Below are 72,089 nucleotides of genomic sequence, written 5' to 3'. Positions count from 1 at the left end.
GGGTGGTGCAGCTTCCCAGCTCTGCCACCTGTCCAGGTAAGGCAGCACAGGATCAGCAAGCAGGCCATACATCCCAACCTGGAGCACTTATTCTTCAAAATCAAATAAGTCCTCCCAGTTAGAAAGTGCAAGCCTAAGTAGAAGTAATTCAACCTTTTTGAAGCAGTGAAATGTTTCTGGTTTCTCAAAGTTTCTGGTGCTTGAATGAATAAAAAACATCCTGACTACTTGTACTTATTACTTGGAATTATTTCCAAGCACTGAACTCTGAGGATGAATCCTTTAGACTAAGATAACTGAGCAAGACCTCAGAGACCATCAAGCCATCAAGATGGTCAAGCCATCCAGAAGAGCAAAAGACCCCAAATATCAACTATATGTATAGAAGCACAGAAAGTGATGTGGATTGAATATAGAAATGCTTGTTGGCACCTCTGTAATGTAATTTGTTCCTAGACTGTCACATCCCAACTGGGAGCACTTATTCCTTAATAATTCCAAATAAGTGCTCCCAGGTAGGAGGTGCAGGCCTAGGTCATCGAAGCAAGGATTCACCATTGAAGCACAGTCCTGTGCATGTCAGAAGTTTGTGCTGGTCATTCTATTATTGCTTTGTTTCCTAGACTGTCACATCTCAACTGGGAGCACTTATTACTCTGAATCAGAACAAGTGCTCCCAGTTAGGAGGTGCCAGCCTAGGTCATCCTCAACTTGACTGCTAGGAAGCAGTGGTCATCCTCATCCTCCTCATCATGTCAGAAGTTTGTGCTGGTCATTCTATTATTGCTTTCTTAGCCTTCCACATCCCAACTGGGAGCACTTATTATTCAAAATCAAATAAGTGCTCCCAGTTAGGAGGTACAAGCCTAGGACTGCCTTGACATGCACTAGAGATTTAACCATGAACTTGCACACATCATAAAGCTGAATGAAAGAGGGGGATGCATTAAGAACCAGGCATGGAGAGGGGAGCTCCCAAGTTCAATATGGCCCTCATTTCCTAGAGGCCCAGAACACTAAAGTAAATCTTCCCAGTTAGAGCCATTTACCTTTTGGAAAAGGCAAAGGATATACTGGTAAAATAAATGGGTTAGCTTGGTAAAATGAAAAAGGTTAATTTCCATCCTGGACTTCCATGCTGCCATTGAGAACAGTAGAAAATAATCCCATTAGGCAAAATTAGTCCATAGGTAGATGGGTAGCTCAAGAGCAAATCCAACACTTGTTACTGCTAGGAAGCAATCATTCTCCCTTTAAACTAAAATTTCTGCTAGTCATTCTATTATCGCTTTTGTTCCCAGACTGGGATAAGTGCTCCCAGGGATCTATTCCTAGACTGTCACATCCCAGCTGGGAGCACTTATTCTTCAAAACCAAACAAGTGCTCCCAGTTAGGAGGTGCCGGCCTAGTAATCCTGCTGGAGTTCCAGCTAGAAAGCAGTGATCATTCTCGCCTTCTGAAGCAAGAAACCCATTATTGCTGGGCCTTCAGCCTTACTCCTAGACTGCCACATCCTAACTGGCAGCACTTATTGATCTTCAAAACCAAACAAATGCTCCCAGCTAGAAAGTCCAAGTCTAGGTTATGCAGGCATCAAGTATGCAGGAAGCAGCACATCCAGGTTCCCCCTTAGCAAAATAATCCATTGGCTTGACATCAGGATTCCTACTCGGAGAGTCCCTCAGACTGGCTCCTCCCCACTGGGAGCACTTATCTCTCTGATGAATTAAAGAAGTGCTCCCAGTTAGGAGGCGCAAGTCTAGCTGCTCCTCTGTAGGCAACTTCCCAGACTTGCCACTTACATTCTCTATCCCGTGTCTGTGCTGCAGACCTGACAGATCTTTTGCCTCTAGAACTGGAAGGTCCAATGAGAGCACAAGTGGATTTGGGCTAGCAGCCAGGGTTCCGACATCCCCCCAAAAAAGCCAGAGGGAAGGAACGACCATTGGCAAGTGTCTGTTGGATTGATTTGCCCCTAAACTATCACATGCCAAATGAAAGCTCCCAGCTAGCAAGTCACTTTTGCCTTTGCATTTCTGCAGTTTCCATCCTATCCCAAGTTACCCCGTATATTATTAATACCAGCCCATATTGCTATATTACCTTATAACCAACATTATCACCAAATACTAAATGCTTCCCACCGAGGGACGGATTCTTCTTCACAAAAATGATCCCAGCTAGGAATGACAAGTCCAAGTTGTCCTGTATTGACAGCACAGGCCAGCCCTCATTACTGCAGGAGTCTCCCAGGGTCTGGGGATCCCCCTGGCCTAGGCACCAGGGGTGGTGCAGCTTCCCAGCTCTGCCACACCTGTCCAGGTAAGGCAGTACAGGATCAGCAAACAGGCCATACAGACCGGAGGGAGGAATCCTGGTACCTGGGCAACAACCCGGCACCCTGTACCATCACCCCACCCACCAAGATCTCAGGGAAGTAAGAGGATTGAACCTTCCATCCTATAGTACCGAACCCTTATACCCTGCGAGCTGACTGTCTTGGGATGCGGTTCTCCATCCCCTGGCCATTAATCAGCCAATCTTTGCTTTTGAGGGCCCCGGGAGGGAAGGGGGGTCAGTTGAACTGTCTGGGGAGCCCTGGGGAGAGCTTCAGCATTCAGAGAAATTCTGCCTTGCTTTGTCACCTTGTTTTACACTCTTTCTACTCTTTCTAGCTGCAAGCCTTTGAAGCTCAAATCCTCCCAGCCTAAGCAATTCTCGGCCTTTTGGAAGGAAAGGCCTGTCCATGTGGTGGCAGGTTCTCCCACCCACAAGCCTCGGTTTCTGCTGGTCACCCCAGTCTGGGACAAGTGCTCAGTGGTTTCTTCCTGTCACACCAACTGGGAGCTCAACAAGGGGAAGAAAATCCTGCATTAAGCAGATCATTCTGCATGTTAGAAGTTTCTGCTGGGGCAGAAGACAGAAGGTATGGGGGCAGCTGGGTAGCCAGGCCTAGAGACAGGAGGTCCTGGGTTCCTGTCTGGCCACACTTCCCAGCTGTGACCCTGGAAGGTGGATTGGTTGAAGTAATGATTTTGTTCCTAGACCGCCGCATCCCAACTGGGAGCACTTATTACTCTGAATCAAACAAGTGCTCCCAGTTAGGAGGTGCCAGCCTAGGTGATCCCCAACTCCTCTACTGCTAGGAAGCAATCATTGTCATCTTTATTGCTTGTCCCCAGACTGGGATAAGTGCTCCCAGCCTGTCAGATCCCAACTGAGAGCACTTATTACTCTGAATCAAATAAATGCTCATAGTTAGGAGGTGCCAGCCTAGGTCATCCTCAAGCTTGCTGCTTGCTTAAAGTTTCTGCTTGTTCCCAGACTGGGATAAGTGCGCCCAGACTGTCCCAGACATCCCAGTTAGGAGGCCTAAGTTACTGCTAGGAAGCAATGATTCTTCACCATTAAAGCAAGTCATGTGCATGTCAAGTTTGTGCTGGTCATTCTATTGCTTTGTTCCCAGACTGTCACGTCCCAACTGGGAGCACTTATTACTCTGAATCAAACAAGTGCTCCCAGGTAGGAGGTGCCAGCCTAGTCGTCTTAGTTGCTGCTTGGAAATAATGAAGCTGTGCTGGTAAATTGCTTGTTCCTCATCTTTGCACTCATCAGGAGTGCTGGTCATCCTATTATTGCTTTCTTAGCCTTCCACATCCCAACTGGGAGCACTTATTATTCAAAATCAAATAAGTGCTCCCAGTAAGGAGGCACAAGCCTAGTAATCCTGCTAGAAAGCTGTGATCATCCTCACCTTTGAGGCAAAGCCCTGGGCATGTCAGAAGTCTGTGCTCATCATCCTATTATTGGTTTGTTCCTTCAGACTGTCACATCCCAACTGGGAGCACTTATTACTCTGAATCAAATAAGTCCTCCCAGTTAGAAAGTGCAAGCCTAAGTAATTCTCAACCTTGTGAGCAAAAGTACTGTACAAGTTTGATGATGATTCTGTCCCAAATGGAAGCACAAATCAAGTAAGTGCTTCCAGGTAGATACAGGTCTAGGCTTGACTGAAATTGCCAGAATTTCTCCCAACCAGGGGGAAGAAAAACATCTGACTTCTTACTTGGGACTTACTGGAATTAAGCACTGAACTATGAGGATGAATCCGTAGATCCTTAGACTAAGATAACTGAAGATAAAAGCTCATCTGAGACTATCTTCAAGCCCATAAGAGCAAGAGACCTACACCCCAAAGAATATCAAATTCTATAGCACTTATTCCTTAAATCATCTCAGCAAGGTCTCCTCTGAAACTGTCCATAGTACAGGAAGCAATTCCTGTGGATTGGTTGATGCAAGAGATTATTAATGTTCCTAAACTGTTGCATCCCAACTGGGAGCACTTATTCTTCAAAATTAAATAAGTGCTCCCAGTTAGGAGGTGCCAGCCTAGGTAAGCCTCATCTAGGAAGCATTCTCATCTTTAAAGCAAAGGTTCTGTACAGAAGTTGTGCTGATCATTCTATTATTGCTTATTATTTATCTAGAATGTCCCCTGAAGACATCCCAGCATCTCAGAGGGAAAGCAAACCCCATTCTCACCTTCTAGGAAATGAGGTATAACTCATATTCTAAAGACTTTAATAAGTGCTCCAGGTTAGGTGGTGAAAGTCTAGAAAGCAATTTCACCTGAAAGCTAAACTACGGTATGTCAGGAGCTACTGGGATGTCAGGAGTTTGTGCTTCGACCTTAGCCTTTCACATCCCAACCTGGAGCACTTATTCTTCAAAATCAAATAAGTCCTCCCAGTTAGAAAGTGCAAGCCTAAGTAGAAGTAATTTAACCTTTTTGAAGCAGTGATCATTCTCACGTTTCTGGTTTCTCAAAGTTTCTGGTGCTTGAATGAATAAAAAACATCCTGACTACTTGTACTTATTAGTTGGAATTATTTCCAAGCACTGAACTATCAGGATGAATCCTTTAGACTAAGATAACTGAGCAAGATGAAGAGCTCAGAGATGAAGACTGTCGAGCCATCAAGATGGTCAAGCCATCCAGAAGAGCAAAAGACCCCAAATATCAACTGTATGTATAGAAGCACAGAAAGTGATGTGGATTCAATATAGAAATGCTTGTTGGCACCTCTGTAATGTAATTTGTTCCTAGACTGTCACATCCCAACTGGGAGCACTTATTCCTTAATAATTCCAATCAAGTGCTCCCAGGTAGGAGGTGCAGGCCTAGGTCATCGAAGCAAGGATTCACCATTGAAGCAGTCCTGTGCATGTCAGAAGTCTGTGCTGGTCATTCTATTATTGCTTTGTTCCTTAGACTGTCGCATCCCAACTGGGAGCACTTATTACTCTGAATCAAATAAGTGCTCCCAGTAAGGAGGTGCCAGCCCAGGTCATCCTCACCTTCTGCTACTTCACCTTTGAGGCCAAAGTGGCAAAACACTGGACTAAACCTCAGACACACCTACCTGACAAACTCAAATTGGGAGTGAATTGGGCTGTTTCAAGTGCTGTATTGATGTAGGATGTCCCTGAAGACATCCTAGAATCTGAGGCAAGGCAAACCCCATTCTCACCTTCTAGATGAGGTATTGTGGTAACTTCTCCCCTGCACAGCCTAACTAGGAACTGGGAGTTTGTGCTCTGACCTTAGCCTTCCACATCCTAACTGGGAGCACTTATTATTCAAAATCAAATAAGTGCTCCCAGTTAGGAGGTACAAGCCTAGAACTGCCTTGACATGCACTAGAGATTTAACCATGAACTTGCACACATCATAAAGCTGAATGAAAGAGGGGGATGGATTAAGAGCCAGGCATGGAGAGGGGAGGTCCCGAGTTCAACATGGCCCTCATTTCCTAGAGGGCCAGAACACTAAAGTGTTCTTCCCAGTTAGAGCCATTTACCTTTTGGAAAAGGCAAAGGATATACTGGTAAAATAAATGGGTTAGCTTGGTAAAATGAAAAAGGTTATTTCCATCCTGAACTTCCATTCTGCCATTGAGAACAGTAGAAAATAATCCCATTAGGCAAAATTAGTCCATAGGTAGATGGGTAGCTCAAGAGCAAATCCAACACTTGTTACTGCTAGGAAGCAATCATTCTCCCTTTAAACTAAAATTTCTGCTAGTCATTCTATTATTGCCTTTGTTCCCAGACTGGGATAAGTGCTCCCAGGGATCTATTCCTAGACTGTCACATCCCAGCTGGGAGCACTTATTCTTCAAAACCAAACAAGTGCTCCCAGTTAGGAGGTGCCAGCCTAGCAATCCTGCTAGAGTTCCTGCTAGAAAGCAGTGATCTTTCTCACCTTCTGAAGCAAGAAACCCATTATTGCTGGGCCTTCAGCCTTACTCCTAGACTGCCACATCCTAACTGGCAGCACTTATTGATCTTCAAAACCAAACAAATGCTCCCAGCTAGAAAGTCCAAGTCTAGGTTATGCAGGCATCAAGTATGCACGAAGCAGCACATCCAGGTTCCCCCTTAGCAAAATAATCCATTGGCTTGACATCAGGATTCCCACTTGGAGTCCCTCAGACTGGCACCTCCCCACTGGGAGCACTTATCTCTCTAATGAATTAAAGAAGTGCTCCCAGTTAGGAGGCGCAAGTCTAGCTGCTCCTCTGTAGGCAACTTCCCAGACTTGCCACTTACATTCTCTATCCCGTGTCTGTGCTGCAGACCTGACAGATCTTTTGCCTCTAGAACTGGCAGGTCCAATGAGAGCACAAGTGGATTTGGGCTAGCAGCCAGGGTTCCGATATCCCCCCAAAAAAGCCAGAGGGAAGGAAGGACCATTGGCAAGTGTCTGTTGGATTGATTTGCCCCTAAACTATCACATGCCAAATGAAAGCTCCCAGCTAGCAAGTCACTTTTGCCTTTGCATTTCTGCAGTTTCCATCCTATCCCAAGTTACCCCGTATTAATACCAGCCCATATTGCTGTATTACCTTATAACCAACATCATCACCAAATACTAAATGCTTCCCACCGAGGGACGGATTCTTCACAAAAGTGATCCCAGCTAGGAATGACAAGTCCAAGTCGTCCTCCATCTCCTTTATCCATTCTGATAGCAACTTAATCCTCATGCAAGTCCCAACTGGGAGCACTTATCAGTCTGATACATTAAATAAGGGCCCCAAGTTAGGAGGTGCATGCTCAGGCTAGGTTATTCTGGTGAGCACCCTCCCCTTGCAAGTAGAAGTGCAGGCCTGCCAAGTGGAGGCAGCTGGGTAGCTCAGTGGATTGAGCTAGGTCCTGGATTCCAGCTGGGTGACCCTGGACAAGCCACTTCACCCTCATTGCCTAACCCTTCAGTGTGCCTTGGAAGCAACAGTATTGATTACTATTGATTTCTTAAGAGGCAACATGTGAAGCAGATTTTTATCTCAAGAAAATGTATCATTAATGCACCCCCCAATAGTGAGCTAGAAAAATTCTAATCAAGCACCAGATCCACAAAGCAGCAATCAATGACAAAAACAAAAAAATATATAGTGGCACTATAGTGGCACTATAAAATATATATTGCATAGAAGATGAGAGACAGAATTTTATAATTTTATAATTGAATTTAAACAAAAACCATATCCTGGCCCGGGTACAAATGGACTACAAGTTCAGTCACTGGATGCTATTCTCTTCCCCAGGGAGAGTGTATCCCAATGAAATTTTAATTCAATTATTTAATAAATCAATAACTTAATTCAACTTAAAAGTTAAAAAGTTAAAAGTCCCCAGACTTGTGGATTGACTCCCCGGCCATTCCTACTTGCCTTCCTTCCTGAGGGGGCAACCATACTGTAAGGAGAAGGCAAGGGCTTAACCCCAAGTGACCCTAGCCAAGTCATTAAACCTGTTTGCCTCGGTATAAAAAAAGGAAAGAGGAAAAAGGCTCAATTTGTATCTCAGGTCCTGCATCCTTAACAATTAATCCTGTTCTTCAAAGCCAATTAACTTGAACTCATTGCAAGCCTAGCCAGAGGATGCTGGGTGGAAGGAGCTCCACGGGGGGACAGGCAGGGGGCCAGAATTACAGAACATCCAAAAGGATAGGAGGCAGAAGGGACGGAAAAGGGAAGGAAGGAGGGAGAGGAGACAGGTTGTCAGTCCCGTTGGCTCACCTTCCACTGAGGTCTGGGCTGGAGTCGCTCCTGTGAGAATAAGGCTTCCTGAGGTCCCAAGAGGCTGCCAGGAGATCTGGATTGGAACTCCAGGAGCCCCTCTCATATACCTGCTTTCCACTGCACAAAGCCCCACCCTCCTCAGCCGCCACCCACCTCCCCCCCACCATCCTCAGCCCCCACCCACCTCCCCCCACCCTTCTCAGCCCCCACCCACCTCCCCCCCACCCTCCTCAGCCCCCACCCAAGCAGTTTCCAGGGCAAACTCCAGGATCCCGGATGGAGTCCTTCAATATCCCCTCCCTCCCCCATTTCAGATCCCCTCCTTCTTGGGGGCCTTTTCTATGATACTGTCCTTTGTGAGGTAGAAGCCATGGATGTTCCCATTTTAGAGATGAGAAAACCCAAGTCCAGACTTCCTGCCCTGGAGTCAGGATCTTCTGGGTCCTTCTGAGTACAGGGTCCCTTGGGGGCTCCATCCTGCCCCTGCCCAGAGGCTGCTGGGAATCCCCAAAGCTAGGCCAAACTTTACCATCACCTGGGGCCCAGAATCCCTAGAGATGGGGGTGATGGGATGGAGAAGGATGGGGAAGAGACCAGAGGGTTTTAACAAAGCACATTCAAGTCTCAATAAATATTCATAGAGTGCAGTTCTAGGAAGGAGACCTTTTCTCTGCAGCCAGGGTGTCTAGAGCTCTTTAAAGTTTATTGGGGGGGGGGGGGGAGCCAGATAGCTCAGTGGATGGAGATGGGAGGTCCTGGGTTCCAATGTGGCTTCAGACACTTCCTAACTGGGCAAGTCACTTGACCCCCCTTGCCTGGCCCTTACTCTTCTGCCTTAGAACCAATACACCGGATTGATTCTAAGCCAGAAGGTAAGGGTTTAAAAAATAAATAAATAAGGTTTATTAGGACCTTTATAAAGACTCATTTGATCAAGAAAACAACCCTGAAAGGGTAATGCTATTATTAATCCCTTCATATAGTTGGGGAAACTGAGGCAGGCCTTGCAGGGTCACACAGCTGGGAAGTGTCTGAGGCAGGATCTGACCCCCAAGTCCAGTGAGCCTGAACATGTCAATCTGGCTATTAAAACCTCTGTGACCTCAACTAGAAGATGGACCTGCTTGAGGGACCCACAGGGTCATTGGAGAATTTATGGAGCCATGAAAGGGGAAAAGAATATGCTTGGAAAAGGGAAAGAAAAGACCAGAAGGGGCTGGGGGGGGGGAGGGAGAAGAGTCAGAGGATGGCAAAGGCAGAAGTTTTCTCCCTTCTCCTTCCTCTTCATCCCCTCCCCCCCAAGTTAACTCCTACCATCTTTGGTACCTCCTGGGCCTTAAGCCCAGGCTCTCCAAGGTTAAGTCAATCAACCAATTAGCATTTAACCTGATAGTAACCATTATGTTAAATGCTGGAGATGGCAGGAAAAACAAAAGATCCCTCCCTACCCAGCAGACATTTACTTATAATGGGTTGAACCAGAATCTTAACTAGATTCCAAGGAGGAGGAAGTTCACCCACCCAGCAGGGGTGTAAAGCCCATGCCCCCGGGGGAGGGAGCATCTCATGTGCCCTTTCTCTGGATTCTGAGACCACACCTCCTGCCTTATCTGAGATTTACATACTGTACTCCACCTCTGGGAGTCACTTTCTCCATTTTGTTTTGATATCCCTAGGGCATCTCTATCATCTAATTCAATTCCCTGGTTTTCTGGATGAGGAAACTGAGTCAGAATATGATTAAATGGGGGGCAGCAGGGTATCTTAGTGGGTTGAGAGACCAGAGGTCCTGGGTTCAAATTTGGCCTCAGACACTTCCCAGCTGTGTGACCCTGGGCAAGTCCCTGAACCCCCACTGCCTAGCCCTTACCACTCTTCTGCCTTGGAACCAATACACAGTATTGACTCCAAGGCTGGAAGGTGAGGGTTAAAAAAAAATGGCTGCATAATGACCAGAAAATGGTTAGCAATGATTCCAAGATGGAAGGTAAGGGGTTAAAAAAAAAGAATATGATTAAATGACTAGCCTACCGGGGCATGATGGCATATGCTTTTCTTCCCTGCTGTTGGAGTGGCAGATAACTTTATTTCTGGAATTCTGAGTGTCACTATGGCTAAAGCCACCAAAAGACCCACAAATTTGTCATGGGGACCAGAAAGCCAACTGGTTAGCTCACCAAGGGCAGCTGTCCCAGGTTGGAAAGCTCCTGTGCCCATTAGTTTGGGGATCAAGCCTGGCTCTTGCCACTCCTCCTCTAATCTGAAGGAGAAGACAGGGAATTCAGTCTCAAAATGAATAACCAATGACTTGCCCCATCACAGAGCTGAACCCGTCCTCTTGGCTCCAAATCCAGCTCTCCTACCTCTCAAAGGATGGAAGCATCAGACATAGTCTTTTCACTTATTGAGCTTTCCAGGCTTCCTTCAAGTGCCAGCTAAAATCTCATTTTCTGCAGCAAACCTTTCTCAATTCATCTCCATTCTAGATGTTCTACAGACAGATCTGGCCTTTCATGACCCCTTTTGGGGGTTTCTTGACAAAGATCCCAGTGGTTTGCCAGCTCATTTGACAGATAAGGAAACTGAGGCAAACAGGGTTAAGTGATTTGCCCAGGCTCACACTAGTGTGTGACTTAACTGTGTGAGGCTGGATTGGAACTCAGGTTTTCCTGACTTCAGGTCCATTGCTCTATCTACTACCCCACCTTCCCTCTATCAATTGTTTCCATTTCACCCTGTATAAAGCTAGTCCAGATATTTATTTATTGTCCCCTCCGTGAGACTGTGAGTTACTTGATGGCAGAGATTATCTTTTGCCTCTTTTTGTACCTGGAGCACTTAGCAAGTGCCTGACACATAGTAGGTCAATGTCAATGGATTGAAGAATATTGAGGGGAGGGTGCTCAAAGTTTCAGGTATATGAAGCCTGGAAAGGTAGAGGAGGGGGTTAAAGTTATGAAGGACTTAGAATGGCAAAGGATTTTGTATTTGATTCTGGAGGTAATAGGGAGCCACTAGAGATTATTGAATAGAGGAGGTGAAATGATGGACCCTGAGCTTGAAGGAAATCACAGATGGCTGAATGGAGGATGGAGTGGAGTGAGGAGAGATTTGTGGCAGTCAGAACAACCAGTGGGCTATTCCAGTGGTCAAAGAGTGAGGACACAAGAGTCTGCTTTAGGGTGGCAACAGTATCAGAGGAGAGGCGGCATCCTGGGGAAATATTGGGAAGGTAAAATCAAATAGGCTTTGGCCACAAATTGGACACGAGAGTGAGTGATCCTGATGAGTTGTGGGATTGGGGCAGCTGGGTAGCTCAGTGGATTGAGAGCCAGGCCTAAAGATGGGAGGCCCTGGGTTCAAATTTGGCCTCAGACACATCCTACCTGGGTGACCCTGGGCAAGTCACTTGATTCCATTGCCTAGCCCTTACCACTCTTTTGCCAACACTAAAGTGTTAGGTAAGGGCTTAAAAAAAACAGAGTTGAGGGATGACACCTGGGTTGCCTCTACAGTAGTGGGGAAGGTAGACTAGGGGGAGAAAGAGCCTGAATTCAGTTTGGGCCTTGTTGGATTGTAAGACAATTAAAATGGGTTTCTGGTTCAAGATGTCTGAAATGTAGTTAGAAATGCAAAACTTGAAATCAAGGGGCACCTAAGTGGATCAGGGGACAGAGAGCCAAGCCTAGAGACAGGGGGTCCTGGGTTCAAATGTGATCTGACACTTCCTGGCTGTGTGACCTTGGACAAGTCACTTGACCTCCATTGCCTAGCCCTTACCACTCTTCTAGCTAGAAAGGAATACTTAGTATTGATTGTAAGACAAAGGGTTTAAAAAAACCCAAAATCTTGAAATCAGCAGAGCAGTTAAGTAGGATGATTAAATAAAGATAAAGATTCCTGAAACATTAGCATAGAGAATAGGTAAAGCATTTGGAGCTGATGAGATTACCTAGTAAAGCAGGTTAGAGGGAGAAGAGAAGGCCCAGGAGGGATGCTGATGGGACACCATAGTTATTGGCCAGTGAAGTCCAGGGGCAGCTGGGAGGCTCAATGAATAGAAGTCAGGCCTAGAGATGTGAGGTTCAGGGACCAAATCTGGCTTCAGACATTTTCTAGCAGAGTGACCCTGGACCAGTCACTTAATCTTGTCCTTACTTGCCCTTACACAGTACTGATTCTAAGACAGAAGGTAAGGATTTTTAAAAAATAAAAATCAACCACTCTACAAAGGGAGCTAGGTGGATGTGTGGAAAAAGAGCCAAGTCTATATATTAGAGGACCTGGGTTCAAATCTGGTCTCACCTCAGATACTTCCTAGCTGTATTACCCTGGGCATGTCCCTGAACCCCCATTGCCTAGCCCTGACCACTCTTCTGTCTTGGAATCAATCCTTGGTATTGATTCTAAGAGAGAAGGTAAGAGTTAAAAACAAACCAACCAACCCAGCAATCTACATCTTCACCACCTTCTCCCTAGTTATGAAGAAGAGCATCCTGCCAAGTCCATCCCCATCCTTGTATTCTCAGTATCATCTATTCCAATCTCCTCTCTCACCCCCTTATCCTGCCTCTGGACACTTGATCTTCAGGAATTTACTGACCCAGATTCCCCAACCAGAACTTGGGGACACTTTCAGCCCCCCCAGTTATCCCCTTCATCATTCTTTCATCTTGGATCTCTCCCTAACTGTTAACTGCCTTCCTGTTGTCTATATCCATTCTCAAAGCTGTCCATCTACCTTTAAATACTCTCCCTTGAGCTTATCCCCTGAAAAAGATGATCCCGTATTTCTCCTTCGCCCATCACCTCCACTTTCTCACTTCCCATCCATTACTGAGCCCCTTGCAAGTCACTTCTGGCCCAAACCACCGGAATGGAGCTTCTCTCTCCTAGCTGGAGAGCCCTCCCAAAGGTGCAGGTCCTCCTGGAACACCCAGACAGCCCTAACTGCTAAGTGCAAGAGTTTTGGATCTTTATCTCCATTTTCTCCATTGTTTATGTCACCATTGATTGATCCTTCCTCTTGGGAAATCTCTGGTCCCTTCTGATTCTCTTACTCTGTCTGCTCCTCCTTGATCTCCTTGACTCGATCAGCACCCCTATCCATCCCATCTACTTGGGATATCTCCATGCTTAGTCCCAGGACCTAATTATTAATCTAGTCATTGAGTAAGTCTTTATTTAGCATCTCCTACGTACCAAACACTACGCCAGGGGCTGGGAATGCCAAGACAGAAAGAGTTTCTATTTTATTGGTAGAAAACAACAAATTGGCAGGAAAATAAGGGCATCCCTGTGTGTGTGTGTGTGTGTGTGTGTGTGTGTGAATTGGTTTGGGATCATTCCAGTAAGAGAAGAGACAAAGGACTGACCACCCTCAACCACTCGCAGACACACTCACCATTTGCTTATGGTGGTGGCCCAGTTTTGCCATTACTCGTCGTCCTGGGTGCCATTAGACGGTAAGTTCCTGGACAGCCAGGACCCTCTATGCCCTTCTCACTTTTTGCCCATCCTCATAGGAACAGGGAACTTTGGGGGCTCCAACTTACAAGCTAGTCCTAAAACTTGGGGTTCATCAGATCTTATTAGGCTACAAATTGGGGGACTCTAGACGCCACATGGTCACTAGACATTAGGCTAAGTGCTGGAGATGCTGAAAGAGGCCAGAGCCAGTCCCTACGCTCAGAGAGCTCCCAAACTCCTGGGGAGAGAGCAAGAAGACAGATATGGACAGACATGTTGGATGTGGGATGAAGAGAGGGAAAGCCACTGGAAGGAAGAAAGCTGGGGAAAAGCTTCCAATGGAAGGCAGAGCTCAGACCCTAGCCCTTCTGGTGCCTTCCTTCTCTTCTTTGTCTTCCCAGGTGAGTCTCTGCTCCCTGGGGCTCCAGAATCAAATCTATGCAAATGACCACAATTCTCTTTTTTCCCTCTCTGGACTCCCAGCCCAGAATCACAATGTACCAGTTGGACTTGCCCTAGGATGTCCCCAAACTCAATAAACATCTCTAAAAAAATGGAATGAATTCTTCCCCCACCTCCCCCAACTATCCTCTTCTGAACCTCTATTTCAGTGTCAAAAAGCATTTATTAAGACCTACTATGTGCCTCGAACTGTATTCTGAGGATCCAAAAAGAGGCCAAAGGGAGTTGCTTTCAATCAGTAGGCTTACAAGCAAACTGGACAGACAAATGGGTGAACAAATGTAGACATATCAAGCTCTATGAGGGATAAACAGGAAATAATGATCAGAGAAAAGGCACTAGAATTAAGAGTGTTTATGGAGGTACTCAGGGGGTTCAGAGGACAGAAAGCCAGGCCTGGAGCCAGGAGGACCTGGGTTCAAATTTGACATGACCTTCTCTAGCTACATGACCTTGGGCAAGTCACTTAACAATTGCTTTGCCCTTAGCACTCTTCTGCCCATTCTAAGAGAGAAGATATGGGTTGGGTTTTTTTTTTTTTAAGAGGCTTTTCCCCCACCTTTCTCCTAGTCTCCCAGACTACCAGCCTCAAATTTAGACTTTTCCTTTACTGTTACCTGACTCAGTCTACCTGGCATTCCTCTACTATACTCCTTACCTCTGCTTCTCACTATTCCTAGTGTTACTCAAGGCTCAGACCAAATGTTCTTACTGATACCAGGTATTGCTTCCAAAGCAGAAGAGTTAAGTGCCTTGCCCAGGGTCACATAGCTAGGAAAATCCAAGATGGGACTTGAACCCAGGACCTCCCATCTATAGGCCTGGTCCTCTATCCACTGAGTCACCCAGCTTCCCCTTCCTGATTCCTCCAGCTGTTACTCCATAGCCCCATCCCCAATAAAATCCCTTATATCTATTTTGCAGGTGCCTGTATGTGTTCATTAAAATTGGTCCCCTGGACCTGAGGCTTTCATGTTTTTCTTTGTGTCCCCAGAGACTTATTACTGTTCTCAGCCCTGAACCCCTTGGACTTTGGTCCGCGGGATTTTCTCCGCAAGGGTACTGGAGTGGTGCGCCATTTTCCCCCCAATGGGTTCCCATTTGAGAAATGAAGAAGTGACTTGCTCAAGGTCACACAACTCCCAGGAGTCCAAGGCTAGATTTTAACCCAGACCTTCCAGACTCCAGGCCTGAGTGCTCCATCTACTGAACCATCTAGCAGCCCCTCCAGGCAGATAGTAGCTCCACCTTCCTGAGCCCTCCTTTCTCAAATCCATTCAGATGCCAAATCCTAACCCAAGTTAATGGGACAAAGGCCCTGGGAGTGGCGCCCTGGTGGATTGACTGTCTTTTTTTCTTGGAAACAATGGAAAGGAAGCCAAGGACAAATCTGGAGGGTGGGGAAGGGAGGAAGAAGGAGAGCATAATTGGGAAATGTAATCCCACTAAATGAGAACTCTATACAAATCTGGAGGATCCCAAGAAACAAGCCTCACCCTCATCCCAATTTGTGAAAGGAGGGAAGAATCCACATTAAATAGAAATACCTTTCCCAGGGCCCTGGAGGGAGAACCAGGCATATAGATGATCCTGGGTTCAAATGTGAACTCAGACACTTCCCAGCTTTAACTCCCTTAAACCCAATTGTCAACCCTTATCATTCTTCTGCCTAGGAACTAATCCTTAATATTGATTTTTAAATGGAAAGGAAGGGTTAAAAAGCCCCCAAAGTATCAGTCTGGTAGCTAAGACAGACACATCCTAACTAAGACCAAAGATACGGGCTAAAAAATGACAAGAAGAAATCGATTTCACTCGGGGAAATCGAGGGAAGAGGGGAGAAGAGGGAACTAGAAAAGGGTACATTAAAGGCAGAGTAGACTGAAGCCAAACAAAAAAGGCACTAAGAAAGTACAAAAAAGTCCCCAAGAAAGTAGAAAAATGTTCTTGGGTCTTCCTGGAGAGCCAAAGAATTGGGCGCCATTCAACGGGGGATTGGCTGAACCAGTTTTGACATAGAAATTGGGACGGAACTTTTAATTTCAATTTAGAATTTGTTCTAAGAAACAAAGAAGGGAATGATTTCTGGCAAACTTGGAGAGACTTGTATGAACTGAGAGAGAGAGAAGGGAGTAAAACCAGGAGAACAATTCACACAATGGCAACGAGATCATAAAGGCGAACAGTTTTGAAGGACTTAAGGAGAAAAACAAGACTCATGATTTGAAATCAGTTACCTGCTTCCTGTCGGAAGTGCAGAATGAGCCTTTGTTTTGGACTTGGCCGATGCAGAAATTTCTTTGCTTGACCATGTCTGTGTGTGTGTGTCTGTTTTTCTTTTTCGATGGGGAATAGGGAGGTGGAAGAAGAGAGGGTAGATTTCTTTCTGATTAAAATAATACAATTTCATTCTAAAACATTTTACGGACCACATCTCCATACAAATGTGACAGTTCATTGTACTGTAAGAAATTATGAGGGGCAGCTAAGTGGCCCAGGGGGTAGAGTGCTGGGCCTGGACTCATCTTGCTTAATTAAAATCTGGCCTCAGACACTTATAAGCTATGTGACCCTGGACAAGTCACTTTTCGCCTCTGTAAAGTGAGCTGGAGAAGGAAAAGGCAAAGTGCTTCATATTTCTGCCACAAGAATCCCAAATGGGGTCATGAAGAGTAAGACACAACTGAAAATTACTGAACAGTAGCTCAGTGGATTGAGAGCCAGACCTAGAGATGGGAGGTCCTGGGTTCAAATGTGACCTCAGACACTTCCTAGCTGGGCAAGTCACTTGACCCCCATTGCCTAGCCCTTATGCTCTTCTGCCTTGGAACCAATACACAGTATTGACTCCAAGGCAGAAGGTAATGGTTTATTTTAAAAAACAAAAACAAAAACTGAGGCGGCTAGATGGTGAAGGGAATAGAACACAGGACCTGAAGTTCAAAAGTCCAGAGTTTAAATTTGGCCTTGTGCAAGTCACTGAACTTCATCTGTAAAATGGGGATAATAATAGGCACCTACCCCGACTAGGGCTGTAGTAAGGATCAAATGAAATGATACTTGTAAACTGCTTTGGAAGCCTCATGAATCCCTCATCTCCCTAATTTCTACCTGAATCCTTTAATAAATAGCCACATAAAGACTAGCTCTAATCAGTACAGCTCACTAGAACAATCTCCATTGGTTCCAAAGCCCCTGCGAGAAATCTCCCAGAGGCTTGATTTTCTGGACATGCTGAACCAGGCTCCTTGGTCTTCCTCAAAATGACTTTGTTCTCGTACCCTAAGAGCCATGGAGGTCTTTCCATCTGACTTACAACTGAAAGACCCTCTATAGATTGTCTTGGCACAGGAGCTCCTTGAGGGCAGCCTTGCTTTTCTAGCGTTTTCCCAGTGCTTAAACAGTTCTTTTCATATAATAAATATTTCTCATTCCTTGTTCATTCATTCATTCATTCATTCAGTGAAACAAACAGGAAAATAAATACATGGAATAAATCAAGAAGCTTCAAGAAAAAGAAGGCACTATTTTAGGAACCAGAGGGGAAAGGGATCTGAGTTCGAAATGTAATGACTGATCTTTGACCAAGAAAATAGGTAATTAAAACGCCTTCCCCTTGACTAGTTGTAGGTACATAGTCAAGTATTTGTGTTGAAATGTTCTTAGTCCTGGATGGGCCAAGAACCAACCCCTAAATAACCCGTCCTGTCATGCCAAAGGGCAAGGGTCCCGGAGTGAGTAGGGGTAATGCAAGAAGGATTCAGAATTGGATGGATGGTAGCGTTGGGGGCTGGGAGTGAAGAGATGCTCCCCTGGGGTTCCGGAAGGATATCTTTCTACAAGGATGAAAGACTCCAAGACTTGGCTCCAAAGCAGGACTCAAAGATTCCTTAATGGCTCAAGGTCAACAAAGCATGAGCTCCCTATTGGCATACTCTACCAGTGTAGGCTTGTTCCCTGGTGTTTAGCATCATTATCCATAGCTTGGATAAAGGCATAGATAGTTTATTCACCAAGTTGGACAGTTTTGGCAAGATGGAGTGACAAGTCAGTGGATGCTAATGGCAGGATCCAAAAGAATCTCAATAGGTTAGAGAGAGGTTGGGCTGAATATCATATGATTAAATTTAGTATTGAAAAATGGAAAGTTTTATGGTTGGATACAAAAATTGAACTTCATGAGTCTAAACTTAGATGGCAATCGTTCTCAAAAAGAACCAGCAATTTTAGATCCATAAGAGGAGGCAGCACAGGAATGATCTCTTAGTCTCCAAATCCAGTGATCTTTTTTCAGGCTCCATTCTTCCTGCCCTCCCTGGAACCTTTGACACTGTTGATCACTCTCGATTATCAGGACTCCCACCCCCACCTCTGCTTTTCCTCCTGTCTCTCTAACCATTCCTGTCTTCCTGGCTTCATCCTAATCCAGATCATGCCCTCTAACCATGGGTGCCTCTCTCCGGAGTCTATCCTGGATCCCAGGCTCTCTTCCCTCTCTACTATTTTACTTGGTGACCTTATTGGCTCCCATGGATACTGTCATCTCTAGGCTGATAAATCTCAGTTACTTTTCCTGCCCCGATTTCTTGGCTGATCTCCAATCTCACATCTCCAGTTGTCTTCCAGACATCTCCAAATGCATGTCCACCAGACATCTTAAATTGAAGATGTCCAATCCCCGAGGGACTTAGGAGAAAGAAAGAACTGTGGGAGGAGAAATGCAGAAGAAAAGCATAGGATTCATCAATGGTTTATATGGGGATAGGATTTGGGGTTTGGGTTTTCAAAGATTGCTCTATTGCAAACATGAATAAAATGGAAATAGGTATCCATTGATAACACTTGTATGACCCAGTGGAATTGCTTGTCAGCCACTGGAATGGGGAGGGAGAGAAAATGAATCATGTAAATGTGGGAAAAGATGTATAAATAAATAAAGAATAAATTGAAGATCCAAAACAGAACTCCTGATCTTTCCCTCTAAATCCTCCTCCACTCCCTCTTACTGTTGAGGGCAACAGCATTCTCCCATTCCCATAGACTTCCAACCTGACAGTGACCCAGGATTCCTTCCTATCTCACTCTTTAGGATTGAAAAATGTGAAGTTCTAAGAGTTGAGTACAAAACTTAGATGACAGATGTTCTCAAAAAAATCCTTTAGGGGGCAGCTGGGTGGCTCAGTGGATTGAGAGCCAGGCGTATAGACGGGAAGTCCTAGGTTCAAATATAGCCTCAGACACTTCCCAGCTGTGTGACCCTGGGCAAGTCACTTAACCCCCATTGCCTAGCCCTTACCACTCTTCTGCCTTGGAGCCAATACATAGTATTGACTCCAAGATGGAAGGTGGGGGTTTAAAAAAAAAAAAAGATCCTTTAACTACCTCCACCCCATATCTAAGCTTCCCCAGGTCTGTTGTTTTTACATTTGCAGCATCTCTAGAATATGCCCCATTCTCTCCTCTAAACACTGACATCCTCTACTATCTAGAGTAGTGCCTGGTTCTTCCCACTACTATTCATTCTCCATTCTAATTTTCAAGTTGCTCATTATGGGAATGAACTTGAAATTTAGGACCCGCCAAGTGGCACATAAAGGACGTAGCCAATGTCCAAATATAAATCATATTTATGATTTATGGATAACCTTCCTATGGTTATCCATATGGATAACCTTCACCAGAGACAACTCTGCTTTAAATAAAACATAGCCAGGTCCTTTGACACTGGTTTGATGTCCTGCTCTCTTCCTTCTTTTGGAATTTGGCAACCCAGCAATGTTGAGTGCCAGGATTCTTGGCTGTGCTTGATTAATTTGGTTTTAAAATATACTTTAATAACAATTCCAATACAACTGCTTCCTTTGGACTACTATGATTCTGTTTTATACATTAAAAAAATTGTATCCCTGCAAAGTAAAACCCTTCTGAGGTACCACATATTATTTCTGTCACCCTTCCCATCACTCCCTTCTCCCTCTTCATGGCCTGTGAAGGGTCCTTGCCAAGGCTCTGGCTGATTCTTGCATGGCCCTTTGCCCTGTCTCCCCCTCACACACAATTCTGTGAAAGGGAATTCTTTATTCCCAGTATCTATTTTCAGTTAACACTCTAGTTAACACTAACCCCTACTTAGATTGGGAAGACAGGATTAACTCTCCTTTGTCTACATTTGAATTGAATCAACAAGACTGAACACAGGTAAGAAGCTAACAAGGTACTTAAAGAACTCACAAGTCAGTTACTGAGAGAGCTCCACCCTTTTAACTCAGTACCAAACTTGTGAATATGATGATCAGAGTTTAAACCCTCAGAAACTCAATCAGCCAGGAATCTGTGAACCTTTGTGATGAGTATTCACCCCCCTCCCCAGAAGATGAGAAATGGTTCCTATGAGCACGGCCCCCTGAGCAGTGCTGGACAATTTGGAAACTGTGACTGGCCCCTGTGAAGAGAGATAGGGACAAAAATTCAATATAAAAGCCATGAATTCTTCAGTTTGAGTCAGTCTTGAGGAGATAGAATCCTGACTGGAGAGAGTTTTCAAGGGAGCTTCACTGGAGACTGTGCATTGGATCGACGGCTTAGAGCTTGGCTTCAACTTGGACCCTGACTCCTAGACTACTTTGTGAGGGGAGTGAAAGGTTGACTCCTTTCCTAGTTTCTGGAGAGACTAGCTTCCATCTTGGAGGAAGCTGTATGGTTACTGACTACAAGCCTTCCTGGTTGAGAGCTAATTAACTTCTGCCTGGATTAAGATAGGATGGATAACCTCTCTAATCCCCTCACATTTCTCTTCTTTATTGTTTCTTCTCTATTTGTAAATAAAGTTCTGACTCAAAGCATAATAAATATTGGTGAACACATAATTTCATAAAAGTATTGTCCAACCATTAAATTCAACCTTTATAGTTCCAGATATAGAACTGTAAAAGAACATAGGAGGAATGCACCACATAAAAGGGAGCTGAGTTGCCTTTCTTCCTGAGAGTATCCTTCACGCCTTGTTATTTGTTTTCAGTTGTTTCCCATGATTTACAGAACTTCACCACTCTGGGCCACAGAACTGCAGGTCTAACCCTCTACTGCTGCTCTTGCTATGGGCGTGTGGCAGCCCCTGCAAGGGTCCAGAACACCAGATCACTCCATCAGAACTTGGGTCCTCAGCTGAGACCAAGCTGAAAACTTCTGTGCATGTACCCTCATTAAAGGGAGTCTCTGAATCTACCAGTGAACTTTGACCCAATATCGATCCTGACCACCATGTTGCTGTACCCTGGCCAGGGTACAGATCTCCTGTATGACAGAGCAGTCCAAGCCTAGAACTCCATCATACCACAAAGTTGAAGATTGTAATATTCTTCTCTAAGACTACACACACACATGTATACACACATATATGTTCCCTTTTCTTTCTCATATACTATGTGGAGTCCGCGGTATATCTTTGCCACCTATCTACCTGCCACCAAACTCTTACCTTTGGCAGCAGTCACACACACACCAGTAAACTAAGCCTCAAACTTGTCTCAGTGTTAGGTAGATGTCTCCCCAAAGAATGTGAAGACTTCCTCAGCTGAATGGGCAGATGAGAACCATTTCTTACAACAGCCATGAAGGCAGTGGTTGAGGCAGGGCTGGGTTTTAGGGCTCTTAGAGTTTGGTTAGACATTTAAAAAAGCCAGGGTCTTCCACTTTGCAACCGAAATATTCTAAGTCTGGGAGCAGGAGGGCAAACAGCTCTCATTTCTAGCCACTTTTTCTTTAAGAGAAATGGGCTGTCTTAAGATCACACTCAACCATCTGAGCCTTTCCCACTAAATCCTGGCTACAAAAAGGCTGTCACCAATAGTGAATATTGAGGAAATCTATTTACTCAACCAAACCCAAACCACAAAATAGATGAATTGCAAAAATTAGAGTATGGAAAAAATGGCTCCCCAACTGGGATCAAGCGATTTAAGTTCAACCAAGAGTCAGGTTTTCCATATCATCCTGGGGAAAATTCTCAGAAGTCTTTAGAGAAGCCAATGGAAATCAGTGGATATACTGAGGAGCTAGCTATCTCTACATATCTGTAAGAGATCTCTCTTTCTCCTTTCTGGTGACTTTTTATGAGAAAGAACAAAGAGGGAACAGCCAGGTGATTTAGTGGATTGAGAGCCAGGTTCAAATCTGGCCTTAGACATTTCTAAGCTGTGTGACCCTGGGCATGTCCTGACCCATCCCAGTTGGTCCCCTGGGCACCTCCTGACCCAGGCAGGCTGTCTGTCTCTGGTGTTCACCCTCTGCAGGGACTGCCTGGTCTTCACTGCTCAGCCTGACATGGCCTTCAAGGCTTGGTTCAAGCCCTGCCTTTTCCCTGCCACCTTCCCCAACCAGCCAACCACACCTTCTGCAAGACTCCCTCTCAGATGATCCCAGACTCTCCTGCTCATAGCTCCTGGCTGCCTGTCGTCTCACTTCTTTCTGATGGCTAGTAGCAATTTGTTTCCTTCTTTGAAAACTTCCAATTGTTTAGAGAAATTATCATTATAGATGTTGATCATAAGGTTGTTTTGGTTTTCTTCATGCACTTTTTTTCCTTCCTATAGAAACAAATTAATCTTTTTCACAGTTTCATGTTATGTCTCATTAAGACTTTTCCCCATCATATGTGTAAAAGATTTAATATCATCTTTTATATTTTTGATGAGCATTTTCTAAAACTCTTTATGAATCCATTTGGACATTATGGCTCTGCTATGACATGATCATCTGCTTCCTTTTCTCACCAAACTGCTTTCCAGTTTTCCAACAGTTTATTTTTAATCAAAACCTTCTCCCATGTTTTGTGAGTTTGGGTCTATCCAACACCAGAATAATACCCAATATGGCAAGTGTCATAGTTCTATCTCATCATTATCTAGTCAGATTTCAGATCTTTTTCTATACTTTGTCAATATTTGCCAATTTTGCCTTACTGTTCTCACTTCCTTACATGTTTACATACTATCTTCTTACATTTTTACCTAGTTTAATGAAGCTTAAGTGCTATTTTGATTGGATAAAACTGTCTAGATTGATCTATTTGAGTACCATCATCATCTTTATCATGTGTATGCAGTATTTTTATCTTTTACTGCATTTATGATTTAATGTGTACTGAGCTCCTGGTAAGGAATTTTCTTTACCGTTGAGGCACCTTCTTTGCAATTTTTAGTCTCAGAGCTTTGAAGGGACTGAGTTATTAAGTGATTTACCGAGGATCATTCAAATTTGTCAGAAGTAGAACTTGAACTCAGATCTGTAGGACTAGAAGACCAACTTTTTACCAATTTTGACATACTGCCTAATGGTATTATTGAATATATTTTACATATTTAAATTTTAAAAATATTTTATGTCCCCAATTTTATGTAACAGCAATATTCAATGTTTCCTCAAAATTATAAGGTCCAAACTGTCTGAAGGATATTCTTCAACATAATCTTCAAGTTGAATTCCTCACAAATGGCCATTTTGGGTAGGTTGGAGAACCCCAATTCATTCTCAACAACAGATTTCCCTCTGCCTTTGAATAAATCCTAGTATACCTCATCAGGTTTTTGCCCCTCTTCAGCACCTGGCACCTCCTCCTTACCCTGGTCATCTTTGTATATATCATCCTAGACATCATCAGGCTTAGAAAGTAGGGATCAGTTTCCCCTGCTCCTCGCCTTGCCTATCAATTGACTTCTACCAACAAGATTATTCAACCAATCCACATCCCTCTATTTTTATCACTGTCTTAGATTATTTCACAAGTTGTGATATTCTTGAGTTATAAAAGAAGTCTTCTCACAAGTGGGGTCCTTTAGTCTTGACCAGAAGTCCGGCTTTATTATAAGACTGGCACTCGTGCAATAAACCTATTTCTTTTTGGCTTGGAGACTTGGTTTCCCTTATTTGCATTCCTACAGTTAGAAATTATACAACACTTTACTGAATGAATGTGGGGAAAACTTCACACACAGGTCACCTTTTTCTCACCATCAGATAATTCTTACTTAAGTTTTATCTTGACTATGAATTCTCTGATGATGAGAAAAAGATGACCTGTTTGTGAAGTTTTCCCCACATTCACTCATTACATTTATAAGGTTTCTCTTCAGTATGAATTTTCTGATGTTGAGAGGATAAACTGTCATTGAAAGATTTTCCACAATCAATAAACTTATAAGACTTTGGTCCTATACGAATTCTCTGATGTTTCATAAGGGAAGAGCTGCTACTAAAAGCTTTGCCACATCTACTACATTCATAGGGTTTCTCACCAGTATGAACTCTCAGGTGTAGAACCAGTAATGCATTCTGCCTGAAGGTGTAACCACATTCATTACACTTAAAGGGTTTTTTCTCCAGGATGAATTCTCTGATGATGAGAAAGAGAAGAACTATCACTAAAAGATTTTCCACAAGTACATTTATAAAGTTTCTCTCCAGTGTGAATTCTCTGGTGTCGAGTAAAAGATGAACTGTCACTGAAAGATTTTCTACAATCATTGCATTTATTGGGCTTCTCTCCTGTATGAATACTCTGATGCTTAGTAAAAGAAGAGCTATCACCAAAGGCTTTGCCACACCCACTCCATTCATAGGGTTTCTCACCAGTGTGCATCCTCTGATGTAGTATCAGAAATGCATTCTGCCTGAACGCTTTGCCACATTCATTACAATTAAAGGGTTTTTCTCCAGTATGAATTCTCTGGTGGGGAGAAGGGGATGACTGTGTGTGAATGCTGCACCACATTCAGAACATTTGTAGGGCTTCTCTGCGAGAGACGAACAGTCAATGAAGGATGTTCCAGAGTCACTACATGTATAAGGTTTGTCTCCTGTATGGATTCTCTGATGTTTAGTACGAGAAGAGCCATCATTGAAACCTTTACCACTTTCATTGCATTCATAAGGTTTCTCTCCAGTATCAACTCTTTGATGTAGTTGAAGAGATGAAATTTACTTAAAACTTTCCCACACTCCTTGCATTTATAGTGTTTCCCTCCAGTACACATTCCCTGATGTTGAGTTAAGAACTTACTGTGTAGGAATGCTTCCTCAAATTCATTATGTTTCCAGGATTTCTCTCCAGTAGCTATTTTATTACATAGAGCTGAAGAGTAATTAAATTCTTTCTTACAAACATTTTTGTTACAATGTCTCTTTCTTGAGATTCTATGTTTTTAATTGCTTCTGAATACTGTTTAAAGTTATTCCCACGTATATCATATTTATGAATACTCTTTCCTAGAGAAATGTCTCTTTCTATAACAATGCTTGACTTATGAAGGAAATTCTTCCCATATATATCACATTCACAAATTCTTATTTTATAAGGTATGTTCTTGTGGCTGATTGTTATTTGCCTCAAATTCCTTTCATGGGTCTCCTGTGGCCTCTGGAATCTGCCATCACATTCCCAGTATGGTCCCAAATTGGAGTCCCATAAGTCATATTCTGCAAGTCCTCCCTGGGATAAGTCTTTCAAAGAAGTACCTTGCTTTGCAACTGAGTTCTTGGTCTCAAGTCTAGCCTCCCAATTTATGGGGAAACAAATCATTGGAGTAAAAGCCCATGTTCATATTGGAGATATTTTCTCCTCACTCAGATTAAAAATAACATTTCCTCACAAACATCAGGTGAAATATTTAGACTGAGTAACATCGACATTTACAGATATAGAAAAGCCAGGGGAGACAGGGATTATTAGAAGGAGAAAGACTAAGTAATAGAAGTTCAAGGAAGGGAGGAATAAAAATAATCTGTAATAGCAAAAAAAAAAAGGGGCGGTGGACATAAGGAAGGTGAGGCTCGAATTGACTATAAGAAGATGTAGAAGATGTAGAGTATGTGGATTATTGGAGAAGGAGCAGGACAGTTGAGGCAGGAGGCATACTCCTGTTTGTCAGTATATGAAAGAGGTTAGCTTAGATGAGAAAGAGAGTGTCCTTTCAGTAATAAAAAGTTTAAAGCAGGCAAAAGATAAGATACCATTACTAGAGAACTGCAAGGTTGTATTATCACAAGTCTGAAAAAAAAAAGACAAATGGGTGGTCTGACCATATTCAAGAAAACCAAGGGCTCCAAGTCCTACCTTCAACACATAATGGTTGAGGGAATGGCACGAAAGAAAAGATGAGAAAGTCAGGCAGGTGATTTGATGGCAATAGGTCTATGGGAACAAACTAATGTCTGAAAGTCTGAGGCCCCCTCTCCAGGACTAGTAGACTGAGTAAAACTACACACCTAATACTCCAAAGACTGAGGAACAGAGCTATTGACTCCAATAACTACCATCCACTTGTCTTCTCCCTTGCTTACTTGGATGTGTGTTTCTTGGTATTTCTTTCTCTGCTGTCCATGATACTTCTTGTTCCAAAAGGGAAATCACTTCTGCTTTGGACACCAGAAGCCTTGTTCATGAGTTTTTTAAAAAAGAAATGTAACGGAGTTGGAGAAAAGTGTGGAGTCAGTCTCACAATTTAATCCTAGCTAATCTTCATTAGGAGAAAGAAGGCATGATAGGAAAGCTCCAAGAGTGACAGATTTTTAAAATTTATTCTTATATTTCATTTTACAAAAAATTGGTAATTTACCAATAAGAAATTTCCAAACCATTCAAAGTTACAAGATTCAAAATTTTTTTTCCCTCCCCTTTCACAGGGCTGGCAGGCAAGCAAGCAATTCAATCTGGGTTATACACATATCATCACGTTTTCCTTTCCCAACTTAGGAAACACTCATGACCCTCTATTGGGGTTTTTGTAGATTGTTTAACTCTGGGAAGACCAAAGAAAAACCTGATCTTTGGTTTGGACTCTGAGTCTGTTAAGGTTCAGAGTCCTAACTTGATTCCTGTTGAGACTTAACCAGTAGACTTTGCTATTTTATAATTTGAAGGTGAAGTTGAGAAGTACAAGGATAATAGCAGTAGTTTTTGTTTAGATAATATAAATTTGGGTTAGTCAGATCAGGGAGGAGTAGTATAGCCTGCAAAACACTGGAGAAGTGGTTCCTCCTGGAATCTGGGAGTTTATTTGGGTGGATTTAGAATCTCTTAGAATTAGAAGTCCTTTATTTATCCTTATATAGTTCAATAAACATTTTATGTTTATAATAAGAGTCTCTTTAGAATCCTTTCACTTGGGCCTGACAGGAAGTTCACATTTGAGCTTCACTTCATCACTGAGGATACTTTTGATTACATCTATCAAAAGTATTTGTTCCAATACTTTTTAAAAAGTTTTGAACCTATATAGAAACAGTTTTTCCAGCTAAATATTTTCTTTATTTTTACACTGGCTTTCAAGTGGAAGTCTAATACCATTAAGGGAAACAATCCTTCCTTCTGGAGGGTCTAGATTCTCCTCTAATTAAACCCCTAAACAGAAAACAGACTCATATGCACATATACCCTTGTGGCACATGCATACCCAAAGGCATAGAATTCTAGTCCAAGGATTCTAAACCAGGGAGGATCCCAGAATCAGAGGTGGAAGGGACCTTCCCTCTAATTCTGACTCTTTACAACATCCCCAAAGGGGGGTAATTCACATTCCAGATGCTAACCTTCCCCAACAACTCCTTTTGGGCAGCTCTCATATTCAGGATGGTTTCTTTCCATGTCAGAAAGATCTTCCCTTCCCTCTTTTCTTGCCAAGGCACATTCCCATGAACCTTCTACTTTCCTGGGTTAGAGGGACAGCAAAGAGACTGAAAAAAATTTTTCAGAAATTTTCATTAATTAATTTAGAATATTTTTCCATGGTTACATGATTCACACTCTTTCCCTCCTCTCCTTCTACCTTCCTCCCATAGCCAACAAGCAATTCCACTGGGTTTTATATATAATGTGAAGAGTGAAATATTGAGGGAACTCATTTACTAATGAAGGGAAATCCAAAATCAGAGAACTTATGCAGAGTATGTAGAAAATGACTCCTCAAAGGGGAGCAAGTTTCTGAGTTCAACCAAGAGACAGGCCTTCAGTATCATCCAGGTGTATTAAAAATAGATGATCTGTGGAGCTATTTCTACTTGCGGTAAATGATATACTCTGCTTCTGATGAGAGATACTGGGGAAAACTCAGGAAGCCCAGTTGTAATGGAGATAGAGGTACTTCTGAGAGATAGAGAGATACTATTAGAGAAAGATATTCTAGGGTTGCCTATTGATCACTATTGATGTCTAATTGATTATTTTTCCTAAGCTCGTCCTCCCTCAATCCCTCCCTTCACCACCCTATTCTGAAGCCTTTGGCTTCACACCAACCCCCTGAGTGGACTATAGGATTTATGAGGAAAAACTCTTTTCTCTTCCTTTTTCAATAAGGGGGTTTATTGGTAACAACAGGATGGAGAACCGAGGTAAGATGAGGTGAGAGGGATAAGGTGTTCCCTAATCTCTAAGGAAGGTTAGGAGGATTTTGGGAAATGTCAGTTCTGTCACAGCTGTGACACAAGTCTGTCAAGGAGATATGAAGGACAATTTTCTTTCTTCTGTCTTCTTCTAATCAGCCCAGTATATAACAGTCAATGACCAACATCAGCCACACCAAAGCCTCAGCCTCGGTCAGAAACCAAGCCAGTCTCCCCTTGGTCAGAAGCCAAGGCAGTCTCTCAGTTCATCCCCTGGCCATGCTCCACCTGACATTCCTGGGAACATTCTATTTGAAATGTTCTTTCTTGATTGACATCTGAGGTCCTTTACTCTCTGTCTCCCATGCATGGAATTATCTTTTCCTTCATGACTCTTCCACATTACGGAAAACTCCCAGAAGTCTTTAGGGAAGCAAATGGAAAATGGGGATAGACTAAGAATCCAACTTCCCCTACCTGTCTTTAAGAGATCTCTCTTTCTCTTTCCTGCAGTCAGTTTCAAAGAGTCTATCACCATGAGTGCTTGTCTCCAAGAAGGAATGAAAAACAATTCTTATCTGCAAAAGGCTTCTACTGATTCTGACTCTCAGGTGGGCACAACATTGGCTTTTCAACACCAATTAGTAGAGCCACATGAAGACAACCACAAGGACTCATGACAAGAAGGGCTCTCTGCCTCCAGAGAAGGACCTGATGGATCTGGATGCAGACTTCCTTTTTTCTTTGCTCAGATTCTCTTCCACTCAGTGATGAGTATGGGGAACAGTTTGACAGTATTGCTTCTGTACACTCCATATCAGATTGCTTGCCCACTGTTACAGAGAAATTAGCAGGAATAAGAGATCCTGCAAGGCAGAAGAGCAAGGTTCCAGAACTCTGGAGAGTGACAGGCAGTTCCTTCTGAGAGGGACAGTTGAGCAGCCAGGAGTTGAGTTTCTGTCTAGTTCTTCTGGGAAGGATGTAGAGAGCTAGATATTCTCTCTCCTGTGGCTTTCCTGGTGATCCAGTCTGTTCTTGTGGGTCCCTGCTGCTGCTGAGACTGATTTCCAACAGAGATGCTCAAGACTCCAGAGGACAACTGTCAGTGAGACCTTCCTTTGAATCCTGTTCCTGCTACCTGCAATTCCTTCCCACTTTTATATATTAACTAAGGTGGTTTCATTTCACTAGATGAAGCAAGTAGATTTGTAGGTAGTGAAGTATTAAATGGCGGAGGTAACCACTTGACTTGGGTTTTAGATAGATCATCCCAAATCCCTTCCTTCCCTTATCTGAAAATGAACTATTGTCTGAGTTAGATTTATATACATTATTTCAGTAGAGTTATTTCACCACTCAGAGAAGGGAAGGGGAAGAAGGGAGAGATGCTGTGATTCTTCCACACTCTGCCCTTCTCAGAAGGCATACTGGCTGCACTTTCCTGTCCTTTTCCTGGTCTCTCTCTTTCTCGTTGCTAGTCTCCCTAGCAGGCTAACTCTCACTCTCCAAGGCTACAAAGCCCTCAGATCCAATCACACATGGCAGCTGAAGTAACCACAAACAGACATGCTCCAATCAGATTCTCCTCCAGCAGCAGGGATCCCCCACCAGCTCATCCACGCCACTCACAAGACTCCTGGCCAAGAGCAATTCTTTAGGGACACAAAAGACACAAGTGAGCAGGTGAAAAGTGGAACCAACGGATCACAGCCCCACCAAGCCAAACACCAAACCATTCCGGAGTACCGTAGGTGCCTTTCCAAAGAGACAGCCCAGTATATTTCATTTCCAAAAAGATTGCAGGAACCAGAAACAGAATCAATTCGACACAAAAGCCAGGATGGATGTAAAAAGAACTTTGACAAGGCCTAAGGATACATCGCAATGTAAGAGAGCGCAAGTGCAGCCAGAGGTGAGATTGAAAGACCTGGAGAGATGGAAAGAAACAGCTTTAGCCAAGAGACACTCGAGGACTTTTCAACAACTCACTGCCAAGAAGGGTCTGAGCAGCAGTTAATCCCAGAACAACAATGATTTTAGAACACGATCACTCTGTGTTAAACCTGGTCTATGTTGAACCCTGTGGTTGTCCTCTGGTGTTGTCTTATCTGGTGTGCACAAACAAAAAAACCAGGATTGAGCCTAAGAGAACTCTGATCAGAATAAGTAGAGCCCCAAACAAGAAAGTTGTTTGAGGTTATGGATTATATATGAATGAAATCAGAAGGCTAATAAGAACAGGTTTTTATCTCAACTGTAATGTATAAGATTTCTGATAAAAGGGTTTATGGAAATCACACCACTGGGATATTTTTACTTAAAGTCATAAAGTGAAAGATGATTAAATACCCCCCAAAATGATTTCATATTCATACCAAGTATTTAATCATTGATGAGAACAATCTAAATGCTGCTAGAGGCATTTTCATGACTGTAAAAACAAAAGGGGGATAGTAAATCTAATATAGGCAATGGATTTGATTATTGATTAAAAACTGATTTCAGATACTCTGCTTACTGTGCTCACAAAGTATCCTCAGTTTATATCAGTGAAGTGAAACTCATAAATGAACATCATTTCAGGGCCAGGCACAAGGATGATAAAGAGACTCTTGTTATCAAAAATAAAATATATGTTGAAATATATAAGAATAAAAGGATTTCTAACTCAAAGGGATTCCAACTCCACCCAAATGAAACACCCTGGTTCCACAAAGATCTGGTTCCACAAAGATCTGCTTCTCCTGTGTTTCACAGGATACATTAATCCTCCCTGATCTGACTAACCCAAATTTATACTATCTAAATAAAAACTACCACTATTATCCTGATAAATCTTAACTTTGCCTTCAAATTATAAAAAAGCAAAGGATAGCTGGTTGAGTCTCAACAAGAACCAAGTCAGGACCCTGAGCCTTAGGAGACTCAGAGTCCAAACCAAAGACCAGATATTTCTTCGGTCTTCTCAGAGTTAAACAATCTATAAAGACAGTAATTGATAGTCAATAGTACTGCACTCAGTCAAATGACATCATGAAGTCCTGAGTCCCCCCTCACTCTGGAAAGCAAAGAAGTCATTGTAATACCAAGACTGAAAGTACCACACTTCCCTTTCTCCAAGTTACACAGAAGAGATTAGCAATAACAGTTTCTCAGCTTGCTTACCTCTATAATAGCAACCCTGGTAATGCTCATGTGTGGAGTCATTTTCATAAACATTATCCTGTGGGAGAGTAGCACATCCAGTCCCCCAATGTTGTTGTGCTTAGGATTTTTCTCTCTATAAAAGTCTTTCTTTTAGTCACAATAAAGGAAGTCATAGCCCCAGTCATGGTGCCATGATTCTTCCCCCTGGTCCTTCTCAAAAGGCATGCTGGCTTCACCTTTCTGGTCCTTCTCCTTATCTCACTCTTTCTCTCTAGCTGCTAGTTTTCCTAGCTGTCTAACTCTCACTCTCCATGGCTACAACAGGCCTCAGATCCAATCACCCATCACCAGTCTCCCACACATGACTTCCATAGAGAGAAGAAAAAAATTTGACTCAAAAAAATTTTAAAGGTGGTTAAAAATCATTTTTACATTTAATTAAGGGAAAAAATAGAATGTGATTTTTAAAAATGTACCAGGCTGGGCCCAAAATCTGCTCCTTAGATAAAGAAATCAAAACCTTCTCAAGGTCTATGCCATCTCCCCAGGGAAGTAAATAAGCCCTGAATTAAGGGAAAATTCCACCACCTGGAGGTGATCAAGATGGGGCAGGGCAGAGCTGAGGCCTGGAATAAAGGCAGAACTCCCAGAGCTTCAGAACCTTGGGAGGAAAGAGGCCAGATAAGGAAGTGAGAGGTACCAGGCCTACACTTTCTGATGGGGACTTCCTCAGGCAGCCCTCAGCCTGGATGAGTCTTTTTAGGTGGGAGCTCTTGTTCTGGTCCCACTGAACTGAACCTGAGGTTACTCTATTGAGCTTCAGGGCCTTCTGGGGTCTGTTCCTGCTGTGGGTGAGTCTGCCCCATTTTCTCCTCCTCCTCCTCAAGTCCTCCTTGCTTCAGTCCCTCACCCCAAGCTCTCAGAGGGGTCTCCTCCTGCCTTAATGAGGACCAATGACCTAGAACAAGGTAGCTGAGGGTCACCCCTGATTGCAGAGGAAAGGAGGCCCTGGATTCCTCAGGGGCCTTAGTTCCCCAATGAAACCCTTATCTATGAAACCTCTGGTAGGTGCTACTCCCAGTTGGAGGTGATAGGTAATCAAAGGCCAAAGGCAAATAGAACCTTTCCTTTAGGAGTTTCCCATTTACCCTAATGCAAACAGATAAGAATGTAGGGAATGCGAAGGGACCTCAATACTAAGAAGGGCCAGGGGAACCAGGAGATATTCCCTTGGGTATCCTGTTAATCCTATGTATAGCTTCCTTGGTATGTTTTTGTTTGAATGTTGTCTCCTGTGAGCTTCCTCAGAGTAGGGGCCATTTTTTGCCTCTTTCTTGGATGTCCAGCACTTAGCATAATACACAGCTCATAACAAGCTCTCAAGACATGTCCACTGATCTATTTTTCATGTTTAGAGTGTTATCAAATCGGTTACAACTTGACATAGAAAATTAAGAAACTTCAGAAGCAGATTTAGAGATAATAGATAAATTAATGGATAAATAAAATATCGACAGCAAGTCTATTCTATGCTGGGCTGTACTGAGCACTTTATAATACTACCATCTCTTAAGATCCTCACAACAATCCTAAGATGTAGGTTGCCACTTTACCATTGAGGAAACTGAGTCAGCAGAGGTAAAGTGACTTGGCCAGGGTCACCCAGCTAGGAAGAGTCTGAAGCCCAGATTTGAACTCAAATCTTTCTGACTTTAGGCCCTTGTGAACTCTTCCCTTCACCATCAATTCACTGCCATTAGATTAGGAGGGACTTTATCTGCAATTGGCAGATGAGTGCTGGGGGCCATCAGTCCACGAGACAGAGTCACGCGTGGTAGCTGGGAGACCACAGAGTGGTCCTTGGCGAGATGTGATTACCCACCCAACCCCCTTTTACATGACCTCTTTCATCAATGCCCCTCACCTATGAATTCACATGTTTATTATTCCCCCTAGTCTCAAAAGAAAGAATAAAAGAACAAAGCACAAGTGCCCTAATTCTCCAAAACATCACCAAAAGGTCAGACCCTCAAACCCAATCCCAAAGAGACTGTCATGGGTTACCTTTTACTTAGGGACATAATTCCCAACAAAACCTCATCTACAGGCCAAGCCCAAAACTTTCTCATGAAGTCGGCACCCAAATCAGTTAAAGAGGCCCAAAGATAAGTACATGAAGCTTCCGTGTGACTCAGGAACTCCCTAGAAGCCACCAGTCTAAATCTGAATTGTGTTCCCAGACCCCACAGCCTCCATGATATGATTGTTGAGTTGTCTTCTAAGAACGGCTGATTAATTATTCCATTTTATTAAAAGCAAGACGTAATTTTCCTTGATTGTTAGCTCAAAACTTCTCACAGGGTGAGAAAATTAAGCCACCTGTGACAAAATCATTGATCTTGTGTGCAACCTTTATTCTGTCTGTAATCCCAATACAAGAATATGGAATGTTAATCAAGTCATTTGTTAAAAGATAATGTATTGGGGCAGCTGGGTAGCTCAGTGGATTGAGAGTCTAGAAATGGGAGGACTTAGCTTCAAATATGGGCTCAGACACTTCCCAGCTGTGTGACCCTGGGCAAGTCACTTGACCCCCATTGCCGAGCCCTTACCACTCTTCTGCCTTGGAGCCAATACACAGTATTGAATCCAAGAAGAAAGGTAAGGGTTAAAAAAAAAAAGTTAATGTATCACTTTTCCAATTATCTCTCTTTGATTTTGTGTATCTGCATGCACCACACCTTCTGCAAGACTCCCTCTCAGATGATCCCAGACTCTCCTGCTCATAGCTCCTGGCTGCCTGTCGTCTCACTTCTTTCTGATGGCTAGTAGCAATTTGTTTCCTTCTTTGAAAACTTCCAATTGCTTAGAGATAGTATCATTATAGATGTTGATCATAAGGTTGTTTTGGTTCTCTTCATGCTCTGCTTTTCCTTCTTATAGAAACAAATTAATCTTTTTTCACAGTTTCATGTTATGTCTCATTAAGACTTTGCCCCATCATATGTGTAAAAGATTTAATATCATCTTTTATATTTTCGATGAGCATTTTCTAAAACTCTTTATGAATCCATTTGGACATTATGGCTCTGCTATGACATGATCATCTGCTTCCTTTTCTCACCAAACTGCTTTCCAGTTTTCCAACAGTTTATTTTTAATCAAAACCTTCTCCCATGTTTTCTGAGTTTGGTCTATCCAACACCAGAATAATACCCAATATGGCAAGTGTCATAGTTCTATGTCATCATTATCTAATCAGATTTCAGATCTTTTTCTATACTTTGTCAATATTTGCCAATTTTGCCTTGCTGTTCTCACTTCCTTACATGTTTACATACTATCTTCTTACATTTTCATCTAGTTTAATGAAGCTTAAGTGCTATTTTGATTGGATAAAACTCACTAGATTGATTCATTTGAGTACCATCATCATCTTTATCATGTGTATGCAGTATTTTTATCTTTTACTGCACCTGTGATTTAATGTGTACTGAGATCCTGGTAATGAATTTTCTTTACCGTTGAGGCACCTTCTTTGCAATTTTTAGTCTTAGAGCTTTGGAGGGACTGAGTTATTAAGTGATTTACCCAGGATCATTCAAATTTGTCAGAAGTAGAACATGAACTCAGATCTTTAGATAGACAGATATAGATAGACAGAGAGAGAGAGAGAGAGAGAGAGAGAGAGAGAGAGAGAGAGAGAGAGAGAGAGAGAGAGGGATAGAGGGAGAGAGAGAGAGAGATCCAAATAACAAATCTAACAGACATTTATTAGGCATCCTATGCAAGGCACTCAATTAGATACAAAGAGAAAAACAAGTCTCCACCATCAAGGAGCTTCCATACAAAATTCTATTTCCTCACCTGAATCTATCTATGAAAAGTCACCTCCAAGAAAGGCTGCACATTTCTATATTCACACTTATTACTGCCAAGGAATGAGAAATGTGTGGTTGACCTCCTATCCAGGGAAAAGTGGCTTAGCTCTTTCAAATACATCTTGAAAGCTCGAGGGGGTAAAAGCTGGGACAATCACTAATCCTAGAGCAAATTAAACAGCAAGAGGCATTCTCCTTGGACTCTATGGCTTTAAGGATAAACTTTTTAAGAGACCTCATTGTTCATGACCAAAGTTCCTGTGTCTAGATGAGGAGAATGAATGAAAGAGCATTTATTAAGCACTTAGATGCTATGTGCTGGCAACACAAATAAAAAAGTGGAAGGTCTCTGATCTCAGAAATTCACATTCTAATCAGGGAGACACCATATCAAAAGTTTGAGCTACAAGTCCCATGTTCCTCAGGGTACAACAGTAAAACAAGATGGTACGGCACATTCTCTAATGTGATTTCCATGGATGAAACCACATTCATTTCTAATGTTAAGTCATTTGACCATGTCAAGGACTCTGGTGGTGAGAACCTGCTTTTCTGAATCCTCAGTTGTGGTTGTTATAGTTGCAAAAGCAGTTTGCCAGGTGGCATCTCCCCAAGGATTGGTATCTTGGTTAACAGGGAACAAGGGCTAAGCTAGAAGTGGTGGTCTGCGTGGCAGTGCTATTTCCAGAAATCTAGGGCCCGGAATCCTGGGCAATCTGCACTCTCACAGGAGTGAGGATGGTGATCCAAGAGGTGGTGGCATGACTCCCCTGACATGTGATCTCCTGCCTTCTCTTCAGGGTGCTTTGCCACTTCTGCTAAATTGGCTTTCTAGCCACATAGGTACCAATTGGTGGAGGTCACTGGCCCCCTTTGATTAGTTCTGCTACACTGGATGACAGCTATGGGGCTGGGCTAGAAGCAGAGTCTGTGGAGGCCTCCTAGTGCTAGGGCTCTAGCTGCCTGATACTGATAAATGGGGTTGTTCCTTCATTGATGGGGACTAAAGAATTGATAGAACTGGGTCTCTATGCAATCTATTTATTTCACCATAAGATGAATAAACAATTGGGAAGAACTTTCAGTAATTCACTCAATATTCTTTTTAATACCTACAATCTTGTAAGCCCTCTCCTCACTTTGCATTACTCTGTGTTGATTCTTTAATATGCCTGCATGTTCCTCATGCTTTTTGCTCTATGGCATGACAGTTTCCATTGAATTGAAGTACTGGTTTGCGTAACCATTTCCCAATCTGGGGTCCTTACACTATTTCCAGATGTGGGCTTTTAAAAAAATACTATATATAAGACTTCTGGAAACAACTTTGTATATAGTTTTCTTTTCCCCCAGGGACATATTTTAGTCAGAATTATCTCTTCAGAGAGGAAAGCTCTTACAACTATTCTCTATTGTCAGATTGTACAAATTCTATCAATAGCAGAAACATTTTTCTCCCCACAGTCCTGCCAATATTTGATTGGATTGTTTTTAAGTAACTCCTTTCAGTTGTTTGTGATTTGGGAGTAAAGAGCTTGGAGATGTTTGCAGAAGACTCAGAGGAAGTTTAGTTCTTGTAGATTCTGCTCTTGGGATATTTTGGAAGTTTCTACAATCAGACCTTCCTCTGACATCCTCATTTCAAGTCCTCCCACCCTCAAAAGCCTTTACCTTCTGTCTTAGTAGTCATTCTAATAAATGAGCAACAAGAACTAGATATCTAGGATTGTGACATGCCCACAGTCACATAGTGAAGAAGTGCCTAAACCCAGATTTGTCCCCAGGTCCTCCTGACTCTAGACCATCCCTGGTGTCTTAGCTTCTATTCTGAAAGGCAATTTTTTATGCATAAGTTTGAAGAACATGATTACTAGATTCCAAACCATGCCTTTTAGGATTTATACAAATTAGGCTCTTCATGACTTTTAGCTTATAATCTTATGATTTTTGAAGTCTTCATGATGTCAGTTCTATTTTTGTTGTTTAAAGAGCTTTATCTCTATCCTTCTGGAGTTTGAAAATTATATACAGATTTTGTGCATATGATTTTGTGTCATTTTCCTGTTTTAAGTGTTACTGCTAATTCTTCTTAGCTATGAAGGATATTCTTCAACATAATCTTCAAGTTGAATTCTTCACAAATGGCCATTTTGGGTAGGTTGGAGAACCCCAATTCATTCTCAACAACAGATTTCCCTCTGCCTTTGTATAAATCCTAGAATACCTCATCAGGTTTTTGCCCCTCTTCAGCACCTGGCACCTCCTCCTTACCCTGGTCATCTTTGTATACATCATCCTAGACATCATCAGGCTTAGAAAGTAGGAATCAGTTTCCCCTGCTCCTCGCCTTGCCTATCAATTGACTTCTACCAACAAGATTATTCAACCAATCCACATCCCTCTATTTTTATCACTGTCTTAGATTATTTCACAAGTTGTGATATTCTTGAGTTATAAAAGAAGTCTTCTCACAAGTGGGGTCCATTAGTCTTGACCAGAAGTCCGGCTTTATTATAAGACTGGCACTCGTGCAATAAACCTATTTCTTTTTGGCTTGGAGACTTGGTTTCCCTTATTTGCATTCCTACAGTTAGAAATTATACAACACTTTACTGAATGAATGTGGGGAAAACTTCACACACAGGTCACCTTTTTCTCACCATCAGAAAATTCATACTTAAATTTTATCTTGACTCTGAATTCTCTGATGATGAGAAAAAGATGACCTGTTTGTGAAGTTTTCCCCACATTCACTCATTACATTTATAAGGTTTCTCTTCAGTATGAATTTTCTGATGTTGAGAGGATAAACTGTCATTGAAAGATTTTCCACAATCAATAAATTTATAAGACTTTGGTCCTATACGAATTCTCTGATGCTTCATAAGGGAAGAGCTGCTACTAAAACCTTTGCTACATCTACTACATTCATAGGGTTTCTCACCAGTATGAACTCTCAGGTGTAGAACCAGATATGCATTTTGCCTGAAGGTGTAACCACATTCATTAAACTTAAAGGGTTTTTTCCTCCAGGATGAATTCTCTGATGATGAGAAAGAGAAGAACTATCACTAAAAGATTTTCCACAAGTACATTTATAAGGTTTCTCTCCAGTGTGAATTCTCTGGTGTCGAGTAAAAGATGAACTGTCACTGAAAGATTTTCTACAATCATTGCATTTATTGGGCTTCTCTCCTGTATGAATACTCTGATGCTTAGTAAAAGAAGAGCTATCACCAAAGGCTTTGCCACGCCCACTCCATTCATAGGGTTTCTCACCAGTGTGCATCTTCTGATGTAGTATCAGAAGTGCATTCTGCCTGAAAGCTTTACCACATTCATTACACTTAAAGGGTTTTTCTCCAGTATGAATTCTCTGGTGGGGAGAAAGGGATGACTGTGTGTGAATGCTGCACCACATTCATAACATTTGTAGGGCTTCTCTGCGAGAGACGAACAGTAAATGAAGGATGTTCCAGAGTCACTACATGTATAAGGTTTGTCTCCTGTATGGATTCTCTGATGTTTAGTACGAGAAGAGCCATCATTGAAACCTTTACCACTTTCATTGCATTCATAAGGTTTCTCTCCAGTATCAACTCTTTGATGTAGTTGAAGAGATGAAATTTACTTAAAACTTTCCCACACTCCTTGCATTTATAGTGTTTCCCTCCAGTACACATTCCCTGATGTTGAGTTAAGAACTTACTGTGTAGGAATGCTTCCTCAAATTCATTATGTTTCCTGGATTTCTCTCCAGTAGCTATTTTATTACATAGAGCTGAAGAGTAATTAAATTCTTTCTCACAAACATTTTTGTTACAATGTCTCTTTCTTGAGATTCTATGTTTTTAATTGCTTCTGAATACTGTTTAAAGTTATTCCCACGTATATCATATTTATGAATACTCTTTCCTAGAGAAATGTCTCTTTCTATAACAATGCTTGACTTATGAAGGAAATTCTTCCCATATATATCACATTCACAAATTCTTATTTTATAAGGTATGTTCTTGTGGCTGATTGTTATTTGCCTCAAATTCCTTTCATGGGTCTCCTGTGGCCTCTGGAATCTGCCATCACATTCCCAGTATGGTCCCAAATTGGAGTCCCATAAGTCATATTCTGCAAGTCTTCCCTGGGATAAGTCTTTCAAAGAAGTACCTTGCTTTGCAACTGAGTTCTTGGTCTCAAGTCTAGCCTCCCAATTTATGGGGAAACAAATCATTGGAGTAAAAGCCCATGTTCATATTGGAGATATTTTCTCCTCACTCAGATTAAAAATAACATTTCCTCACAAACATCAGGTGAAATATTTAGACTGAGTAACATCCACATTTACAGATATAGAAAAGCCAGGGGAGACAGGGATTATTAGAAGGAGATAGACTAAGTAATAGAAGTTCAAGGAAGGGAGGAATAAAAATAATCTGTAATAGCAAAAAAAAAAAGGGGTGGTGGACATAAGGAAGGTGAGGCTCGAATTGACTATTAGAAGATGTAGAAGATGTAGAGTATGTGGATTATTGGAGAAGGAACAGGACAGTTGAGGCAGGAGGCATACTCCTGTTTGTCAGTATATGAAAGAGGTTAGCTTAGATGAGAAAGAGAGTGTCCTTTCAGTAATAAAAAGTTTAAAGCAGGCAAAAGATAAGATACCATTACTAGAGAACTGCAAGGTTGTATTATCACAAGTCTGAAAAAAAAAAAGACAAATGGGTGGTCTGACCATATTCAAGAAAACCAAGGGCTCCAAGTCCTACCTTCAACACATAATGGTTGAGGGAATGGCAGGAAAGAAAAGATGAGAAAGTCAGGCAGGTGATTTGATGGCAATAGGTCTATGGGAACAAACTAATGTCTGAAAGTCTGAGGCCCCCTCTCCAGGACTAGTAGACTGAGTAAAACTACACACCTAATACTCCAAAGACTGAGGAACAGAGCTATTGACTCCAATAACTACTATCCACTTGTCTTCTCCCTTGCTTACTTGGATGTGTGTTTCTTGGTATTTCTTTCTCTGCTGTCCATGATACTTCTTGTTCCAAAAGGGAAATCACTTCTGCTTTGGACACCAGAAGACTTGTTCATGAGTTTTTTAAAAAAGAAATGTAACGGAGTTGGAGAAAAGTGTGGAGTCAGTCTCACAATTTAATCCTAGCTAATCTTCATTAGGAGAAAGAAGGCATGATAGGAAAGCTCCAAGAGTGACAGATTTTTAAAATTTATTCTTATATTTCATTTTACAAAAAATTGGTAATTTACCAATAAGAAATTTCCAAATCATTCAAAGTTACAAGATTCAAAATTTTTTTTCCCTCCCCTTTCACAGGGCTGGCAGGCAAGCAAGCAATTCAATCATCACGTTTTCCTTTCCCAACTTAGGAAACACTCATGACCTTCTATTGGGGTTTTTGTAGATTGTTTAACTCTGGGAAGACCAAAGAAAAAACTGATCTTTGGTTTGGACTCTGAGTCTGTTAAGGTTCAGAGTCCTAACTTGATTGTTGTTGAGACTTAACCAGTAGACTTTGCTATTTTATAATTTGAAGGTGAAGTTGAGAAGTATAAGGATAATAGCAGTAGTTTTTGTTTAGATAATATAAATTTGGGTTAGTCAGATCAGGGAGGAGTAGTGTAGCCTGCAAAACACAGGAGAAGTGGTTCCTCCTGGAATCTGGGAGATTATTTGGGTGGATTTAAAATCTCTTTGAATTAGAAGTCCTTTATTTATCCTTATATAGTTCAATAAACATTTTATGTTTATAAAAAGAGTCTCTTTAGAATCCTTTCACTTGGGCCTGACGGGAAGTTCACATTTGAGCTTCACTTCATCGCTGAGGATACTTTTGATTACATCTATCAAAAGTATTGGAACAGTTTTAAAAAGTTTTGAACCTATATAGAAACAGTTTTTCCAGCTAAATATTTTTTTTATTTTTACACTGGCTTTCAAGTGGAAGTCTAACACCATTAAGGGAAACAATCCTTCCTTCTGGAGGGTCTAGATTCTCCTCTAATTAAACCCCTAAACAGAAAACAGACTCATATGCACATATACCCTTGTGGCACATGCATACCCAAAGGCATAGAATTCTAGCCCAAGGATTCTAAACCACAGAGGATCCCAGAATCAGAGGTGGAAGGGACCTTCCCTCTAATTCTGACTCTTTACAACATCCCCAAAGGGGGGTAATTCACATTCCAGATGCTAACCTTCCCCAACAACTCCTTTTGGGCAGCTCTCATATTCAGGATGGTTTCTTTCCATGTCAGAAAGATCTTCCCTTCCCTCTTTTCTTGCCAAGGCACATTCCCATGAACCTTCTACTTTCCTGGGTTAGAGGGACAGCAAAGAGACTGAAAAAATTTCTTCAGAAATTGTCATTAATTAATTTAGAATATTTTTCCATGGTTACATGATTCACACTCTTACCCTCCTCTCCTTCTACCTCCCTCCCATAGCCAACAAGCAATTCCACTGGGTTTTATATATAATGTGAAGAGTGAAATATTGAGGGAACTCATTTACTAATGAAGGGAAATCCAAAATCAGAGAACTTATGAGAGTATGTAGAAAATGACTCCTCAAAGGGGAGCAAGTTATCTGAGTTCAACCAAGAGACAGGCCTTCAGTATCATCCAGATGTATTAAAAATAGATGATCTGTGGAGCTATTTCTAGTTGCAGTAAATGATATACTCTGCTTCTGACTAGAGCGATACTGGGGAAAACTCAGGAAGCCCAGTTGTAATGGAGATAGAGGTACTTCTGAGAGACAGAGAGATACTATTAGAGAAAGATATTCTAGGGTTGCCTATTGATCACTACTGATGTCTAATTGATTATTTTTCCTAAGCTCGTCCTCCCTCAATCCCTCCCTTCACCACCCTATTCTGAAGCCTTTGGCTTCGCACCACCCCCCTGAGTGGACTATAGGATTTATGAGGAAAAACTCTTTTCTCTTCCTTTTTCAAGTAAGGGGGTTTATTGGGAACAACAGGATGGAGAACTGAGGTAAGATGAGGTGAGAGGGCTAAGGTGTTCCCTAATCTCTAAGGAAGGTTAGGAGGATTTTGGGAAATGTCAGTTCTGTCACAGCTGTGACACAAGTCTGTCAAGGAGATATGAAGGACAATTTTCTTTTTTCTGTCTTCTTCTAATCAGCCCAGTATATAACAGTCAATGACCAACATCAGCCACACCAAAGCCTCAGCCTAGGTCAGAAGCCAAGGCAGTCTCTCAGTTCATCCCCTGGCCATGCTCCACCTGACATTCCTGGGAACATTCTATTTGAAATGTTCTTTCTTGATTGACATCTGAGGTCCTTTACTCTCTGTCTCCCATGCATGGAATTATCTCTTCCTTCATGACTCTTCCACATTGCGGAAAACTCCCAGAAGTCTTTAGGGAAGCAAATGGAAAATGGGGATAGACTAAGAATCCAACTTCCCCTACCTGTCTTTAAGAGATCTCTCTTTCTCTTTCCTGCAGTCAGTTTCAAAGAGTCTATCACCATGAGTGCTTGTCTCCAAGAAGGAATGAAAAACACTTCTTATCTGCAAAAGTCTTGCACTGATTCTGACTCTCAGGTGGGCACAACATTGGCTTTTCAACACCAATTAGTAGAACAACATGAAGACAACCACAAGGACTCATGACAAGAAGGGCCCTCTGCCTCCAGAGAAGGAGCTGATGGAGTCTGGATGCAGACTTCCTTTTTTCTTTGCTCAGATTCTCTTCCACTCAGTGATGAGTATGGGGAACAGTTTGACAGTATTGCTTCTGTACACTCAATATCACATTGCTTGCCCACTGTTACAGGGAAATTAGCAGGAATAAGAGATCCTGCAAGGCAGAAGAGCAAGGTTCCAGAACTCTGGAGAGTGACAGGCAGTTCCTTCTGAGAGGGACAGTTGAGCAGCCAGGAGTTGAGTTTCTGTCTAGTTCTTCTGGGAAGGATGTAGAGAGCTAGATATTCTCTCTCCTGTGGCTTTCCTGGTGATCCAGTCTGTTCTTGTGGGTCCCTGCTACTGCTGAGACTGATTTCCAACAGAGATGCTGAAGACTCCAGAGGACAACTGTCAGTGAGACCTTCCTTTGAATCCTGGTCCTGCTACCTGCAATTCCTTCCCACTTTTACATATTAACTAAGGGGGTTTCATTTCACTAGATGAATCAAGTAGATTTGTAGGTAGTGAAGTATTAAATGGTGGAGGTAACCACTTGACTTGGGTTTTAGATAGATCATCCCAAATCCCTTCCTTCCCTTATCTGAAAATGAACTATTGTCTTAGTTAGATTTATATACATTATTTCAGTAGAGTTATTTCACCACTCAGAGAAGGGAAGGGGAAGAAGGGAGAGATGCTGTGATTCTTCCACACTCTGCCCTTCTCAGAAGGCATACTGGCTGCACTTTCCTGTCCTTTTCCTGGTCTCTCTCTTTCTCGTTGCTAGTCTCCCTAGCAGGCTAACTCTCACTCTCCAAGGCTACAAAGCCCTCAGATCCAATCACACATGGCAGCTGAAGTAACCACAAACAGACATGCTCCAATCAGATTCTCCTCGAGCAGCAGGGATCCCCCACCAGCTCATCCACACCACTCACAAGACTCCCGGCCAAGAGCAATTCTTTAGGGACACAAAAGTCACAAGTGAGCAGGTGAAAAGTGGAACCAACGGATCACAGCCCCACCAAGCCAAACACCAAACCATTCCGGAGCACCGTAGGTGCCTTTCCAAAGAGTCAGCCCAGTATATTTCATTTCCAAAAAGATTGCAGGAACCAGAAACAGAATCAATTCGACACAAAAGCCAGGATGGATGTAAAAAGAACTTTGACAAGGCCTGAGGATACATCCCAATGTAAGAGAGCGCAAGTGCAGCCAGAGGAGAGATTGAAAGACCTGGAGAGATGGAAAGAAACAGCTTTAGCCAAGAGACACTCGAGGACTTTTCAACAACTCACTGCCAAGAAGGGTCTGAGCAGCAGTTAATCCCAGAACAACAATGATTTTAGAACACGATCACTCTGTGTTAAACCTGGTCTATGTTGAACCCTGTGGTTGTCCTCTGGTGTTGTCCTATCTGGTGTGCACAAACAAAAAAACCAGGATTGAGCCTAAGAGAACTCTGATCAGAATAAGTAGAGCCCCAAACAAGAAAGTTGTTTGAGGTTATGGATTATATATGATTGAAATCAGAATGCTAATAAGAACACGTTTTTATCTCAACTGTAATGTATAAGATTTCTGAAAAAAGGGTTTATGGAAATCACACCACTGGGATATTTTTACTTAAAGTCATAAAGTGAAAGATTATTAAATACCCCCCCAAATGATTTCATATTCATACCCAGTATTTAATCATTGATGAGAACAATCTAAATGCTGCTACGAGGCATTTTCATGCCTCTAAAAACAAAAGGGGGACAGTAAATCTAATATAGGCAATGGACTTGATTATTGATTAAAAACTGATTTCAGATACTCTGCTTACTGTGCTCACAAAGTATCCTCAGTTTATATCAGTGAAGTGAAACTCATAAATGAACATTTCAGGGCCAGGCACAAGGATGATAAAGAGACTCTTGTTATCAAAAATAAAATATATGTTGAAATATATAAGAATAAAAGGATTTCTAACTCTAAGGGATTCCAACTCCACCCAAATAAAACTCCCTGGTTCCAGAAGAAACGGCTCATCCTGTGTTTCACAGACTATACTAATCCTTCCTAATCTGACTAACCCAAATTTATACTATCTAAATAAAAACTACCACTATTATCCTGATGAATCTTAACTTTGCCTTCAAATTATAAAAAAGCAAAGGATAGCTGGTTGAGTCTCAACAAGAACCAAGTCAGGACCCTGAGCCTTAGCAGACTCAGAGTCCAAACCAAAGACTAGATCTTTCTTTGGTCTTCTCAGAGTTAAACAATCTATAAAGACAGTAATTGATAGTCAATAGTACTGCACTCAGTCAAAGGACATCATTAAGTCCTGAGTCCCCTCACTCTGGAAAGCAAAGAAGTCATTGTAATACCAAGACTGAAAGTACCACACTTCCCTTTCTCCAAGTTACACAGAAGAGATTAGCAATAACAGTTTCTCAGCTTGCTTACCTCTATAATAGCAACCCTGGTAATGCTCATGTGTGGAGTCATTTTCATAAACATTATCCTGTGGGAGAGTAGCACATCCAGCCCCCAAGAATGTTGTTGTGCTTAGGATTTTTCTCTCTATAAAAGACTTTCTTTTAGTCACAATAAAGGAAGTCATAGCCCCAGTCATGGTGCCATGATTCTTTCCCATGGTCCTTCTCAAAAGGCATGCTGGCTTCACCTTTCTGGTCCTTTTCCTTATCTCACTCTTTCTCTCTAGCTGCTAGTTTTCCTAGCTGACTAACTCTCACTCTCCATGGCTACAACAGCCCTCAGATCCAATCACTCATCACCAGTCTCCCACACATGACCCCCATAGAGAGGGGAAAACAATTTGACTCAAAAAAATGTTAAAGGAGGTTAAAAACCATTTTTACATTTAATTAAGGGAAAAAATAGAATGTGATTTTTAAAAATGTACCAGGCTGGGCCCAAAATCTGCTCCTTAGATAAAGAAATCAAAACCTTCTCAAGGTCTATGCCATCTCCCAAGGGAAGTAAATAAGCCCTGAATTAAGGGGAAATTCCACCACCTGGAGGTGATCAAGATGGGGCAGGGCAGAGCTGAGGCCTGGAATAAAGGCAGAACTCCCAGAGCTTCAGAACCTTGGGAGGAAAGAGGCCAGATAAGGAAGTGAGAGGTACCAGGCCGACACTTTCTGATGGAGACTTCCTCAGGCAGCCCTCAGCCTGGATGAGTCTTTTTAGGTGGGAGCTCTTGTTCTGGTCCCACTGAACTGAACCTGAGGTTACTCTATTGAGCTTCAGGGCCTTCTGGGGTCTGTTCCTGCTGTGGGTGAGTCTGCCCCATTTTCTCCTCCTCCTCCTCAAGTCCTCCTTGCTTCAGTCCCTCACCCCAAGCTCTCAGAGGGGTCTCCTCCTGCCTTAATGAGGACCAATGACCTAGAACAAGGTAGCTGAGGGTCACCCCTGATTGCAGAGGAAAGGAGGCCCTGGATTCCTCAGGGGCCTTAGTTCCCCAATGAAACTCTTATATAGGAAACCTCTGGTAGGTGGTACTCCCAATTCTAGGTGATGAGGAATCAAAGGCCAAAGGCAAATAAGGCAAAAAAAAAAAAAGGCAAAAAAGCCTTTCCTTTAGGAGTTTTCCATTTACCCTAAGGCAAACAGATAAGAACATAGGGAATGGGAAGGGAACTCAATACTAAGAAAGGTCAAGGGAACCAGGAGATATATATTTCCTTGGATATCCTGTCAATCCTATGTATAGCTTCCTTGGTATGTTTTTGTTTGAATGTTGTCTTCTGTGAGCTTCCTCAGAGTAGGGGCCATTTTTTACCTCTTTCTTGGATGTCCAGCACTTAGCATAATACACAGCTAATAATAAGCTCTCAACACATGTCCACTGATCTATTTTTTAATGTTTAGAGTGTTATCAAATCAGTTACAACTTGACATAAAAAATTTAGAAACTTCAGAAGCAGACTTAGAGATAATAGATAAATTAATGGATTAATAAAATATCGACAGCAAGTCTATTCTATGCTGGGCTGTACTGAGCACTTTATAATACTACCATCTCTTAAGATCCTCACAACAATCCTAAGAGGTAGGTTGTCACTTTACCAGTGAGGAAACTGAGTCAGCAGAGGTAAAGTGACTTGGCCAGGGTCAGCCAACTAGGAAGAGTCTGAGGCCAAATTTGAACTCAAATCTTTCTGACTTTAGGCCCTTGTGAACTCTTCCCTTCACCATCACTTCACTGCTACTAGATTAGGAGGGACATACTCTGCAATTAGCAGGGGAATTAAGAGAAGTCAGTGATTGACCCAGTGTCTACTAAGTAGGTAGTCTAATAGTTGAAGCCAGATTTCCTGACTCCTAAACTAGGGTTCTCTTTAGGCCACAGTGCTGCTTCCTATGACTGATGGTGGAGTCTGACTTGACTCTCCTGTCCCTATCAGACCATGCCATTCTCCTACTCAAGAAATGCCAGTGACTCCCATTTGCTCTGGAATTCATGGGTCCAACTATGTGACCTTGAGCAAGTCACCTAATCACCACTGTCTAGTCTTTCCTGCTCTTTTCCTTTGGAACCGATACACAGTACTGATTCTGAGAGGGAAGGTAAGGGTTTAAAAAACAAAGAATTCATGAGTCTTCCTCTGTTCAGCATTGATAGGCTTCTCTATCTCATTCCAACTTCCTTTTACACAGTGTTTATTCATTACAATCATTCAGTTGTCCTTCTGATATTTCCCCTCATCGTCCTTCATCCTTGAACTCTTTTGGTAGTTCTCATGGCTTGGATTCCCGAATCTCTGATCACTCCTCATTACCCACCTCCTTCAATTCCTTCCTAGCTCTGTGTTGCCCATGGATCATGGCCCCTTTTCCCTCCTAGTTCTGTTGACCTTCTCTGCCTTTTCCCCATGAGTTCAGGTTATGTTTGAGAGAACTCAAGGGCATTCCTTTTAGGGCTATTGTCACTGTGGGGTATGTACCTGGTTTTTCTCAGCTACAAGGGTCCCGTTCCCCTAGAAGAGGCCACAAAGGAAATTTGTGTATTTCATTTCATCTCTTTCAGACTGGGAGTCTAGGTCTAAGAGCAAGAAGGAAACTCCAATATAAGGCATTCCTGAGGAAGAAGGAAGCAAAAAGATTGGTCTTGCATTCTGCTTTTGGAGAAGTAGAAATTGATGAAAACAAATTCTGTGGAGAAATCAGAGAAACCAGGAGTCACATTTGGGGCATTTCATCTTTACTCATTTCAGAAAAGTACCAACATGTATACTGGAGAGAAATTCTACAAGTGCCCTCAATGTAGGAAAGCTTTTAATAAAAGCTCAAAACTCATTTTACATCAGAGAATTCATGTTGGAGAAAACCCTTATGAATGCAATGTCTGTGGGAAAGGTTTCCATCATAGGTCAAAACTTAGCATACATCAGAGGGCACATACTAGAAAAAATCCTTATCAATGCAATGACTGTGGGAAAATGTTTATTAATGACTCAAAACTTATTTTACATCAGAGGATTCATACTGGTGAGAAGCCTTTTAAATGTCATGATTGTGGGAAGGCCTTTAATCAGAGTTCCACCCTCCTTCAACACCAGAGAATTCATACTGGTGAGAAGCCTTTTAAATGTCATGATTGTGGGAAGGCCTTTAATCAGAGTTCCAACCTCCTTCAGCACCAGAGAATTCATACTGGTGAGAAGCCATTTCAATGTAGTGATTGTGGGAAGGCCTTTAATCGGAGTTCCCACCTCTTTCAACACCAGAGAATTCATACTGGTGAGAAGCCATTTAAATGCGATGATTGTGGGAAGGCCTTTAATCAGAATTCCCACCTCCTTCAACACCAGAGAATTCATACTGGTGAGAAGCCATTTCTATGTCATTATTGTGGGAAGGCCTTTAATTGGATTTCCAACCTCCTTCAACATCAGAGAATTCATACTGGTGAGAAGCCATTTAAATGTAGTGATTGTGGGAAGGCCTTTAATCAGAATTCCAACCTCATTAAACACCAGAGAATTCATACTGGTGAGAAGCCATTTAAATGTAATGATTGTGGGAAGGCCTTTAATCAGAGTTCAAATTTAATTGTCCATCAGAGAATTCATACTGAAAAGGTTATTAAAAAATCATGAATGTGGTAAAGATTTCAATAAGAGAACAAATTTCCTGGTACATCAGAGAATTCACACTGGTGAGGAACCATATAAATGTGAAGGCTGTGAGAAAGTCCTCAGTTTTCAGTCATATTTTCTTGACCATCAGAGGGCCCATATTGGTGAGAAACTTTAGTAATGTGATGAATATGCCAAAGGGCTCTGTAACCATCTAGTACTCATTGATCATCTGATCATGTTAGATATAAACCTTTTCCGTACGCTTCTTGTGAGAATGTTTTGGTACGAAACACAAAATTTTCTACACTAGAAAACTCGTGCTGAAAAAAAAAAACAACTTAGGTCCACAAGTTTCATTTGGCTGTATGATTATCATGAAATGTGTTTCTGTTTAGTAGCATAATAATGAATTCAATTTTTTATTTCATTCTTTACCTCATTTTTGACAATCAAATACAAACCATTTATATTTATTATTTTTATAAATATATTTTCTCCTCTCAGTTATTCCTAGTTTTACATGGGATTGATATTTATCTTTACATATTTCAAGCAAGGTAATGTGTTCTAGTTTGAATGTCACTTCATCTAGATGTTAATATTGCAATTTCTGTCTTATAATAAAATATTATTTTTACAATATTTGCTTATTTTTAAACTAGGGATTTTGTGTATTATTTATCTTCAATGATTTATAAAAATCATAAGTTTTTTGTTGCATGAGACATTCTACGTGACTTATTTTAATAAGAAATTCAAACTATTTCTAAAATGTTAGGAATTTCAGTTTATTTTCGATAATTTTCTTTTCATGATTTTTGTTAATTCCATCATTCATCTACAGCAAAGCCCTTTAATGGGTAAGGTAAAAGGACAAGTTCAATAGACTTTTATTTGAGGGGAGTCTAGCCCCTCTAGAGGCCAAAGGTTATTCTCCCATCCATGGGAGGTGTTAAATTTATTTGTGGTTGAGATGGAAATATTAATTAGGTGGTCGCCAGGGATTTAAATTCTAAATCCCAAAATGTATTACTCAAGTAAATAGAATTTATGGTAGTTTATTTATAATAGAGGGAATATATATATATATATATATATGTATATGTATATATATATGTATGTATACAGAGAGAGAGAGAGGGAGAGATCTGGCTTCTTCTGATATCAGAATTTCTAAGCCCCAGCCAGGAGAAAAAAGTCTCAAAACGATGGGACTCTCTCAGAAGTTTAGACCTCTGAGAAAGGCACGGTCACTAAGTCAGCCTTTCACTCACCAATGGTGACCATCTAAAAGGAAAAGCAGTCTGAGGTCTCCGGCCTGAGTTCCTTCAGGGGTCCAGTTCCTTGGGTCCAACACCAAGTCAGAGAATCCTCCATCCAACTCGAATCTTGAATCAAAATATCTTCTTCTGGCCTCTGATCTTCTTAAAGATCTTTTTCTCTTGTGTCACCTCCCCTAAATTTCACACAAATCACAGCAGATGCTACTCTCCAGGACTGCCCACTCTTTAGTTCATACCTTCTTTGGTTTGAGTAAACCTTTTTTAGTTATTTAACACCTTTTTTGGTTAGATCACTTTTTGTAGCTACTTAACACCTTTTGTATTTAAAATGGGTAGATCTACTTAAAATACTGAGTTACCACCTTTTTGTAGATTAAAGTCTAAAACTACATTGTGTATTACAATTCAATCTTCCCAATAAAGGAAGAGCTAAGTACCTTCATTGTTACAATCAGAGGATGTAAGGGGTAAATGTAGGGGTTTTGACTAATATATTATCCTTATAGTCACCAGGGATTCATTCAAATCCCAATAAAAATATTCAAGTCAGTTTGGGAATTGTATGTTAGTTTAATTAATATAGAGGGAAGGAATGAAGAAGAACAGAGAGGGGAAAGGGTATAAGATTTCTGTGGCCTAGCCTGAGCCAAGGGGAGTTCAGAGACCTTCCAGCCACAAGGCCTCCTCCGAGATGAGGGGCCTCCTAGGAGGATGACGTTTTTAGGAAAGGTAAAGGAAAAAAAGGAATCAGCCTAAACTCCAAGAGAGTTCAGGGAACACGCCTCACCTGACCCACAATATTAAGCTTCTCCCAGTTACTGTATCAAGGACACTCATCACCAAACCGGGACAATAGCTGCAGCCATGCCAAGATGCCCAGCACACTGCCACAAGCCACCTCTCCACCAAAAGAGAGCTGGCAAGAGGAAGTGCCGTGAATATATAGACTTTTTTTAATATCACTTCCTGCATCTCACATGTATCAATGGTAGCTTAAGCATGACTTAGGACAGCCCAGGGGGTCTGATAGTTGTTTCTAATTTGTCACTTGATAGAACATGTTGGTCATTGGGCATCCTTCTCAACATTTGATCCATAAATAGGGGTGTAGACAACCTTGTTTTGTTAGGATTTTAAAGATTTAATCAGGGTGGCCAAAATCTAAAATTCACAGGGATTACAATTTAATCTTCACAATAAAAGAAGAGCTAAGTATCTTGATTGTAACAATCAGGGGAGAGCTAAATCCAATCTTCACAGAGGATTTTCCTGTGTCTCCTCAGAGAAGGACCCCTTTCATTCTAGCCAATAAGGCCAGCCTGGAGTGATGGCCAGGTGATCCTTCCTGAGCCTGATGTCCCAGAAAGTGCCCTCCTCTTCCAGGCAGTCACACACAGAACATAGTCCTCTTGGGAAAGGGAGAAAGGACTGCAGAGAAGCCTGATTCTTTCCTCTCTGTCTGTCTGCAGAGAGGAACGAGCTAAACTCTGAGCAGAGAGGCTGAAGGATTTGCTCCATTTCCCTCCTGTACTCAGGGGTGAGTAATGTAATATTTATAGGGAAAATGGGTGGAATATAAGGAACAGGGGATACTGAAGGTTTTGTAACAGGGAATGGAGGAGTTGAGGGGAGAGAGGAAATATGGCTGCTGGTGAGGGAAAAGGAGTGAGATGCCCGCTACTGAGAGGCTATTTTTGAAAAATGGGGTTCCCAAGAAATGGGCCACTTATGATAGCCTGAGGAGACATCTTCTCTATTGGATTGATGTGGAAGATACCCCAGAATAGGTAAACACAGATCCTCCTGAGGGAAAGCCTCCCCCCAGACTTAGTTGCCCAGAAGGGGTCCAATAAGGACCATTGATACTTGAATGACTATCTTGAGATTCAGCTCCCTCTATGTCCATTAAAATGACAGTCCTCTTATCTGACTGCGGTTATTTAAATAAAGATAAATTTTAATGACAATGTTGGATTGGGGAAGGTATCAGGGAAGAAGGAAGAGGGATTTCCCTAGATAAGGTTTGAGTCTCTCTCAGCTTTTGAGCTGAGGGCAGGTCTCACAGGCTGGTGGAGGGTTTCTTTTATTCCTGTCTATGCTATTCTGTGCTAGTTTTCTTAAATTCAAAGTCTTAGCAGTAGACAGCAAGAGGAAGAAAAGTTCTGATCTTCAGAGGTGGTTGGGCCTGTCTCTTCGGGCTGATGCCCCTAAATACTGGCCTTACAAAACAGTAGCAGCAACTAGAAATACTTCCAAATTATATCTAGCAATAGTTATTCTCTTAATGTTATTTTCTAATTCTTTTAGCTAACATATTGAGAAGTATGATAAGAATGGGAAGTTTGAGACTTTCGGTTAAGATGGCGGCTTAGAGAAAGCTAAAGTTCAGATCTCCGGAAAACCCTTCCCAACCAATCTCAAACTATAAATAAACCTATTTCATTTTGGATTGGAGACTTGGTTTCCCTTATTTGCATTCCTACAGTTAGAAATTATACAACACTTTACTGAATGAATGTGGGGAAAACTTCACACACAGGTCATCTTTTTCTCACCATCAGAGAATTCATACTTAAGTTTTATCTTGACTCTGAATTCTCTGATGATGAGAAAAAGATGACCTGTGTGTGAAGTTTTCCCCACATTCACTCATTACATTTATAAGGTTTCTCTTCAGTATGAATTTTCTGATGTTGAGAGGATAAACTGTCACTGAAAGATTTTCCACAATGAATAAACTTATAAGACTTTGGTCCGATACGAATTCTCTGATGTTTCATAAGGGAAGAGCTGCTACTAAAAGCTTTGCCACATCTACTACATTCATACGGTTTCTCACCAGTATGAACTCTCAGGTGTAGAACCAGTAATGCATTCTGCCTGAAGGTGTAACCACATTCATTACACTTAAAGGGTTTTTTCTCTAGGATGAATTCTCTGATGATGAGAAAGAGAAGAACTATCACTAAAAGATTTTCCACAAGTACATTTATAAGGTTTCTCTCCAGTGTGAATTCTCTGGTGTCGAGTAAAAGATGAACTATCACTGAAAGATTTTCTACAATCATTGCATTTATTGGGCTTCTCTCCTGTATGAATACTCTGATGCTTAGTAAAAGAAGAGCTATCACCAAAGGCTTTGCCACGCCCACTCCATTCATAGGGTTTCTCACCAGTGTGCATCCTCTGATGTAGTATCAGAAATGCATTCTGCCTGAACGCTTTGCCACATTCATTACAATTAAAGGGATTTTCTCCAGTATGAATTCTCTGGTGGGGAGAAAGGGATGACTGTGTGTGAATGCTGCACCACATTCAGAACATTTGTAGGGCTTCACTCCAGTATGAATTCTCTGATGTTGAGCGAGAGATGAACTGTCAATGAAGGATGTTCCACAGTCACTACATTTATAAAGTTTCTCTCCTGTATGAATTCTCTGATGTTTAGTATGAGAAGAGCCATCATTGAAAACTTTACCACATTAATTGCATTCATAAGGTTTCTCTCCAGTATCAACTCTTTGATGTAGTTTAAGAGATGAAATTTACTTAAAACTTTCCCACACTCCTTGCATTTATAGTGTTTCCCTCCAGTACACATTCCCTGATGTTGAGTTAAGAACTTACTGTGTAGGAATGCTTCCTCAAATTCATTATGTTTGTAGGATTTCTCTCCAGTAGCTATTTTATTACATAGAGCTGAAGAGTAATTAAATTCTCTCTTACAAACATTTTTGTTACAATGTCTCTTTCTTCAGATTCTATGTTTTGAATTGCTTCTGAATACTGTTTAAAGTTATTCCCACGTATATCATATTTATGAATACTCTTTCCTAGAGAAATGTCTCTTCCTATAACAATGCTTGACTTATGAAGGAAATTCTTCCCAAATATATCACATTCACAAATTCTTATTTTATAAGGTATGTTTTTGTGGCTGATTGTTATTTGCCTCAAGTTCCTTTCATGGGTCTCCTGTGGCCTCTGAAATCTGCCATCACATTCCCAGTATGGTCCCAAATTGGAGTCCCATAAGTCATATTCTGCAAGTCTTCCCTGGGATAAGTCTTTCAAAGAAGTACCTTGCTTTGCAACTGAGTTCTTGGTCTCAAGTCTAGCCTCCCAATTTATGGGGAAACAATTTATTGGAGTAAAAGCCCATGTTCATATTGGAGATATTTTCTCCTCACTCAGATTAAAAATAACATTTCCTCACAAACATCTGGTGAAATACTTAGACTGAGTAACATCCACATTTACAGATATAGAAAAGCCAGGAGAGACAGGGATTATTAGAAGGAGAAAGACTAAGTAATAGAAGTTCAAGGAAGGGAGGAATAAAAATAATCTGTAATAGCAAAAAAAAAATGGGGGGGGTGGACATAAGGAAGGTGAGGCTCCAATTGACTATTAGAAGATGTAGAAGATGTAGAGTATGTGGATTACTGGAGAAGGAGCAGGACAGTTGAGGCACGAGGCATACTCCTGTTTGTCAGTATATGAAAGAGGTTAGCTTAGATGAGAAAGAGAGTGTCCTTTCAGTAATAAAAAGTTTAAAGCAGGCAAAAGATAAGACACCATTACTAGAGAACTGCAAGGTTGTCTTATCACGAGTCTGAAAAAAAAAAAAGACAAATGGGTGGTCTGACCATATTCAAGAAAACCAAGGGCTCCAAGTCCTACCTTCAACACATAATGGTTGAGGGAATGGCAGGAAAGAAAAGATGAGAAAGTCAGGCAGGTGATTTGATGACAATAGGTCTATGGGAACAAACTAATGCCTGAAAGTCTGAGGCCCCCTCTCCAGGACTAGTAGACTGAGTAAAACTACACACCTAATACTCCAAAGACTGAGGAACAGAGCTATTGACTACAATAAGTACCATCCACTTGTCTTCTCCCTTGCTTACTTGGCTATGTGTTTCTTGGTACTTCTTTCTCTGCTGTCCATGATACTTCTTGTTCCAACAGGGAAATCACTTCTGCTTTGGACACCAGAAGCCTTGTTCATGAGTTTTTTAAAAAAGAAATGAAACGGAGTTGGAGAAAAGTATCAGTCTCACAATTTAATCCTAGCTAATCTTCATTAGGAGAAAGAAGGCATGATAGGAAAGCTCCAAGAGTGACAGATTTTTAAATTTTATTCTTATATTTCATTTTACAAAAAATTGGTACTTTACCAATAAGAAATTTCCAAATTATTCAAAGTTACAACATTCAAATTTTCTTCTTCCCTCCCCTTTCACAGAGCTGGCAGGGAAGCAAGCAATTCAATCTGGGTTATACACATATCATCACGTTTTCCTTTCCCAAATTAGGAAACACTCATGACCCTCTATTGGGGTTTTTGTAGATTGTTTAACTCTGGGAAGACCAAAGAAAAACCTGATCTTTGGTTTGGACTCTGAGTCTGTTAAGGTTCAGAGTCCTAACTTGATTCCTGTTGAGACTTAACCAGTAGACTTTGCTATTTTATAATTTGAATGTGAAGTTGAGAAGTATAAGGATAATAGCAGTAGTTTTTGTTTAGATAATATAAATTTGGGTTAGTCAGATCAGGGAGGAGTAGTGTAGCCTGCAAAACACAGGAGAAGTGGTTCCTCCTGGAATCTGGGAGTTTATTTGGGTGGATTTAGAATCTCTTAGAATTAGAAGTCCTTTATTTATCCTTTTTTTTTTTATCACAAGAATGCTGCATTGTTTTTAATATGGTTTGTGACAAGCAATATCAAAGTCACCCACTCTTTCAATGTTTTTCCTAACTTTTTTTAATAGACAACTTTTAAAATAATTAAAACAAAAACAAAAAAGAAACACATTTTGTGCATTTGAGACTGATCGTCATATCTCTGGAATTAAATATGAAAAGACAAGTCATGTAAATTATTTGTCTTCCTAAAAAACAGCTATCTCTTAAGTTTTTTTTAATATCATAAAATATTTCCATGAAACGAGTGATCAAGCAAACACACATGCACCTGATGTGTCTTGACAGAATTTCCTCCCCTCACTCCCCTAAATGAAAGATATGAGATTGGAGGAATGGACACAGAAGATGGAAACGGATAAGATAAATTCTTAAAAAAAAAAGTATATATATATATGTTTTAAAAAAGGATGGAATGTCGCATTGTGCTTGCTTATTTTCCTATGTCACAACAAACAAAACACTTGGTGCAAATAGTTCTATTTTCCCCTTATCCATTTCAGTCAGGTGGAGAAAAAATACCTTTATTTTCTATAATAAAATATGTGGGTTTTTTGGTTTGTTTGTTTTTTTAAAACATTTTTTTCTTTTTTGCAGAAAATAATTTTGTAAACTGTCACCACTTTCAGAGGCTGGGAAGAGTCAATGTAATGTCTATCCCATCCCTGAAGATGACGGGAACCTGTGAGTTGACACCAAAACTGCAGAGTTTAGGGGAGAAGGGAGAGGAAAGGAGGTAGAGGACAGACCAACAAAATAGGCAGAGCTGGGGGGGTTTGCATTGCATACAGAAAGAAAGGTGCATCTGGACAGGAAGAAGAACCCTGGTTGGGGCTGGGGGGGGGTGGTGGGAGGGGGTATATGGTAATAAAGGAAGGGGGTTTGTGTGGTAGGGGGAGTCTAGGAGTGGGTTAAAGGTCACTTTCGCCATAAAGGGCTGTGGAGAAGGACATATAGTCCAGAGCACCAGGCACCGCATCTGGGCCAGTGTAGGGGGCCATCCGTGCAATGCAGTATTCTGCTTGGTCAGGTGGGAGCTCCCGGCGTAGTTCATCCAAGGTGATATAATTCTTGTCCCCAGCCAGGATCTTGAAGGAGGCCATGACTTGGTCAGCTGTGTCTGTGTCAGCAGTCTCACGGGACATGAAATCATTGCAGGCCTGGAATGTCACTACACCGATGCGGTTAGGGTCTACAATGCTCATGATTCGGGCAAACTCTGCCTCTCCCTGGGGGTCGTTACAAACCAAAGATTGACCAGTTGGAGGGAGATCACCAGCAGATCCAGGAGGCTCTTATCTTTGACAACAAGCACACCAACTATACCATGGAGCACATCCGAGTGGGCTGGGAACAGCTCCTCACCACTATTGCCAGGACCATCAATGAAGTGGAGAACCAGATCCTTACCAGAGATGCCAAAGGGATCAGCCAGGAGCAGATGAATGAGTTCAGGGCCTCTTTCAACCACTTTGACCGGGATCACTCCGGCACACTCGGTCCTGAGGAGTTCAAAGCCTGCCTCATCAGCTTGGGTTACGATATTGGCAACGACCCCTTTATTTATCCTTATATAGTTCAATAAACATTTTATGTTTATAATAAGAGTCTCTTTAGCATCCTTGCACCTGGGCCTGACGAGAAGTTCACATTTGAGCTTCACCTCATCACTGAGGATACTTTTGATTACATCTATCAAAAGTATTTGTTCCAATACTTTTTAAAAAGTTTTGAACCTATATAGAAACAGTTTTTCCAGCTAAATATTTTCTTTATTTTTACACTGGCTTTCAAGTGGAAGTCTAACACCATTAAGGGAAACAATCCTTCCTTCTGGAGGGTCTAGATTCTCCTCCAATTAAACTCCTAAACAGAAAACAGACTCATATGCACATATACCCTTGTGGCACATGCATACCCAAAGGCATAGAATTCTAGTCCAAGGATTCTAAACCACAGAGGATCCCAGAATCAGAGGTGGAAGGGACCTTCCCTCTAATTCTGACTCTTTACAACATCCCCAACAACATCCCTCCTCTCCTTCTACCTCCCTCCCATAGCCAACAAGCAATTCCACTGGGTTTTATATATAATGGGAAGAGTGAAATATTGAGGGAACTCATTTACTCATGGAGGGAAATCCAAAATCAGAGAACTTATGCAGAGTATGTAGAAAATGACTCCTCAAAGGGGAGCAAGTTATCTGAGTTCAACCAAGAGACAGGCCTTCAGTATCATGCAGGTGTATGAAAAATAGATGATCTGTGGAGCTATTTCTACTTGCGGTAAATGATATGCTCTGCTTCTGACGAGAGAGATACTGGGGAAAACTCAGGAAGCCCAGTTGTAATGGAGATAGAGGTACTTCTGAGAGATAGAGAGATACTATTACAGAGAGATATTCTAGGGTTGCCTATTGATCACTACTGATGTCTAATTGATTATTTTTCCTAAGCTCTTCCTCCCTCAATCCCTCCCTTCACCACCCTATTCTGAAGCCTTTGGCTTCGCACCACCCCCCTGAGTGGACTATAGGATTTATGAGGAAAAATGCTTTTCTCTTCCTTTTTCAAGTAAGGGGGTTTATTGGGAACAACAGGATGGAGAACCGAGGTAAGATGAGGAGAGAGGGATAAGGTGTTCCCTAATCTCTAAGGAAGGTTAGGAGGATTTTGGGAAATGTCAGTTCTGTCACAGCTGTGACACAAGTCTGTCAAGGATATATGAAGGACAATTGATTTTCTTCTGTCTTCTTCTAATCAGCCCAGTATATAACAATCAATGACCAACATCAGCCACACCAAAGCCTCAGCCTAGGTCAGAAACCAAGCCAGTGTCCCCTTGGTCAGAAGCCAAGGCAGTCTCTCAGTTCATCCCCTGGCCATGCTCCACCTGACATTCCTGGGAACATTCTATTTGAAATGTTCTTTCTTGATTGACATCTTGATTGTTGTCCTCTGGTGTTGTCTTATCTGGTGTGCACAAACAAAAAAACCAGGATTGAGCCTAAGAGAACTCTGATAAGAATAAGTAGAGCCCCAAACAAGAAAGTTGTTTGAGGTTATGGATTATATATGAATGAAATCAGAAGGCTAATAAGAACAGGTTTTTATCTCAACTGTAATGTATAAGAGTTCTGATAAAAGGGTTTATGGAAATCACACCACTGGGATATTTTTACTTAAAGTCATAAAGTGAAAGATGATTAAATACCCCCCAAAAGGATTTCATATTCATACCGAGTATTTAATCATTGATGAGAACAATCTAAATGCTGCTACGAGGCATTTTAATGACTGTAAAAACAAAAGGGGGACAGTAAATCTAATGTAGGCAATGGATTTGATTATTGATTAAAAACTGATTTCAGATACTCTGCTTACTGTGCTCACAAAGTATCCTCAGTTTATATCAGTGAAGTGAAACTCATAAATGAACATCATTTCAGGGCCAGGCACAAGAATGCTAAAGAGACTCTTGTTATCAAAAATAAAATATATGTTGAAATATATAAGAATAAAAGGATTTCTAACTCTAAGGCATTCCAACTCCACCCAAATGAAACACCCTGGTTCCACAAAGATCTGCTTCTCCTGTGTTTCACAGGCTACATTAATCCTCCCTGATCTGACTAACCCAAATTTATACTATCTAAATAAAAACTACCACTATTATCCTGATAAATCTTATCTTTGCCTTCAAATTATAAAAAAGCAATGGATAGCTGGTTGAGTCTCAACAAGAACCAAGTCAGGACTCTGAGCCTTAGCAGACTCAGAGTCCAAACCAAAGACCAGATCTTTCTTTGGTCTTCTCAGAGTTAAAAAATCTATAAAGACAGTAATTGATAGTCAATAGTACTGCACTCAGTCAAAGGACATCATGAAGTCCTGAGTCCCCCCTCACTCTGGAAAGCAAAGAAGTCATTGTAATACCAAGACTGAAAGTACCACACTTGCCTTTCTCCAAGTTACACAGAAGAGATTAGCAATCACAGTTTCTCAGCTTGCTTACCTCTATAATAGCAACCCTGGTAATGCTCATGTGTGGAGTCATTTTCATAAACATTATCCTGTGGGAGAGTAACACATCCAGCCACCCAATGCTGTTGTGCTTAGGATTTTTCTCTCTATAAAAGTCTTTCTTTTTGTCACAATAAAGGAAGTCATAGCCCCAGTCATGGTGCCATGATTCTTCCCCCTGGTCCTTCTCAAAAGGCATGCTGGCTTCACCTTTCTGGTCCTTCTCCTTATCTCACTCTTTCTCTCTAGCTGCTAGTTTTCCTAGCTGGCTCACTCTCCCTCTCCATGGCTACAACAGCCCTCAGATCCAATCACTCATCACCAGTCTCCCACACATGACCCCCATAGAGAGGGGAAAACAATTTGACTCAAAAAAATGTTAAAGGAGGTTAAAAATCATTTTTACATTTAATTAAGGGAAAAAATAGAATGTGATTTTTAAAAATGTACCAGGCTGGGCCCAAAATCTGCTTCTTAGATAAAGAAATCAAAACCTTCTCAAGGTCTATGCCATCTCCCCAGAGAAGTAAATAAGCCCTGAATTAAGGGGAAATTCCACCACCTGGAGGTGATCAAGATGGGGCAGGGCAGAGCTGAGGCCTGGAATAAAGGCAGAACTCCCAGAGCTTCAGAACCTTGGGAGGAAAGAGGCCAGATAAGGAAGTGAGAGGTACCAGGCCTACACTTTCTGATGGGGACTTCCTCAGGCAGCCCTCAGCCTGGATGAGTCTTTTTAGGTGGGAGCTCTTGTTCTGTCCAACTGAACTGAACCTGAGGTTACTCTATTGAGCTTCAGGGCCTTCTGGGGTCTGTTCCTGCTGTGGGTGAGTCTGCCCCATTTCTCCTCCTCCTCCTCAAGTCCTCCTTGCTTCAGTCCCTCACCCCAAGCTCTCAGAGGGGTCTCCTCCTGCCTTAATGAGGACCAATGACCTAGAACAAGGTAGCTGAGGGTCACCCCTGATTGCAGAGGAAAGGAGGCGCTGGATTCCTCAGGGGCCTTAGTTCCCAAATGAAACCCTTATCTATGAAACCTCTGGTAGGTGCTACTCCCAGTTGGAGGTGATGGGGAATCAAAGGCCAAAGGCAAATAGAACCTCTCCTTTAGGAGTTTCCCATTTACCCTAAGACAAACAGATAAGAATGTAGGGCATGGGAAGGGACCTCAATACTAAGAAGGGCCAGGGGAACCAGGAGATATTCCCTTGGGTATCCTGTTAATCCTATGTATAGCTTCCTTGGTATGTTTTTGTTTGAATGTTGTCTCCTGTGAGCTTCCTCAGAGTAGGGGCCATTTTTTACCTCTTTCTTGGATGTCCAGCACTTAGCATAATACACAGCTCATAACAAGCTCTCAAGACATGTCCACTGATCTATTTTTCATGTTTAGAGTGTTATCAAATCGGTTACAACTTGACATAGAAAATTTAGAAACTTCAGAAGCAGATTTAGAGATAATAGATAAATTAATGGATAAATAAAATATCGACAGCAAGTCTATTCTATGCTAGGCTATACTGAGCACTTTTTAATGCCATCTCTTAAGATCCTCACAACAATCCTAAGAGGTAGGTTGTCACTTTACCATTGAGGAAACTGAGTCAGCAGAGGTAAAGTGACTTGGCCAGGGTCACCCAGCTAGGAAGAGTCTGAAGCCCAGATTTGAACTCAAATCTTTCTGACTTTGGGCCCTTGTGAACTCTTCCCTTCACCATCACTTCACTGCCACTAGATTAGGAGGGACATTATCTGCAATTAGCAGATGAGGAAATAAGAGAAGTCAGTGATTGACCCAGTGTCTACTAAGTAGTTAGTCTAATAGTTGAAGCCAGATTTCCTGACTCCTTAACTAGGGATCTCTTTAGGCCACAGTGCTGCTTCCTATGACTGATGGTGGAGTCTAACTTGACTCTCCTATCCCAATCAGACCATGCCATTCTCCTACTCAAGAAATGCCAGTGACTCCCATTTGCTCTGGAATTCATGGGTCCAACTATGTGACCTTGAGCATGTCACCTAATCACCACAGTCTAGTCTTTCCTGCTCTTTTCCTTTGGAACCGATACACAGTACTGATTCTTAGAGGGAAGGGAAGGGTTTAAAAAACAAAGAATTCATGAGTCTTCCTCTGTTCAGCATTGATAGGCCTCTCTACCTCATTCCAACTTCCTTTTACACAGTGTTTATTCATTACAATCATTCAGTTGTCCTTCTGATATTTCCCCTCATCGTCCTTCATCCTTGAACTCTTTTGGTAGTTCTCATGGCTTGGATTCCCGAATCTCTGATCACTCCTCATTACCCACCTCCATCAATTCCTTCCTAGCTCTGTGTTGCCCATGGATCATGGCCACTTTTCCCTCCTAGTTCTGTTGACCTTTTCTGCCTTTTCCCCATGAGTTCAGGTTATGTTTGAGAGAACTCAAGGGCATTCCTTTTAGGGCTATTGTCACTGTGGGGTATGTGCCTGGTTTTTCTCAGCTACAAGGGTCCCGTTCCCCTAGAAGAGGCCACAAAGGAAATTTGTGTATTTCATTTCATCTCTTTCAGACTGGGAGTCCAGGTCTAAGAGCAAGAAGGAAACTCCAAAATAAGGCATTCCTGAAGAAGAAGGAAACAAAAAGTTTGGTCTTGCATTCTGCTTTTGGAGAAGTAGAAATTGATGAAAACAAATTCTGTGGAGAAATCAGAGAAACCAGGAGTCACATTTGGGGCATTTCATCTTTACTCATTTCAGAAAAGTACCAACATGTATACTGGAGAGAAATTCTACAAGTGCCCCCAATGTAGGAAAGCTTTTAATAAAAGCTCAAAACTCATTTTACATCAGAGAATTCATGTTGGAGAAAACCCTTATGAATGCAATGACAGTGGGAAAGGTTTCCATCATAGGTCAAAACTTAACACACATCGGAGGACACATACTAGAAAAAATCCTTATCAATGCAATGACTGTGGGAAAATGTTTATTAATGACTCAAAACTTATTTTACATCAGAGGATTCATACTGGTGAGAAGCCTTTTAAATGTAATGATTGTGGGAAAGTCTTCAGTCATAGGTCAAAACTTATTATACACCAGAGAATTCATACTGGTGAGAAGCCTTTTAAATGTCATGATTGTGGGAAGGCCTTTATTCGGAGTTCCCACCTCCTTCAACACCAGAGAATTCATACTGATGAGAAGCCATTTAAATGTGATGAATGTGGGAAGGCCTTTAATCAGAATTCCCACCTCCTTCAGCACCAGAGAATTCATACTGGTGAGAAGCCATTTAAATGTGATGATTGTGGGAAGGCCTTTAATCAGAATTCCAACCTCTCTGTTCACCAAAGAATTCATACTAGTGAGAGGCCATTTCAATGTAATGATTGTGGGAAGGCCTTTAATCAGAGTTCCCACCTCCTTCAACACCAGAGAATTCATACTGGTGAGAAGCCATTTCCATGTCATGACTGTGGGAAGGCCTTTAATCAGAGCTCCCACCTCCTTCAACACCAGAGAATTCATACTGGTGAGAAGCCATTTCAATGTCATGATTGTGGGAAGGCCTTTAATCAGAGTTCCCACCTCCATCAACACCAGAGAATTCATACTGGTGAGAAGCCTTTTAAATGTAATGATTGTGGTAAGTCCTTCAGTCAAAGGTCAAAACTTATTATACATCAGAGAATTCACACTGGTGAGAAGCCTTTTAAATGTAATGATTGTGGGAAGGCATTTAATCAGAGTTCAAATTTAATTATCCATCAGAGAATTCATACTGGAAAGCTCATTAAAAAATCATGAATATGGTAAAGATTTCAATAAGAGAACAAACTTCCTGGTACATCAGAGAATTCACACTGGTGAGGAACCTTATAAATGTGAAGGCTGTGAGAAAGTCCTCAGTTTTCAGTCATATTTTCTTGACCATCTGAGGGCCCATATTGGTGAGAAACTTTAGTAATGTGATGAATATTCCAAAGGGCTCTGTAAGCATCTAGTACTCATTGATCTTCTGATCATGTTAGATATAAACCTTTTCCGTACGCTTCTTGTGAGAATCTTTTGGTACGAAATACAAAATTTTCTACCTTAGAAAACTTGTGCTGAAAAAAAACTTTCATTTGAAAAAAAAGTTTCATTTGGCTGTATGATAATCATGAAATGCGTTTCTGTTATGTAGCACAATAATGAATTCAATTTTTTATTTCATTCTTTACCTCATTTTTGACACTCAGATAATACAAACCATTTATATTCATTATTTTTATTAATATATTTTCTCCTCTCATTTATTCATATTTTTATATAGGATTGATATTTATCTTTACATATTACAAACAAGGTAATGTTTTCTAGTTTGAATGTCACTTCATCTTGATATTAATATTCTAATTTCTGATGTATAATAAAATGTGATGTTTTGAATAATTGCTTATTTTAAAACTAGGGATTGTTTATCTTCAGTGGTTTTTAAAACTCATAAGTGTTTTTGTTAATTGAGACATTCCACATGTCTTATTTTAATAAGAAATTCAAACTATTTCTAAAATTTTAGGAATTTCAGTTTATTTTCAATAATTTTCTTTTTATTTTTTTTGTCAATCCCATCATTCATTGATTCATTTATAGCAAAAACATATAATGGGGACAGTAAATGGACAAGTTCAGTAGCAGGAATAAGGGAACATTGCTGAACAGAATATGTCCTCTGTTGGTATATCCATACAATATCTGCACATTAGGTGGATTGTCTGTAAAGGGCTGAGGAAGAAGAGATGAGTTTGGATCTGTACTACTAGGGGCAGATGCAGACTAGTAGTAAATGGGAAGAATTGGGTGTTTAAGGAAATGATAGATTTCCAGATAATGGAGGTAGATAGTTTTGAGTGATGTTAAGATCAAGCATATAATCAACTTTATGGATGGCTAAGTCACCAAGACAATGTTAACTTGGATGTGGAGAGGCTAAAGAAATGGGCGGCCAGCCTACTAGAGGGGGTATCACCATGGATGCTTCAGACTGGTAGATGAGAAGGCGATTGAGTTGGAGGAAAAAATGATGTTGTGAGCACTGGAATCCAAGAGAAGGGAAAGAAGTCTCTCAGTTTTGATGGGTTTTCCCCCCTACTATATTGCAATTCTCTCCATTTGCTTTACAAGTTGCACTTGAATGGTTCCTTCTGTCCATGGATGAATACCAGTAGTGAGGAGGTGCCAGTTTTGTAAAAAGTTTTCCAAATGATTTTAATTCCAGGTTTCCAAGCAGGCTTCACAGTGTCTTTTGGAGTGGGAGAACTTGGCAATATTCCAGAGAGATTTTTCCATTTTGTCCCAGAAGATGCATTTAGACAAGTCGTGTAGACTTCCTCATCTTACAAGGGCAGCCTTCATACACCTTACAGCTAATTTGGGGAGGAGGCAGAGAACTTTTCCCAGTAGGGGCCCTACGCTCCCCACATTCTTTGTTGTCCCTATAATCCATGAAAGTGAAAGATTCATAAGACCTGGCAAGAGAAGATGGGAAGGGCGGATTTCCTCCATTGATGAAAACCATATAACATGAGAGCTGCCCATAGAGGAGTGGCTTGGTGGGATAGGGTAGAGGGAAGTTGTTTCTTCACAGGTTAGTAACAGAGAAGTAACTGATCCCTCTTTGAGGATGTTGCACAGGGTCGGGAGAAGATAACTTCCAGCTCCAACTCTAGGATTCTCTGTGGTTCAGGATCTTTGGGTTAGATTCAGTCCTGGGGAGTACAACTGTTTCTGAGCTATGTGGCTGGCTGTGCATATCAATCCATTTCCTGTCCAAGACTTTCATTTGAGGGTAGTCTAGCCCCTCTAGAGGCCAAAGGTTGTTCTCCCATCCATGGGAGGTGTTAAATTTATTTGTGCTTGTGACTGAAATATATGAATTAGGCCTTTGCCAGGGAATTAAATTCTAAATCCCAAGATGAATTACTAAAGTAAATGGAATTTATGATTTATTTATTTACAATTAGAGGAAGATCATATAGAGAGAGACAAAGACAGAGAGATATCAGGATTGGGCTTATTCTGATATCAGTTAGAATTTCTAAGCCCCAGGGGGTGGGGGGTGGGGGTGGGGTCTCAAGATGATGGGCCTTTCTTAAGAGATTTAGATCTCTGCTTCAGACTTTCACTCACCAAAGGAAAAGCAGTCTGAGGTCTCCTACAGGAGTTCCTCCAGAGGTCCATTTCCTCTAGTCCAACTCTGTGTTGGATAGAGGAGTCAGAGAATCCTCCATCCAACTCGTATCTTGAATCAAAATATCTTCTTCTGGCCTGGTCAGTTAGGTTATTTTTTATGTTGGTTTAATTAATATAGAGGGAAGGAATTAAGAACAGAGAGGGAAAAGGGTATGAGATTTCTCCAGCCAAGCCTGAGCCAAGCTCTTCAGAGATCTTGCAATCATGAGGCCTCCTCCCAAGATGAGGGACCTCCTAGGAGGAAAAAAAGGAATCAGCCTAAACTCCAAGAGAGCTCAGGGAACACGCCTCACCTGACCCACAATATTAAGCTTCTCCCAGTTACTGTATCAAGGACACTCATCACCAAACCGGGACAATAGCTGCAGCCATGCCAAGATGCCCAGCACACTGCCACAAGCCACCTCTCCACCAAAAGACAGCTGGCAAGAGGAAGTGCCGTGAATATATAGACTTTTTTTAATATCACTTCCTGCATCTCACATGTACCAATGGTAGCTTAAGCTTGACTTAGGACAGCCTAGGGCATCTGTCAGTGGTTTCCAATTTGTCACTTGATGGCACATATCAAAGAAGGGGTGTAGACATTCCCATTTTGTAAGGATTTCCCAGAAAGTGCCCTCCTACTCCAGGCAGTCACACACAGCAGAATGTGGGCCTCTTGGCAAAGGGAGAAAGGACAATAGAGAAGGCCCAGAGATTCTTCCCTCTCTGACTGTCCGGCAGAAGCTGAAGGGCCCTTTTCCCTCCTATACTATTAAGGTTTGGGGCCTGAGTAATGTAATATTTATAGAGGAAATGGGTGGGATATGAAGAACAGGAGATACTGAAGGTTTTGGAACAGGGAATGGAGGAGTTGAGGGTGAGGGGAGAGAGGAAATATGGCTGCTGATGAGGGAATAGGAGATACCCCCTGCTGAGGCTATTTTTGAAAATGATAGCCTGAGGGGACATCTTCCCTATTTGGATTGATGTGGGAGATACCCCAGAGCAGGAAGGCATGGGACACTCCTGAGGGACAAGGCTTCCTCCAGTCTTAGTTGCCCTGCCGGGGTCAAGGACTATTGATTGTTGAATAACTGTCCTGAGATTCAGCTCCCTCTATGTCCCCTGAAATGACAGTCCTCTTATCTGACTGCAAAGATAAATTTTAATAACAATGTTGGATTGGGGAAGGTATCAGGGAAGAAGAGGGATTTCCCTAGATGAGGTTTGAGTCTCTCTCAGCTTTTGAGCTGAGGCCAGGTCTCACAGAGGGATGGAGGGTTTCTTTTATTCCTGTCTATGCAATTCTGTGCTAGTTTTCTTAAATTCAAAGTCTTAGCAGTAGACAGCAAGAGGAAGAAAAGTTCTGATCTTCAGAGGTGGTTGGGCCTGTCTCTTCGGGCTGATGCCCCTAAATACTGGCCTTACAATCCAAACTGTTTCCACTGAGTCCTTTTGTCCGATGAATATGATCACAAGGATCCAGGTAGAGCACACAGTTGGGAAATTTGTGAATAGAGGCACTTCTATCTAGAAACAGGAAGAGAGTGCTCCTCACACTCAACCATCTGAGCCTTTCCCACTAAATCCTGGCTACAAAAAGGCTGTCAATACCAATAGTGAATATTGAGGAAATCTATTTACTCAACCAAACCCAAACCACAAAATAGATGAATTGCAAAAATTAGAGTATGGAAAAAATGGCTCCCCAACTGGGATCAAGTGATTTAAGTTCAACCAACAGTCAGGTTTTCCATATCATCCTGGGGAAAAGTCTCAGAAGTCTTTAGAGAAGCCAATGGAAATCAGTGGATATACTGAGGAGCTAGCTATCTCTACATATCTATAAGAGATCTCTCTTTCTCCTTTCTGGTGACTTTTTATAAGAAAGAACAAAGAGGGAACAGCCAGGTGATTTAGTGGATTGAGAGCCAGGTTCAAATCTGGCCTCAGACATTTCTAAGCTGTGTGACCCTGGGCATGTCCTGACCCATCCCAGTTGGGCCCCTGGGCACCTCCTGACCCAGGCAGGCTGTCTGTCTCTGGTGTTCACCCTCTGCAGGGACTGCCTGGTCTTCACTGCTCGGCCTGACATGGCCTTCAAGGCTTGGTTCAAGCCCTGCCTTTTCCCTGCCACCTTCCACCAACCAGGCAACCACACCTTCTGCAAGACTCCCTCTCAGATGATCCCAGACTCTCTTGTTCATAGCTCCTGGCTGCCTGTCGTCTCACTTCTTTCTGATGGCTAGTAGCAATTTGTTTCCTTCTTTGAAAACTTCCAATTGCTTAGAGATAGTATCATTATAGATGTTGATCATAAGGTTGTTTTTGGATTTCTTCATGCACTGCTTTTCCTTCTTATAGAAACAAATTAATCTTTTTTCACAGTTTCATGTTATGTCTCATTAAGACTTTGCCCCATCATATGTGTAAAAGATTTAATATCATCTTTTATATTTTTGATGAGGATTTTCTAAAACTCTTTATGAATCCATTTGGACATTATGGCTCTGCTATGACACGATCACCTGCTTCCTTTTCTCACCAAACTGCTTTCCAGTTTTCCAACAGTTTATTTTTAATCAAAACCTTCTCCCATATTTTGTGAGTTTGGGTCTATCCAACACCAGAATAATACCCAATATGGCAAGTGTCATAGTTCTATCTCATCATTATCTAGTCAGATTTCAGATCTTTTTCTATACTTTGTCAATATTTGCCAATTTTGCCTTACTGTTCTCACTTCCTTACATGTTAACATACTATCTTCTTACATTTTTATCTAGTTTAATGAAGCTTAAGTGCTATTTTGATTGGATAAAACTCTCTAGATTGATCCATTTGAGTACCATCATCATCTTTATCATGTGTATGCAGTATTTTTATCTTTTACTGCACCTGTGATTTAATGTGTACTGAGCTCCCAGTAAGGAATTTTCTTTACCGTTGAGGCACCTTCTTTGCAATTTTTAGTCTTTGGAGGGACTGAGTTATTAAGTGATTTACCCAGGATCATTCAAATTTGTCAGAAGTAGAACTTGAACTCAGATCTTTAGGACTTTAAGACCAACTTTTTACCAATTTTGACATGCTGCCTAATGGTATTATTGAATATATTTTACATATTTAAATTTTAAAAATATTTTATGTCCCCAATTATATGTAACAACAATATTCAATGTTTCCTCAAAATTATAAGGTCCAAATTGTCTCCCTTCTTCCCTTCCCTCTCCCCTCCCCAGAGGGTGAGCAATTTGATTTGGGTTATACATACATGTATTGTCATGCAAATCATACTTCCCATATTGGTCACTGTTGTAAGAGAAAAGTCATATAAAACCACATCCCCAAAATAAAATCACAAAGAAAGTGAAAAATAGAATGCTTTGATCTGTATTCCAGCTCCCACAGTTCTTTCTCTGGAGGTGGATAGCATTCTTAATCATAAGTCCTTCAGCATTGTCCTGGGTTATTACATGGCTGGGAATAGCTAAATCTCTCACAGTTAATCACCATGAGTTATTGTTGTTACTGTGTACAATATTCTGCTGGTTCAATTTATTTCACTCTACATCAGTTCACTTTGGTTTAATTCTTTCTGAAGTCATGCTGCTCATCATTTCTTATAGAACAATAGTATTCCATTAACATCATACCCCACTGTCCGTTCAGCCATTCCCCAACTGATGGATATGCCATCAATTTTCACTTCTTTGCTATCATAAAGAGTTGTAAATATTTTTGTAAAAGTAGGTCCTTTTTGCTGGGGGCCATCAGTCCATGACGCCTTGACAGAATCACTCATGGTAGCTGGGGAGGCCACAGAGTGTCCTTGGAGAGATGTGACTGCCCACTCTATCCCCCTTGCATGACTTCTTCCATCAATGCCCCTTACCTATGAATTGACATGATTATTATTCCCCCCAGTCTCAAAAGAAATAATGCAAGAGCAAAGCACATGTACCCTAATTCTCCTAAACATCACCAAAAGAGCAGACCCTCAAACCCAATCCCAAAAGACTATCGTGGGTTACCTTTTACTTAGGTACATAATTCCCAGCGAAACCGCAGCTACAGGCCAAGCCAAAAACTCTCCCACATACAGAAGCCTCTTCTCATGAAGGCAGCACACAAATCAGTCATAGAGGCCCAAGCGATAAGTACAAGTACATCAAGCTTCAGAATGCCTCAGTGACTCGATCACACAAATCAGTAACTCCCTAGAAGCCACCAGTCTGAATTTGAATTGTGTCCCCAGACCCCTCAGCCTCCATGATATGATTGTTTAGTTGTCTTCTACGAACTGCTGATTAATTATTCCATTTTATTAAAAGCAATACATAATTTTCATTGATTGATTGTAAGCTCAAAACTTCTCACAAGGTAATGAGAAAATTAAGCCACCTGTGACAGAAATCATTGATCTTGTGCGCAACCTTTATTCTGTCTGTAATCACAAAACAACAATATAGAATGTTAATCAAGTGATTTGTTAAAAGTTGATGAATCACTTTTCCAATTATCTCTCTTTGATTTTGTGTGTCTGCATGCCGAGAATATGGATATAAAAATAATCCCAAGCCTGGAAATGTCGGAGCAGCTGAGATGCAAAGCAGTCCCATGGCCATAATGATTAAGCTGTCTAATGTTTGTTATTTATTTTATTTTATTTATTTTGACCGATCGTTCGCCACCTCTCGGGAACCCTGGAGTTGGGAGTGGGGCTGGACCATGACCGCAGCACCTTTTCTCTGCCCTTTTTTTATATCACTGGAACAGACCTAGTAATGGTATTAAGGGATCAAAGACTGCCCAGTTTTATAGTGCATTGGGCATGTAATTGGGAAAAGAGCAAAAACAGCAGCAGCAACTAGAAATACTTCCAAATTATATCTACCAATAGTTATTCTCTTAATGTTATTTTCTAATTCCTTTAGCTAACATATTGAGAAGTATGATAACAATGGGAAGCTTGAATTTCCTATTGTCCTTACTAGGAACTCTTCTTTTCTTTTCCCCATTATAAGCAGTTCTTTTTGCATTTCTATAATCAATGTCGATTTAGAGCATTTTTTTTCACATGACTTTAGATAGTTGTGATTTCTTCTTCTGAAAAGTGCTTATTCATATCCTTTGGCCATTTTTCAATTGGGGAATGCCTTACAGTCTTACAAATTTGGCTTATTTCTCTATGTATTTCAGAAATGAGGCTTTTATCAGAGAATTTTGCTGTAATATTTTTTAGTTATGATTCCTATGTATTTCCCTCCATCCAATTTTCCCTATTTATCCTTCTCTCTCCTTTCACCCTATCCCTACTCAAAAAATATTTTGCTTCTGAACACCTCGTCCCCTAGTTCACACTTCCTTTAGAACCTCCTTCTATTTTCTTCCCTTCCTACTTTCATGTAGAGCAAGATTAAGATTTCTAAATCCAGCTAAGTATGCATATTATTCCCTCTTTGAGCCAATTCTCTTGAGAGTAAGGTTCGAGCATTGCCCACTAACCCCAATCTTCCTCTCTACTTTATATATAGTAATAAAATATGGCACTAGTGGTTCAGAGTCAGTTTTGCCTGGCAGGCTTTCGCTCCGGAAAGGCTGTGGTCAAGCTGGCTGCCCAGCAAACTTCCATATCCTAGAGCCAGGGTCTCCATGGCTTTGGAAAGAAAGGGAAGGTATAAGGG

The 72,089-nt window shown here is 41.5% G+C and overlaps 1 protein-coding gene across 1 annotated transcript; it reads left to right on the top strand.

Annotated features, from left to right (window-relative positions):
• The first annotated feature begins 43,971 nt into the window (after positions 1-43,971).
• Positions 43,972-64,030, top strand: LOC103100154 (zinc finger protein 345-like). Its single transcript, XM_056826314.1, has 5 exons — positions 43,972-44,271; positions 48,586-49,168; positions 49,251-49,320; positions 52,690-52,704; positions 62,943-64,030. Exons 1-5 carry the CDS (start codon positions 43,972-43,974, stop codon positions 63,988-63,990), a joined length of 2,016 nt encoding a protein of 671 aa, XP_056682292.1. The 3' UTR covers positions 63,991-64,030.
• The last annotated feature ends 8,059 nt before the right edge of the window (positions 64,031-72,089 follow it).

This window comes from Monodelphis domestica, chromosome 4 (genome assembly GCF_027887165.1).
Source record: "Monodelphis domestica isolate mMonDom1 chromosome 4, mMonDom1.pri, whole genome shotgun sequence".
Lineage (NCBI taxonomy): Eukaryota > Metazoa > Chordata > Mammalia > Didelphimorphia > Didelphidae > Monodelphis > Monodelphis domestica.
The sequence above is the reverse complement of the archived record's forward strand: the minus strand, read 5'-3'. Positions and strand labels throughout refer to the sequence as shown.

Excerpts from the sequence above, each read along its gene's own strand:
- LOC103100154 (XM_056826314.1), top strand. The coding sequence starts at position 43,972 with ATGCTCCAATCAGATTCTCCTCGAGCAGCAGGGATCCCCCACCAGCTC. Across the intron at positions 44,272-48,585 it reads GTAAAAAGAACTTTGACAAG|AGGATTCATACTGGTGAGAA; the intron begins GCCTGAGGATAC and ends ATTTTACATCAG. Across the intron at positions 49,169-49,250 it reads GAGTTCAAATTTAATTGTCC|ATCAGAGAATTCACACTGGT; the intron begins ATCAGAGAATTC and ends ATTTCCTGGTAC.